Here is a 59143-nt window from a genome sequence, read left to right as displayed (position 1 = left end):
TCTCACACACACACACACACCGTGGCCCAATCTCTCTCTCACACACACACACCGTGGCCCACTCTCTCTCTCTCACACACACACACCGTGGCCCAATCTCTCTCTCTCTCACACACACCGTGCCCCAATCTCTCTCTCACACACACACACACACCGTAGCCCAATCTCTCTCTCACACACACCGTGCCCCAATCTCTCTCTCTCACACACACACCGTGCCCCAATCTCTCTCTCTCACACACACACACACACACACACACACACACACACACACACGCCCCAATCTCTCTCTCTCACACACACACACACACACACACACGCCCAATCACTCTCTCTCTCTCACACACACACCGTGGCCCAATCTCTCTCTCTCTCTCACACACACACCGTGGCCCAATCTCTCTCTCTCTCTCACACACACACCGTGGCCCAATCTCTCTCTCTCTCTCTCACACACACCGTGGCCCAATCTCTCTCTCACACACACACACACACACACACCGTGGCCCAATCTCTCTCTCACACACACACCGTGGCCCAATCTCTCTCTCACACACACACACACACACCGTGGCCCAATCTCTCTCTCACACACACACACACACACACACACCGTGGCCCAATCTCTCTCTCACACACACCGTGGCCCAATCTCTCTCTCACACACACCGTGGCCCAATCTCTCTCTCACACACACACACACACACACCGTGGCCCAATCTCTCTCTCACACACACACACACACCGTGGCCCAATCTCTCTCTCACACACACACACACACACACCGTGGCCCAATCTCTCTCTCACACACACACACACACACACCGTGGCCCAATCTCTCTCTCACACACACACACACACACCGTGGCCCAATCTCTCTCTCACACACACACACACACACACCGTGGCCCAATCTCTCTCTCACACACACACACACACCGTGGCCCAATCTCTCTCTCACACACACACACACACCGTGGCCCAATCTCTCTCTCACACACACACACACACCGTGGCCCACTCTCTCTCTCTCACACACACACACCGTGGCCCAATCTCTCTCTCTCTCACACACACCGTGCCCCAATCTCTCTCTCACACACACACACACACCGTAGCCCAATCTCTCTCTCACACACACCGTGCCCCAATCTCTCTCTCTCACACACACACCGTGCCCCAATCTCTCTCTCTCTCACACACACCGTGCCCCAATCTCTCTCTCTCACACACACACCGTGGCCCAATCTCTCTCTCACACACACACACACACACCGTGGCCCAATCTCTCTCTCACACACACACACACACACACCGTGGCCCAATCTCTCTCTCTCACACACACACACACCGTGGCCCAATCTCTCTCTCACACACACACACACTGTGGCCCAATCTCTCTCTCACACACACACACACACACACACACACACACACACACACACACACACACCGTGGCCCAATCTCTCTCTCTCTCTCACACACACACACACACACACCGTGGCACAATCTCTCTCTCTCTCTCACACACACACACACACACACACACACACACACACACACACACACACACACACACACACACACACAGGCCCAATCTCTCTCTCTCACACACACACACCGTGGCCCAATCTCTCTCTCTCACACACACACACCGTGGCCCAATCTCTCTCTCTCTCTCTCTCTCTCTCTCTCTCTCACACACACACACACACACACACCGTGGCCCAATCTCTCTCTCTCACACACACACACACACACACACCGTGGCCCAATCTCTCTCTCTCACACACACCGTGGCCCAATCTCTCTCTCTCACACACACACACACACACACACCGTGGCCCAATCTCTCTCTCTCACACACACCGTGGCCCAATCTCTCTCTCTCACACACACCGTGGCCCAATCTCTCTCTCTCACACACACACACCGTGGCCCAATCTCTCTCTCTCACACACACACACACCGTGGCCCAATCGCTCTCTCTCACGCACACACACACACACCGTGGCCCAATCGCTCTCTCTCACATACACACACACACACACACACACACACACACACACACACACACACACACACACACACACACACACACACACACACACACACACACACACACACACGCCCCAATCTCTCTCTCACACACACACACACACACACACACGCCCCGTGGCCCAATCTCTCTCTCTCACACACACACACACGCCGTGGCCCAATCTCTCTCTCTCACACACACACACACGCCGTGGCCCAATCTCTCTCTCACACACACACACACACACACCGTGGCCCAATCTCTCTCTCTCACACACACACACACACACACACGCCCCGTGGCCCAATCTCTCACACACACACACACGCCGTGGCCCAATCTCTCTCACACACACACACACACACACACACACACACACACGCCCCAATCTCTCTCTCTCACACACACACACGCCCCGTGGCCCAATCTCTCTCTCTCACACACACACACACACACACACGCCCCGTGGCCCAATCTCTCTCTCTCACACACACACACACGCCGTGGCCCAATCTCTCTCTCTCACACACACACACTCACACACACACACGCCGTGGCCCAATCTCTCTCTCTCACACACACACACACACGCCGTGGCCCAATCTCTCTCTCTCACACACACACACACACACACACGCCGTGGCCCAATCTCTCTCTCTCACACACACACACACACACACACGCCGTGGCCCAATCTCTCTCTCTCACACACACACACACACACACACGCAGTGGCCCAATCTCTCTCACACACACACGCCGTGGCCCAATCTCTCTCTCACACACACACACACACGCAGTGGCCCAATCTCTCTCACACACACACACGCCGTGGCCCAATCTCTCTCTCACACACACACACACGCCGTGGCCCAATCTCTCTCTCTCTCACACACACACACACACACACACACACACACACACACACACACACACACACACCGTGGCCCAATCTCTCTCTCACACACACACACACACACACACCGTGGCCCAATCTCTCTCTCACACACACACACACACCGTGGCCCAATCTCTCTCTCACACACACACACACACACACACACACACACATATGCCGTGGCCCAATCTCTCTCTCACACACACACACACACACACACACACACACACACACCGTGGCCCAATCTCTCTCACACACACACACACCGTGGCCCAATCTCTCTCACACACACACACACACACACACACACACACACACACACACACCGTGGCCCAATCTCTCGCTCACACACACACCACACCCCCCCCCCACACCGCCCCCCCCACACCACACACACCCACCACCCCCCCCCACACCACACACATCGCCCGCCCCCACTCACACACATCGCCCCCCCCCCCCACACACACATCGCCCCCCCCACACACACACACCACATCGCCCCCCCCACACACACACACCACATCGCCCCCCCCACACACACACACCACATCGCCCCCCCCACACACACACCACATCGCCCCCCCCACACACACACCACATCGCCCCCCCCACACACACACCACATCGCCCCCCCCACACACACAAACGAACATCTCTCCCTTACCATCTCCCTCTCACAACATCTCCTCCCTTCTCACCTACTGCTAAAGAAACCCAAACCCACAGCGAGTGGCAAAAAGAGAAATGGCGATCTTCCACATAATAATTGTCAGCAGAATATTCCTTAGGGTGTTTGTTTTTAGCTCAATCATTGTCCATGGGGTGATATTCAGGTTGACAGGAAATCGACTGGAGCAGTGCCAGTTACGTCTCTAAGACTGACCCAGTGCTCTCCTCATCAGTCACAGCCCAGTACCCCAACCCCTCAGCCCCTCTAGCCAGCCCATCGCTCCAGCCACGGCCCACTGCCTCAGAACCCCTCCCTTCTGCCCAGCGAGGATCATTAACCTCCCTGCAGGGAACAGCCAACAGAGCAAGCAGCGAGGAGCAACAGTAGAGTAATGATTAGACTGGCTGACTCAGAGCATGCTGCTGTGAAAGTCCCCCAGTAAGATGCCAAAGAGAATTACTGTCAAATCATTTCTCAGAATACACTGTACTGTATTCTATTTTCACACCTATCTTGGTCAATGTAAATGAACAATAAAGCATTGTATGGTACCTTTCACCCTCATCTACCTACCATCAACAGAATATTAGAGCTATTTCCAGACAAAAGAGTTGAAGCATACAGCTCAATATGATGAACAGCACAGTAATTATAACACAAAAGTAATCACTGGCATCAGTTAACCCAAGCAGACATATTTCCATAGCTGTTTTAGGAGAGATGCGCCTACCTGAGGTGAGAGAGAACAGGGTGTGGTACAGTACAGATAGATTAACACAAGAACACATACAGTATTATGATGTCTGTCCAGCACAGTGAGAGATGTGCCTACCTGGGGTGAGACAGAGAGCAGGGTGTGGTATAGTGTGACTGGTCCTGGAGGTCAGGGTGCTGCTGGAGGAGCAGGCTGGGTCAGAACACAGTGCCAGGGGATCACAGGAGGCACAGGTGAGACAGAGGGAGGGTGGGTCCTACAGGAGAGAGAAAGGTTCTAGAATAACTTACTCTCTACACCCCAGGACCAGGTGTGGATACCACTGATTTAATGCATTTTTATGAACTCAAATCTTGAAGCTCTTGAAGATAGTAGCCCATTGCTATCAGAGAGTTACCAAAGACCACCACAAACTCATTAGCAAAGAAAGGACCCAGGGGAATGTGTGTATATGTTTAAACATAGAGATGGGACTGGTTTCTCTGCTCTGCTAACATGTAGCCTTACTATGTGGTTGCTGTGAGTCACCGTGACCTGGACGAGCAGCCAGCCGCTCAGCTAAATCACGCTAATGAAACTAGTTAAAGTCGTGAACAGCTTTCTTCTCTTTCCTCCATTAAAATCTCAGTAGGCTTGGCACATTGCCTTCCTCTGTAATAACATCAGAGTGAGGTGCCCCTGGCTGGCTCCCTTTGTGGCTTGGTGGGTAGAGACTGGAGGATTAGCAGCAGGACTGGAGAGATGGATAGACTGACTGGATGTGTTCCAAATGACAACCTATTCCCTATATAGTGCACTACTTTTGAACAGAGCCTTATGGGCTGTGTGTTGCAGGTTGAAGCTCTACTCAGGAGCAGGTTGATATTTAGAGGTCAGAACAGACAAAATCAAGGGTTGAGAATAGCAGTCATGGAGGGTGTCACATTAAAATGAACTGGTCCACTCTGTTTTGTTAAACTGCTGGAGAGAGCTCTTCACCGCATCATGATGAGACTCAGCACAGGGTCCCTTTCCAAAGACTACAGCTACAATTAATACTCCACTTTAAATAAGCCAGCACGTCACAGGTTAGTAAACCTTTGTTCTCAAAGAGGTAATATCATCCCTGTTTTTATTTATACATACATGACAAAAACACTAATATGCAAGAGTTTCTATAACTCATTCTCAAATGTCAAGATGAGTCCCTCTGCATAAACAAATAAGGCCAGCTTGATTTACTCTCTTATCCTTTAAATGTAGTATACTTCATCTGACATTTCATTATTGGCAGCAGGTGTGTGTGTGTGTGTGTGTTGAGGGTTGCTACCTGCTGTCTGTGGCTGGTGTGGGTAGTGTTGAGGGTTGCTACCTGCTGTCTGTGGCTGGTGTGTGTGGTGTTGAGGGTTGCTACCTGCTGTCTGTGGCTGGTGTGGGTAGTGTTGAGGGTTGCTACCTGCTGTCTGTGGCTGGTGTGTGTGGTGTTGAGGGTTGCTACCTGCTGTCTGTGGCTGGTGTGGGTGGTGTTGAGGGTTGCTACCTGCTGTCTGTGGCTGGTGTGGGTGGTGTTGAGGGTTGCTACCTGCTGTCTGTGGCTGGTGTGGGTGGTGTTGAGGGTTGCTACCTGCTGTCTGTGGCTGGTGTGGGTGGTGTTGAGGGTTTCTACCTGCTGTCTGTGGCTGGTGTTGATGAAGAGTGGTGGTTTGTGATAGATCACCAGGGGTCGGGTGCGGGCTGAGACACAGGTGGCGTCCACTTGGAGGAGGTGTTGTCTTCTGCGGTTCACTCTCCTCCTCTTGGGTGCCTTCTGGGAGAAGGCTTCACATCCTCCCAGGACCAGGCCACTGCAGGGGACAACAGAGGGGATACTTAGTATATGGGCCAAATGGCATGGCACCCATAGCGCTCTGGTCAAAAGTAGTGCACTATAAGGAATAGAGTGCCATTTGAAACTCAACCTAAGTCACAAAACACACAGCACTTTATTCACTCAATACACAAATGCAACAGTTCTATTGGTAGAGAGCTGCCCAGACTTTACATTGAACAGTCAGTGTACAGACGCACTTAAACAACTCAAACACAAACAATCCAACCCAGTGGTCCCAGTCATATATCATCCGTATTCTACGACATCCATGGCAGCGTGGGAGTCAAATCAGAACAGGGCAGGTGAAGACTTTTTATTGAGGGTAAAAAGGGGGCAAGAGGAAGTAGGAACCTGAGCTTAATGACTTTGATCCAAATCAGAGCCGGACATTGTGAAACCTTTCCAAGAGTTATTTTAAGGATAGCTAGAGCATGTTTAATATTACTAGTGATGGATAGGAGATCTGAGGTCCTCTCTGGGCTGTAGAGTAGGGCTTCGGCACAAATGGCACCCTATATATTTCCTACCCTATGGGACCTGGTCAAAAGTAGGGAATAGGGTTCCATTTTTGGTACCTAGACTAGCAGACACTGGCTTTAGAACATTGCTAGTCCAACACTCACTAGGGGCCTGTCATTTCCAGCTCTGGTGGGATAGGCTTCCCTTGGTTACAGGAAGTGAAATGATTTTGTTCATTATCCTGCCAGGCCCTCCTAGACCCCACCTCCCTGTCCTCTGGATCAGGCTTTACATTTCTTAGATAAAAACTAGACAAACATACTCTGCTGTGCTGCCTGTAACAGAAATAAAAACAGCAGCTCTGTGAAGTCCTACAGTACAGCACCCTTGAGGGTAGTTGGTACCACCCAAAGAACAACAACCCTAGCCTGTTAGAGGGAGTGGTTGTGCCTAAAAACAGGGCTGTCCAGGAACCATAATGTCACTTCCATTTAAATTAAAATAAACAGCCCTGCCTACAGGATCTAGTTTCTGGCATCTCAGTAATCCACAGAACAGTGACTGAAATTCCACAAAGTCCTTCTATTCTTTATAGAATACCATTTGATCTGGCTTTTGATTGACAGCTTATGCATGATTTCTATTTTCTTTGATCCTCTGACGTGGTAAGCAACAGTGGAACTGGGAGCAGTTGTTATAATTATTACAGGAAAAAAATACTTATTTTTATTTAATTTCACCTTTATTTAACCAGGTAGGCTAGTTGAGAACAAGTTCTCATTTACAACTGCGACCTGGCCAAGATAAAGCAAAGCAGTGCGACACAAACAACAACACAGAGTTACACATGGAATAAACAAACAGACTTGTTCTATTGTATTATTGACTATATACAATGTGTGCAAATGAGGTAGGACAAGGGAGGTAAGGCAATAAATAGGCCATAGTGGCGAAATAATTACAATATAGCAATTAAACACTGGAGTGATGGATGTGCAGAAGATGAGTGAGCAAGTAGAGATACTGGTGTGCAAAGGAGCAAAAATAACAGTATGGGGATGAGGTAGTTGGATGGGCTATTTACAGATGAGCTATGTACAGGTGCAGTGATCTGTGAGCTGCTCTGACAGCTGGTGCTTAAAGCTAGTGAAGGAGATATGAGTCTCCAGCTTCAGTGATTTTTGCAGTTTGTTCCAGTCATTGGCAGCAGAGAACTGGAAGGAAAGGCGGCCAAAGGAGGAATTGGCTTTGGGGGTGACCAGTGAAATATACCTGCTGGAGCACGTGCTACGGGTGGGTGCTGCTACGGTGACCAGTGAGCTGAGATAAGGCGGGGCTTTACCTAGCAAAGACTTATAGATAACCTGGAGCCAGCGGGTTTGGCGACGAATATGAAGCGAGGGCCAGCCAACGATAGCATACAGGTCGCAGTGGTGGGTAGTATATGGGGCTTTGGTGACAAAACGGATGGCACTGTGATAGACTGCATCCAATTTGTTGAGTAGTGTTGGAGGCTATTTTGTAAATGACGTCGCCGAAGTCAAGGATCGGTTGGATAGTCAGTTTTACGAGGGTATGTTTGGCAGCATGAGTGAAGGATGCTTTGTTGCGAAATAGGATGCCGATTCTAGATTTAATTTTGGATTGGAGATGCTTAATGTGAGTCTGGAAGGAGAGTTTACAGTCTAACCAGACACCTAGGTATTTGCAGTTGTCCACATATTCTAAGGCAGAACCGTCCAGAGTAGTGATGCTGGATGGGCAGGCAGGTGTGGGCACCGATCAGTTGAAAGCATTCATTTAGTTTTACTTGCATTTGAGAGCAGTTGGAGGCCACGGAAGGAGAGTTGTATGGCATTGAAGCTCGTCTGGAGGTTAGTTAACACAGTGTCCAAAGAAGGGCCAGAAGTATACAGAATGGTGTCGTCTGTGTAGAGGTGGATCAGAGCATCACCAGCAGCAAGAGCGACATCATTGATGTATACAGAGAAAAGAGGCGGCCCGAGGATTGAACCCTGTGGCACCCCCATAGAGACTGCCAGAGGTCCGGACAACAGGCCCTCCGATTTGACACTTTGAACTCTATCGGAGAAGTAGTTGGTGAACCAGGCGAGGCAGTCATTTGAGAAACCAAGGCTGTTGAGTCTGCCGATAAGAATGTGGTGATTGACAGAGTCGAAAGCCTTGGCCAGGTCGATGAATACAGCTGCACAGTATTGCACCGTCATTAGCAAAGTGTAGCCGATTAATTACAGAAAACTGTTGGAATATCTGTTTCTGACATGATCCTGGGTCAAGGTCACCATTACCTTTTTCACACTACCGGGCCAAACCGAGCTGTACTGTACTGGCTGGGCTGGTCACGCAACTACCATAGGTACTGGAACCCAGGAAGAGTAGCTGCTGCATGAGCAACAACTAATGGGGATCCTAATAAACTAAACTGCGCAGGAAATGACATTGTGGGCTGGTGGGGCTTATTGGGTCTACCTGCTGAAGACTCTCTTGTTCTGTCCTTTCCACCTGCAGGAGATGGGAGAGGAGGAAGGAGAGAGGTTCAGAGGAGGCATCAGGCTGTTGACGATCTGGCTCAGCTGGGCACTCTGTGGGGACAAGGACAACAGATCATCCAGTATATACAGTATCTACTGAAGTGAACCATATAGGCCTATAGGTCTACATAGCTACCATACTGCTTAGCAAGTGGGGGGCTAAGTCCCGACTCCCCAGACCTGTAATCTAATGTGAAGTGAGGCTTTCTGGTTGGAGAATGTCCTGTCACAACCCCTTAGAGTCAAGAAGACAAAGGCCAGCAGCACTACAACCAGACTTCCCCCTACATAAAAACCAGAGATGTACTGGGAGTGGAGCTGTCCTATCAACAGCAGCAGGGCTAGACTCTCACAGATTGCTGTGTGTGATTAACCACTAAACCAGGAAATAGCAGTAACGGCTGCTTTGGTCCTTTTGACCTATCAACATTTTTGTTTTGATGATTTGCTGGGTTAAAAAGCCCTCTGATCTCTGTGACATAACTAATGCTAAATCATTACATATATCATTGGACCCTTACAGGGCTCATTTGAAAAAGAGACCGAAACTCAACAAAAAAAGAAACGGCCCTTTTTCAGGACCTTGTCTTTCAAGATAATTCGGAAAAATCCAAATAACTTCACAGATCTTCATTGTAAAGGGTTTAAACAATTTTTCCCATGCTTGTTCATTGAACCATAAACAATTCATGAACATGCAGCACCTGTGGAACGGTCGTTAAGACACTAACAGCTTACAGACGGTAGGAAATTAAGGTCACAGTTATGAAAAGTTATGACACTAAAGAGGCCTTTCTACTGACTCTGAAAAACACCAAAAGAAAGATGCCCAGGATCCCTGCTCATCTGCGTGAACGTGCCTTAGGCATGCTACAAGGAGGCATGAGGACTGCAGATGTGGCCAGGGCAATAAATTGCAATGTCCGTACTGTGAGACGCCGAAGACAGCGCTACAGGGAGACAGGATGGACAGCTGATCGTCCTCATAGTGGCAGACCACGTGTAACAACACCTGCACAGGATCAGTACATCTGAACATCACACCTGCGGGACAGGTACAGGATGGCAACAACAACTGCCCGAGTGACACCAGGAACACACAATCCCTCCATCAGTGCTCAGACTGTCCGCAATAGGCTGAGAGAGGCTGGACTGAGGGCTTGTAGGCCTGTTGTAAGGCAGGTCCCCACCAGACATCTCCGGCAACAACGTCGCCTATGGGAACCAACCCACTGTCGCTGGACCAGACAGGACTGGCAAAAAGTGCTCTTCACTGAAGAGTCGCGGTTTTGTCTCACCAGGGGTGATGGTCGGATTCGTGTTTATCGTCGAATGAATGAGCGTTACACCGAGGCCTGTACTCTGGAGCGGGATCGATTTGGAGGTGGAGGGTCTGTCATGGTCTGGGGCGGTGTGTCACAGCATCATCGGACTGAGCTTGTTGTCATTGCAGGCAATCTCAACACTGTGCGTTACAGGGAAGACATCCTTCTCCCTCATGTGGTACCCTTCCTGCAGGCTCATCCTGACATGACCCTCCAGCATGACAATGCCACCAGCCATACTGCTCGTTCTGTGTGTGATTTCCTGCAAGACAGGAATGGCCAGCAAAGAGCCCGGATCTCAATCCCGTTAAGCACATCTGGGACCTGTTGGATCAGAGGGTGAGGGTTAGGGCCACTCCCCCCAGAAATGTCCGGGAACTTGCAGGTGCTTTGGTGGAAGAGTGGGGTAACATCTCACAGCAAGAACTGGCAAATCTGGTACAGTCCATGAGGAGGAGATGCACTGCAGTACTTAATGCAGCTGGTGGCCACACCAGATACTGTCTGTTACTTTTGATTTTGACCCCCCTTTGTTCAGGGACACATTATTCCATTTCTGTTAGTCACACGTCTGTGGAATTTGTTCAGTTTATGTCTCAGTTGTTGAATCTTGTTATGTTCATACAAATATTTACACATGTTAAGTTTGCTGAAAATAAAAGCAATTGACAGTGAGAGGACCTTTCTTTTTTTTGCTAAGTTTAGGTCTCAATGTTACTGTCGAAGCAAAGGTTAAATAAAAAGTTAAAATGTACCTGTCTCTGTATGTTCCTGAGGAGGCGTGTGGGGCTGCTGGGTTCGTTCTCCGTGTCGGAGGGAGGGTCTCTAGCACTGCCCCTCGATGTGAACGGCAGCCCTGCCGTCTCCGTTAGTAACGTCTGCTGAATCTGCCCGTCTGTCATCGGCTGGGAATCCGCCAAGACCACACCCCCCTGGGACCACAAACACACTACTATCAACGCCACAAGAGGACGGCTCATATGGCTTATGCAAACCATGTGCTTGAAACCATTCCAGCCATTACTATAAGCCGATGAAGTGCCACCGGCCACCACTGATTCACACATGATCATAGGAAAGGTCGTGAGGGAGGTCATGGTGTTTAGAGCTGTCTGGAGACAGCAGGAGGAGGGGGCCTATTCACTAGGGGCCGATGGAACTGGGCCTTACCTTGGTGGAGGTGATCTGTTTGTGCAGGTCCCCCAGTTGATGGATGCGTCCCTCAAGCTCTGCCACATGCAGCTGTAGCCAGGTCCACCCGCTGCCCACCTCAGCCCTCCCCCTCTGCCACCTCCACTCACACCTACTGGAGAGGGACACACAGACAGACACAAAGAGAGAGGTAGAAAGAGCCTATGACCAGACAAACAATTCCATATTTTTCTAGATTCATAATTTCTGTAGGTTTTGTATCCTCCCCCCCCCCCCCCCCATCTATTAAAAAGACAACCTTTTCCTTGAAACAGGTTGAACGGTTGGAGTGTGTGTAGGTTTACTGACCTTTATAACATAGATAGCCCAGCACAACAAGAGTACAGAGGCTGAGGACATATGCTTCATATTAACGCAGTACCGTCAACAAATAGCCTACACTATGACCTACATTTTAAAGCACCAGATGAAAATGATACTTTTGCAAATCAGCTTTTTCTTATTATACGGCAGATGAGGGGGCTTTATTCTTATTCTGTTGAGATGAGTATAAAGTATATCTAGGCCACAAATAAATCATTACAAAACTGTGTAGGTTTCCATGGAGCTTCTGACTGCGTTCCACTATTACTGTAGTGCCTGGTTAGACGTTGGTTTCTGGCAGGCAGTTCCACAGTCCAGTTAGGTTAGTTACCATGGCTCTATGTAGCGACCCTGGGAATGCCAGGAGCAAGCCACTTAAACAGAGTGGACAACTAAAGGGAACGTTTTTCCATCAGACCGGCTGGGTCGGCTGGTGACTGGTGAGGCATAGACATAAATAGACCCCCACACGAACAAACACAGGCCCAATGCTGTAACACAGTAGCCTCTCACACTAAGACCGCTTCACGTTTGGTTTCATTTTACAATAAGGAAAGTGACAAAATGACTTTTGACATCCTGAGTTATAGGCTAGGTGGTGAAACGTATCCACACCGTAAAAGTGTAAAAAGCTGCTACCCCCATCCCCAGTCAAGCAGTCTCAGAGGAGAGGAGAGGCACTTCCTCCCTCCCTCTCGGGTTGCAACATAAACAAACAGCCCACAGGACCTGGGCATTATCTCCATTCTCCAGAGACACTGCTGCCGCCCAATGGAACACCCCCCATCCACTCTCTGCCAGGCCAGCTCAACAAAGATAAATACACAGTGGCACTGGAGCTGTTCTATACTGCTGGTGCATTTCTTTACTCTTGCAGTTATACACAGGTTGTTTTCAGCCCTGATCCCAACTGAGGAAAAAGCCAGCCTGTCTGTATTAACTAAGCTCTGCTGTCTTAAACACTTATTTCTCTAGTTGTAGGTCTGGGCATAAAGTAAAGCTTACAGCTGGGATGGCCTGTAGATCAATCCCCCCAAAATTATTATTTTAAATAATATACACTTCCATTCAAAAGTTTGGGGTCACTTAGAAATGTCCATTAAAATAACATCAACTTGATCAGAAATACAGTGTAGACATTATTAATGTTGTAAATTACTATTGTAGCTGGAAACGGCTGATTTTTAATGGAATATCCACATAGGCGTACAGAGGCCCATTATCAGCAACCATCACTCCTGTGTTCCAATGGCACATTGTGTTAGCTAATCCAAGTTTATAATTTTAATTGGCTAATTGATCATTAGAAAACACTTTTGCAATTATGTTGGCACAGCGGAAAACTGTTGATCTGATTAAAGAAGCAATAAAACTGGCCTTCTTCAGACTAGTTGAGTATCTGGAGCATCAGGATTTGTGGTTTCGATTACAGGCTCAAAATGGCCAGGAACAAAGCCCTTTTTTCTGAAACTCGTCAGTCTATTCTTGTTCTGAGAAATTAAGGCTATTCCATGCGAGAAATTGCCAAGAAACTGAAGATCTGGTACAATGCTGTGTACTACTCCCTTCACAGAACAGCGCAAACTGGCTCTAACCAGAATAGAAAGAGGAGTGGGAGGCCCCAGCACACACACTGAGGACAACAAGTACATTAGAGTGTCTAGTTTGAGAAACAGACAAGTCCTCAACTGGCAGCTTCATTAAATAGTACCCGCAAATTGTCATTAATAACATTATTATTTTTTTTTTTATCTGCTCTAGTGGCCAGCTACCTAAACTTACAGTAATCATGTTCCAATTATTGACCGAGTTGGCCACCATTGATTTTGTTTGTCACTCTCTCAGAGTGACTGCAAACATTTCTCTCCACCCTATAGAACATTTTTTAGAATTGCAGGAAATGTTGCTTCGGGCCCCCAAAAGGCTAGAGGAAGCTCTGACTGTATGTTTGGGTGTGGATGTGGGTACACAGACCCGCAAGCCACTGCAGCCATGAGTTCAGATTTTTGTGGCCCCCACTCCCATCAAAGTTGCCCATACCTGGTTTACAAGGTGTACCGCTCATTTCACTTTCAAATAATTATCCTAGTCCGCCACAGTAACTCCCACATCAAATTATGAACATATGTGAGTGAAACTGAAAGAGGACAGAAATCAAGTGTTTGACTTCCCAATTTTAACCTTATAACCATTGTTATCACATTTTGCAGGAAGAGGGGCCAAAAATGGCCCATCCAGTCTCGGAGGAGATATTCCCTGGGGAGGTGCATGCCATAACCTCTCCCCATGAAGGAGCTAATGAAAGGCCACAGAGACAGACCATTCTACCCCATAGAAATTGAATGAATAGAATAGACTTGGAACCGTTCTGTGTTCTACCCAGCAGGAGACAGGGGCTGCAACAAAGACAAGACTGCTGCTGCCAGGATGATGCCAGACCCAAACCACCCCTCCACCCTGCCAAACAAATCATCAACCCCCCTTCCATCTCTTCCCCACTTCTCCCCTGTTCCTGTTCCCAGAGCTCATAAACCTGTAACTCTTTCTCATCCACCCCCCGTTTATTAGACAGGGAATCACAAAGGCATCCCCTCCACATTCCCCTTTGGTCCCTTCCAACCCATGCAAACCCTGTCTCCTTCTTCAGTCACTACATTCCAGACAGGGAGAGCAGGTTACCTGGCGATGTGCTGCCTGCCTGGAACTAAAAGACAAACCGGCTCCTCTTTGCTACTTAAAAGTTCAAACCTCCCACCAAACTATAATGAGAAACATGAAACCTTCCGAAATGCTGGATGATTCAAATGTTAAGAAACCTGGCGTGATCACAGTGTGAGAGTCTCAGAGAGCTGTTACTCCTACCTAGGCAGAGAGACACACCATAGCAGAACCATTATTACATCCGCTTAATTTAGCCCTAAACACTTTCCTCATCTCATGATCTGGGTCACACAGACTTCAGAGGAGGACTCAAAGGGCTCTTCCACCGAGGCAGTGTGTGGGGGTGGATATATGGCCTTACAAAGTCTGTGTTTATGTATGTACCTGGCCTGGATGTGGGTTAGGAGAGGAAAGGGTCTGTTCTGTTCGTACTGCAGTAGAGGGCCAGGTGAATAGTGGAGGAATCTGCTGCCTCTGCCGCAAACTAAAGAGGTTATATGACGTTAACAGACGGTTTTGTGCATTGAATGCTGTCAAGTGAAATGTAATTTCAAGTGTAAGGTCTGTGTTTTTCCATGTATAATTCACTCACTGCCACACAAATGGCATGTGTTTCCCATAGCCTACCTCTGCCCTTAACCCTGTTTATTTAGCTGTGATAACCCACTGTGGTAACCAGGAAAACACCACAGCTCTTTAAAATATGCCCGAAATATGAGAAACAGACCCAAGCTCAAACAAAGCTACAGGTTCAGCTAACAGCTTTTAACAAAACTCCTCCAGAAACATAGTTAACTCTGAAAATGCTGTGTTCCTGTTGCATACAGTTAGGACTACAATGTTTTTGCATCCCAGTCAAGCATGAAATAAAATTCTCCACTATTTTTATTCAACTTAACAGACTTTCTGTTTCTCATAAGTAATTAACAGGTCTACAACATAATTACAGCACATTACCAGAATGTCTGTACTCACATTGGTTGAGATGTGGTCCCCCATTTCTGCTCAGGCTCCAACTCTTCATCTGAGCTGCTCTCTGTGGCATCAGAGTCTACAGCCTCCTGAACCCCGCGCAGCACGGCCTGGGCATAGCGCGTAAACTCCTGGATGTCTGTGGAGGGGGATGGCGGTAAGGAGGTCTGCAGTAGGGCACGGCCCTGGGTCCTGCGGCTCAGTGTACCTGTCTGTCTCTGCCCCATGGCTGGATCAAAGGGCTTGGTGTTTGCAGGGGGTGAGGGGGGACCTGGGGTCTCCCTGCCCTGACTCCCCTTCAGACCCTCCAGCTGGAGGCTGCAGTGGCGAGAGGCGTGGTCCCCTAGTAGAGCTTGAAGTCTCTTCTGGAGCCGCCCAGCCCGTCCTAACTGAGACATTTGTTGGGAGAGATGCCAGTGGGTCTGCTCTCTCAATGCCTCCTCTACCAGTGCAGTCACAGGCTGCTCCAGGCCATGGCTCCTAGCTCCCCTGGCCCACAGCTGTGCTGGAGCTGTGTCTGTGCTGCTGGAGCCCCCCTCCTCCTGCCTCTCAATGAGGGGTGTGGGGACAGCAGGGTTATACTGGGACATGAGATCTCCCTGGCAGAATTTTGAAGGGGACTGGGGGATATCATAGCCATCTGGTCCATGGCCACTGTGTTGACACTGCTGTTGCTGCTGAGCCACAACTTGGCTATTGTGTTCAGGGCCAGGAACCAAATACATGTCTTGTGCACCTGGACAGGCAGCCAGGGAATGCTTCAGGTTTTTGTTGAGAGACAGGAAGCCGAGCAGGGAACCAGGGTTGGAGAGAAGCATCGTTTTGTACTGGCCAGCCGAGGCCTGTAGCAGAGGGGACAGGAGCGAATCGGGAAAGTCAAGGGGACTCTTGCTTGAGCAACAAGTGTCCAGAAAGGGCAGAGAGGAGAGGTTGAGCCACACCCTCTGAGCATAGCTGTCCTCCATCAGTTTCAACTGAGGATCACACTCCATATTGAGCATTGCCCCATCTGCATCCATGTTGCTGGACGCCAGGTGCATTCCGTGGACGTCTTTGGAGAGCTTGGTCAGGGCTGGGGCCATTCCCTCCAACCAATGATGTCACTGTTGTTCACTGTCACACCAGAGGATGCCAGATCTGCCTCCTAGACCAACAAATAAAACCCTGTCAGCACTTCATCCACCAAGCTGAAAATAAACTGGAAATACTAAAAACTGCAAATTATGGGTAGGAAAACATCCAGACAGTAGCTAGGCACATTAGCTTAGCTATAGTGATAAAGATGGAAGTCTTAACCATTAACGTTAGCTAGCTATCATCCTGGATGGCTCAAACAAGTCAATGAACTGACGAGGTGGGACCTGTGCTGATATTTATAATTGTCTAACTGCAGTCAGAGACATCAAACCTACTCGACTTACTAACAAGACCGTTTGCTAGCATAAATCAAACACCTTAATCAGCTTGAAAGCTTCCTGGAACACACAAACGGACACGGAACGTCAAGTTGAAAATAACGTATCGACCATCTTTTTGCTATTCACCTTGAATGAAAATTGACAGGGTCCACGAAAATCTTATTCTTGAAGCCTTGAATTATGTCGTGAAAAGGAAAGCCTTTCCCTCATTTGACATGTTAACCGCAACAGTCAGGCTAGACAGTTTATCAGAAGATCTTTCGTTTGACAGTCCCTTCTCCGTGGTCCTATTTATTTCCAACTGCCATAGAACAACGGCGACGGCTGCTGCTGCTCTGCGTTTGACGCAATGACTGTACGCGTCGAGGAGCTTTGAGTGAGTGTTGGGGGGCGTGGATTCCTACGTGGGGGCAAGTCTATGCAAATGCAGTTCCATTCAGGACCAATAATATTCAGTCATATGAAAACTAGAAGCAATAAATAACTATTTCTCTTCAAATCCTCGATTCTTTCATAGCCTAGCCCAGTGGTTTCCAAACTGTGGGTCGGGACACACTTGTGGGTCGTTGCAGGGGTCCAGGTGGGTCACGAGGTGACTTATTTTGAGTGTAGAAAATATCATGGTCCTATATATTGTTTAAATAATAGCTTATAATAATAAGAGAAATTAAAATCACCAAAATAAAAGCTAGACAATCATTCCCCCAATGATTTTGTTATGCTTGAGCATTAGAACACAGCATTAGCCATGTCAAAATCTGTAGAATTGGGGGAAATGAACGTGAAAACTGCCAAAATTCTCTCTCAGCTCTATTGCAAATGTACAGAATTACTGGAAATTGGCATTAAAACTGCAACATTTTCTAGAGGGCCTCAAATGTTCTTGCCCAGGGCCAAGACAGAATTGTGCATGCACCTAGGCCCCCTTTCGATCCAGAAAAAAAACCCTGCTCTAATCATCCACAGTTTTAAAATCATTCCATGTAACAAAAAAAAATCATGACGAAAAAGGAAATGCAGACAGATAATTTGTTTGTTCGACATGGTGGGATCTTTTATGCGAGAAATGGCGGTGGAAACGCCTTTATGCGCTGTTTAACACAAAAGCAAATAGACCTACTGTATAGTTCTCCATGTCACTAAGATCTATTGTTTGCCTGAAGTCTCCATCAGCCCAAAATGAAAATACAGGGGTGTATTCATTACACTGATTCTGTTGCGAAACGTTTCTTAAACGGAAGCAAACGGAATGAAACAGAGAGGGACCTAGTGACCTACCTGAATTTGTCCAATAGAAACTCTCGTTTTAGTTGCAAAATGTTCAGTTTTGCAACTGGTTGGACTAATGATTACACCCCTGGCAACATAGCTCTCTTCTATATTATTTATTTATTGGGCACACAAAGTCATACTTCTTTTCACAAAGGTTTTTAAGATACATTTGTTACAAATCAACCATAAGCACAATTTCCACAATAAAAGTCACACATTTCATACAAGTATTTTTTAACAAGTTAACATTTATAATCAAACACACAATCATGTATAATATATGAATATATAGGTCAATTTACAGCAAGAAAATGCATGGTTATCTTCATAATTGCTAAACAGATTATATTTGTTTAAGTAAAATCTATGCTCATATCATAGTCCACATGTCACACACCCTGATCTGTTTCACCTGTCTTTGTGCTTGTCTCCACCCCCCTCCAGGTATCGCCCATCTTCCCCATCATCCCCTGTGCACTTATACCTGTGTTTTCTGTTTGTCTGTTGCCAGTTTGTCTTGTTTGTCAAGCTTACCAGCATTTGTCCTGTCAGCTCATGTCTTTTCCCAGCCTCTCTTTTTCTCGCCCTCCCAGTTTTTGACCCTTGCCCATCCTGACCTGACCCTGAACCCGCCCGACCACTCTGCCTAACCCTGAGCCTGCCTGCCGTCCTGTACCTTTGCCTCTGCTGTAATAAGCATTGTTACTTCGACACGGTCTGCATCTGGGTCTTACCTTAAACTGACACCACAGAAGAATGATAAAGATGAGAAAACTAAAAGGAATATCACAGGTCTGAGGTATGAAAACATGTTCAAGGTACATACAGTGCACTCAAAGTATTCAGACCCCTTGACTTTTTCCATATTACAGCCTTATTCCATAATTGATTAAATCGTTTTCCCCCCCCATCAATCTACACACAACACCCCATAATGACAAAGCAAACACCGGTATTTCGATTTTTTTTCTCACATTTACATAAGTGTTCAGACCCTTTACTCAGTACTTTGTTGAAGCACCTTTGGCAGCAATTACAGCCTCGAGTTTTCTTGGGTATGACGCTACAAGCTTGGCACACATGTATTTGGGGAGTTTCTACCATTATTCTCTGCAGATCCTCTCAAGCTCTGTCAGGTTGGATGGAGAGTGTAGCTGCACAGCTATTTTCAGGTTTCTCCAGAGATGTTCAATTGGGTTCAAGTCTGGGCTCTGGCTGGGCCACTCAAGGGCATTCGGAGACTTGTCCCAAATCCACTCCTGCTTTGTCTTGGCTGTGTGCTTAGGGTCGTTGTCCTGTTGGAAAGTGAACCTTCGCCCCAGTCTGAGGTCCTGAGTGCTCTGGAGCAGGTTTTCATCAAGGATCTCTCTGTACTTTGCTCCGTTTATATTTCCCTCGATCCTGACTAGTCTCCCAGTCCCTGAAAAACATCCCCAAGCATGATGCTGCCCCCCCCATGCTTCACATTTACTTCACCGTAGGGATGGTGCCAGGTTTCCGACAGACGTGACGATTGACATTCAGACCAAAAAGTTCAATCTTGGTTCCATAAGACCAAATACAGTGAGGGAAAAAAATATTTCATCCCCTGTTGATTTTGTAAGTTTGCCTACTGACAAAGAAATGATCAGTCTATCATTTTAATAGTAGGTTTATTTCAACAGTGAGAGACAGAATAACAACAAAAAAATCCAGAATAACACGTCAAAAATGTTATAAACTGATTTGCATTTTAATGAAGGAAATAAGTATTTGACCCCTCTGCAAAACATGATTTAGTACTTGGTGGCAAAACCCTTGTTGGCAATCACAGAGGTCAGACGTTTCTTGTAGTTGGCCACCAGGTTTGCACACATCTCAGGAGGGATTTTGTCCCACTCCTCTTTGCAGATCTTCTCCAAGTCATTAAGGTTTCGAGGCTGACGTTTGGCAACTCGAACCTTCAGCTCCCTCCACAGATTTTCTGTGGGATTATGGTCTGGAGAATGGCTAGGCCACTCCAGGACCTTAATGTGCTTCTTCTTGAGCCACTCCTTTGTTGCCTTGGCCGTGTGTTTTGGGTCATTGTCATGCTGGAATACCCATCCACGACCCATTTTCAATGCCCTGGCTAAGGGAAGGAGGTTCTCACCCAAGATTTGACGGTACATGGCCCCGTCCCTCGTCCCTTTGATGCGGTGAAGTTGTCCTGTCCCCTTAGTAGAAAAACACCCCCAAAACATAATGTTTCCACCTCCATGGTTGACGGTGGGGATGGTGTTCTTGGGGTCATAGGCAGCATTCCTCCTCCAAACACGGCGAGTTGAGTTGATGCCAAAGAGCTCCATTTTTGTCTCATCTGACCACAACATTTTCACCCAGTTGTCCTCTGAACCATTCACATGTTCATTGGCAAACTTCAGACGGGCATGAATATGTGCTTTCTTGAGCAGGGGGACCTTGCGGGCGCTGCAGGATTTCAGTCCTTCACGGCGTAGTGTGTTACCAATTGTTTTCTTGGTGACTAGTTACATTTATTTACATGCCTTGAGATCATTGACAAGATCCTCCTGTGTAGTTCTGGGCTGATTCCTCACCGTTCTCATGATCATTGCAACTCCACGAGGTGAGATCTTGCATGGGGCCCCAGTCCGAGGGAGATTGACAGTTCTTTTGTGTTTCTTCCATTTGCGAATAATCACACCAACTGTTGTCACCTTCTCACCAAGCTGCTTGGCTTTCCAAATCATGTCCAATCAATTGAATTTACCAGAGGTGGATTCCAATCAAGTTGTAGAAGGATGATGAATGGGAACAGGATGCACCTGAGCTCAATTTCGAGTCTCATAGCAAAGGGTCTGAATACTTATGTAAATAAGGTATATCTGTTTGAATATTTTTTTTACATTTGCAAAAAAATCTAAAAAACAGTTTTCACTTTTTCATGCGGTATTGTGTGTAGATTGATGAGGAATTATAAAAAAAAAAAAAACATCTTCAGAATAAGGCTGTAACGTAACAAAATGTGGAAAAACTGAGTGCCGTCTGAATACTTTCCGAATGCACTGTAACCTGTTTGCATCTCAGATAGGCTATACATGTAGATGAAAATCAGAATGCAGAAACATGAACCAAAAACAGTCTAAATATATAATTGCTAAAATAAATATTTATATAGTTCTATGATGACTCGCTTGTAAAAGAGAAAGCATAATTTTCACACTAAAGCCTACGTAATAGACCAGTTTCACCGACCCAGACTGTCATTTAATATTCTCAGATGATTATTCACCATAGTCCAGGAAAGTATAGGACAAAGTTCTATGAGGTCAAATTATCATCATAGTATTCATTCAATCCAATGAATAATATGATGATAACTTGACTTCATAGAAATTTGCATACCACCCCAACAGAACCACAGATGATGCCATCTCTATTGCACTCCACGCTGCCCATTCCCAAGTGGACAAAAGGAACACCTATGTGCGAATGCTATTCATTGACTACAGCTCAGTGTTCAACACCATAGTGCCCTCAAAGCTCATCACTAAGCTAAGGACCCTGGGACTAAACACCTCCCTCTGCAACTGGATCCTGGACTTCCTGACGGGCCACCCCCAGGTGGTAAGGGTAGGTAACAACACATCCGCCACGCTGATCCTCAACACAAGGGCCCCTCAGGGGTGGGTGCTCAGTCACGGCCAGGCACGACTCCAACACCATCATTAAGTTTGCCTATGACACAACAGTGGTAGGCCTGATCAACGACGAGACAGCCTATAGGGAGAAGGTCAGAGACCTGGCCGTGTGGTGCCAAGACAACAACCTCTCTCTCATCGTGATCAAGACAAAGGAGATGATGGTGGACTACAGGAAAAAGAGGACCAAGCACGCCCCCATTCTCATCGACGGGGCTGCAGTGGAGCAGGTTGAGAGCTTCAAGTTCCTTGGTGTCCACATCGCCCAACAAACTAACATGGTCCAAGCACACCAAGACAGTCGTGAAGAGGACGCGACAAAACCTATTTCATAGACTGTTCTCACTGCTACCGCACAGCAAGCGGTACCGGAGCGCCAAGTCTAGGTCCAAGAGGCTTCTAAACAGCTTCTAACCCCAAGCCATAAGACTCCTGAACACCTAATCAAATGGCTACCCAGACTATTTGCATTGCCCCCCCACTTCACCCTCTTTTACACCGCTGCTACTCTCTGTTGTTATCATCTATGCATATTCACTTTAATAACTCTACCTACATGTACATATTACTTCAACTAACCGGTGCCCCCGCACATTGACTCTGTACTGGTACCCCCCTGTATATAGTCTCGCTATTGTTATTTTACTGCTGCTCTTTAATTACTTGTTACTTTTATTTCTTATTCTTATCCATATTTTTTTAACTGCATTGTTGGTTAGGGGCTCGTAAGTAAGCATTTCACTGTAAGGTCTACACCTGTTGTATTCGGTGCATGTGACTAATAACATTTGATTTGATTTAAGTGCTGGGATTTATAGACTTACAGTATGTGTCCATGAAGCTGGCCCTTTAACTCCCTATTTATCTTAACACAGCATGATATGACATCTTCATGTAACAGTGTATAAGGGTCAATGTACAACTGTGATTGATTGTTTTATCCACACAACATCCACACAACTTCAATGATGGGGACTGTGAAGCAGCACAGACACATGCATACAAACACATGGATTTTGTGTTGTAGATATGTGGTAGTAGAGTAGGGGCCTGAGGGCACACACTTAATGTGTTGTTAAATTTGTTGTGAGTTTATTGTAGTGTTTTTTAAATTGTATAACTGCCTTCATTTTGCTGGACCCCAGGAAGAGTAGCTGCTGCCTTGGCAGCGGCTAATGGGGATCCATAATAAATACAAATACAAACTTTCTATTATGTGTTTTGCATCATATGATGCATAATAGAACCATTTGGTTCTACTGACAGTGCTTTGTAGTGAAAACTTGACTGCTGACATGAACACATTTTTGGGATGTATTAACAGTGGACTAATGGATAAAATACTAAAATATAGTTTTTGCGGTGTAGAGGGGCAATCTGCAGTTGCTACATCCATTATTGAACTTGTAAATTCATTAAATGTACACATTGAGTCTTGAAGAATAGAACTTATAAATGCCTCATGAGCTTAGTTCAACTGTCGTACCCCATCCGAACCCCAAATATAAGCTTGGTTTACTCCAATATTTGTAAACAAAGCAAATGTAAACAAACAGTATATAGCCTCAAAACATGGCTAACACTATCATTTTGATATTGTGGATGGTCAGTCCTTGCATCCATTGCTCTGTCTATGAATTTAAGATTGGTTACATTTCTCCCATCTCCTATTGCTTTTCCCGAAACAGGAGCGGGGGGGTGGGGAGTACACTTTGCTATTATTTCAACTAATGATTGCCACTTTAACACAGCATGGCCTTACATCTAATTGTAACAATGTACAAGGGTTAATGTCATATACAACTGGGATTGTTTCATCCACACATCCTCAATGTCCTTACAGCCCGCTGGGGGCTTTGAGCCAAATATCAGCTGCCCTCTGTCTGAAAACAAACAGACCAATACCAAGGTTTACAGTAGAGAGAGATGAGTGTGAGTGAACATTTCTGGCTGAAGAAGACAGTGAAGAGCCACATCGCACAAAGGAAGCTGAAAAGTGATGGTGACGATCATCTGACCGTGCAGACAGAGAGAGGAGAAGGGGCTGCCACTCTCTTTCATGCTCTTCATGGGTCTCTGCAGTGGCCCAGCTCGACGCCACCATGTCGCAGAAACCAGTGTAATACAGTCAGAGCCAGAAGCAGTGCCATTAGTTGAGGTGTAAGCATGGGAAGATGTTTTGGGTTGGGGGTGCTGTCGACTGGGGGGCTCATACAGTACAAGTGTAATAAAGGCCTAGTTCAATAATTTTGTGGAAATTGTATTTTTTTCATTACAAATAAACAATGATTCATATTTTTTTATTGTGATTTATCTGGGGGTGTTGTAGCACCCTCAACACCCCTATATCCCGTGGCTATGGCTGTAAGTGCTGTTAGTGCTGTTATTTCTGGTTATTTCAGTTATTGTTATTTCTAGAGCCATTGTTGAGAAAAACAACTTTCCGTAGGTACTGTATGAAAGAGCTCTATTTTCATGTCACCTGCCATATCAGGCATTGGCACTTGGATTGAAACCGGTGCTATGGTCAGATTACATGAAAATAGAGCTCTTTGGCCATGAACACCAGTGATCGGTTTGGTGTCGAAAAACGGAAGCATATGCAGAAAAGTACTTCATGCCTATGGGAAAATATGGTCGTGGATCTTTGATGTTATGGGGCTATTTTACTTGCACTGGTCCTGAGTGCCTTGTTAAGGACAACAGCATCATGAACTTTACGAGGTGCCAGGACATGTTAGCCAAAGACCTGGTTTCCTCTGTCAGGAGGCTGACACTTGGTCCAAAGTGTGTCTTCTAGCAGGACAATAATACCTAGCACTAATCAAAATCCACAAAGAAATGGTTAATTGACCACAAAATCAACATTTTGCAATGGTCATCTCAGTCTCCTGACTTCAACCCCATTGTGGTGTGAATTGAAGAGGGCAGTCCATAATAGCAGATGAAGGATATCAAGGATCTGGAAAGATTCTGCATGGAGGAATGGTCTAAGATCCCTCCCAATCTCATAAAACATTTGAGAAAAGGCTGTGTCCTTATCCTTGCAAGGGGAGGGTGCTAGAGTTTTGACCACTTATCTTTTTTTAGATTTGTTTTATTACTTCATAAACAAAATCTCTTTCTCTGAACAATTGTATTAGCATAAAATACAATAATTTCCCAATTTTGTTGAGCATACAATATGGCTCAGTATTTGCATTATATATTTTATACAGTCTTTTTTGCTAATTTTTATCAAGAGTGCCAATAATTATGGACAGGCTATAATAATAGTCAAGGCTATAGAAGATAATTGGTAGCAGAAGAAATCAATGAAGTTCCACAGAGCACAAAGGAAGTAGAGAATTTCCTGCAGGATCCCTGTGATGACCCTCATCTGACTGTGCAGTGGATTGGTAGAGGCATGAGCTAGCGGGAATTTGTACACCATATTTCTTATACCAAATTAAATCAAATTGGGACATAGCCCATATCACTATGAGATGAACAACACATGAAGTCTGTATTCATAAACCGACTCAGAATAGGATTGCTTATCTAGGGTCAGGTCCCCCCTGACCATATAATTGTATTCATTATAATCTAAAAGGCAGAACTGATCCTAGATCAGCACTCCTACTCTCAGATGCTTTATAAATATGGGCCCTGAGCTTGAGTGTGATCATGCAAGCATAACTTCCCCCAATGATCACATTTAAAGAGTCAACAGACAGGCAATTGTACAGAATGTTCTTTTATTTATTAAATATGCATATCTGACTAAAACGCCAGAGGTAATAGACCATTCATATTAGAAGGAAGACAACAAAGATATAAAAGGGTACTCTATCTACAAATATAGTACATCTCTATGCAAACCATAAATGAGAGTTGACACTTAGCATGTTTATTGAACTGAATTAATCCAAGATTCACACACATACACACAGTCTTGTACAACAAACCATGTGGGGACACACAATTCAGTCCCATTCAAAATCCTATTCTCCCTAACCCTAACCCGTACCCTAATCTTAACCCTAACCTGAAAATCATTAAACCTAACACTTAGCTCCTAATCCTAACCCTAAACCTAATTCTAACCTTAACCCTAAACCCCCTTGAAATAGCATTTGACCTTGTGGGGACCAACAAAATGTCCCCAGTTAGTCAAATGTGGGTCCCCACAAGTATAGTTAAACACATCCACACATCCATACACGCGTCCACTCACACACACGCGTCCACTCACACACATGCACACACAGCCTTATGTGTTCCAAACTTCAGATGTTTGTCCCTACAGAACAGGGTGGGGTATGAGTCCCTCTGACAATGCAACATGTTGAAAATGTCTTCATACATTTTTAACTGTTGAAATACATTCAATAAATTACAAAAACTGTTGTACTGTTCCGATCGACAGACGGCAGCTTGACCATCATTCAATGTGTCATAGGAAACCACTTTGGTGCATCTATTCTTCATCTGATAAATACAGTACATTGATTTTCCATCTGACATGCCGTTAAATATCTTTACACAATGTAACAATACTTGACACACACAAAACAAGTTTTTGCAGCATTCTCTTTTCAACCTGCTTTTTCAGTACACACACACTTATACACACACACACTTATACACACACACTTATACACACTTATACACACTTATACACACACACACACACACACACACACACACACACACACACACACACACACACACACACACACACACACACACACACTTTGCAGAACAAACAGACATGCATCCACACATTATGAATACATGGTATACACCGTAACTTTTATAATTTATGGATTGCTTTTATTATTGCTTTTGACATACGATCAAATCATATGATCAAATTTGCACTGATCAAATCAGTGTGAAGTGTTTTTGGTGCACTTAATCATGGATGTGGTTGGCTGGAGACCAGGCAGCGGTAGCCTGCGCGCCCGTGTGTTTATGCTACCATGACAACTCCTTATCACTCATTGCCATGTTCGGCTTGACAAGGACAGCAATGGAGTACGCAAGAGCAGAATCAGATCTGGGACCAGGCTAAAGCCTAATTTACACCTTCCACTTCTGAGCTGTCCGCTTGGTCCACTCAAACGAAATTATGCAAAATCGAATGTCCACTCCTGTCCGTTCGGACAAATCTCTGCATCCGCAGGACACTTTGCCAAGGAGGTGCGCAGATGCGGACCTTGTGTGGACGTTGAAGTGAAGTAGAAGGTGTGTAAATTAGGCTTATGGCAGTGGTGGAGTTGGCTGGCTAGGCAGGGCCAGAGGTGGAGTTGGCTGGCTAGGCAGGGCCAGAGGCGGAGTTGGCTGGCTAGGCAGGGCCAGAGGTGGAGTTGGCTGGCTAGGCAGGGCCAGAGGCGGAGTTGGCTGGCTAGGCAGGGCCAGAGGTGGAGTTTGCTGGCTAGGCAGGGCCAGAGGCGGAGTTGGCTGGCTAGGCAGGGCCAGAGGTGGAGTTGGCAGGCTAGGCAGGGCCAGAGGCAGAGTTGGCTTGCTAGGCAGGGCCAGAGGTGGAGTTGGCTGGCTAGGCAGGACCAGAGGCGGGGTAGCTGGGTGTCAGAAGTAGTCCCGACGTCGTGAGTCATCGTTAATGAACGAAGGGTTCCATTGGGCGGGATAGATACAGGAGTGACGGGAGCTTGGCAGGCCAGAGAACGGGTAGAGGCCGTTACGCTCTAGGTCAGAGTTACGTAACGCAGGCTGCAACACAGGGATGGGGTGGTCAGTATCAACGGGGGGAGATGAGAAAGAGAGCGGTGTATGCTAATCCTTACCTGCTATGGTTGACCAAAAATAACAAACGTAGTAGCCCTTCTGTCTAATTGGTTTGTCTATTGTCTTCTAGAGAAATGCTATGTTTATGTCTTGCTAACATTGTGTTGTGTTTCTTTATGTACCGCTAGATGTCTGTGCTTATAGAGAATAGATGTTTATACATAGAGTACATAGACGTATACTGTATGTACAGAGTAGTAGTTTGTATATGTACAGAGTAGTAGTTTGTATATGTACAGAGTAGTAGTTTGTATATGTACAGAGTAGTAACTTCTATATGTACAGAGTAATAGTTTGTATATGTACAGAGTAGTAGTTTCTATACGTACAGTGTAGTAGTTTGTATATGTACAGAGTAGTAGTTTCTATACGTACAGTGTAGTAGTTTCTATATGTACAGAGTAGTAGTTTCTATACGTACAGAGTAGTAGATTCTATACGTACAGAGTAGTAGATTCTATATGTACAGAGTAGTAGTTTCTATATGTACAGAGTAGTAGAATCTATATGTACAGAGTAGTAGTTTCTATACGTACAGAGTAGTAGTTTCTATACGTACAGAGTAGTAGATTCTATATGTACAGAGTAGTAGAATCTATATGTACAGAGTAGTAGTTTCTATACGTACAGAGTAGTAGTTTCTATACGTACAGAGTAGTAGATTCTATATGTACAGAGTAGTAGTTTCTATATGTACAGAGTAGTAGAATCTATATGTACAGAGTAGTAGAATCTATATGTACAGAGTAGTAGTGTCTATACATACAGAATAGTAGATGTCTGTCATTTGTAGCAGGTTCTTGGTGCTACCGTTCTCCTGCATCTCGATGGCCTCTCTCCCCCACTCCATAGAAACACGGTTACTCTTCGGGAACTCTGCGTACGGCGACATCTGAAAATCGCCACTTTTGAAAATGATCTTGTTGATGTCATTCTTGTCTTTCCTGTAAAGAGACACACAAAATATTATACGTTCACTGAATTATTTTATAAACACTTATAACAGTTATTACAAATTGTGTGGTCAATTAAGTTTTTCTAATATGGCACAACATGGACTGAGAATAAGGAATTAGGGGTAGTCTTCTTACTACTGTGTTATTACATGGTTGTAACTACAGCAATAGTATCATGGAATCTTACTTGCAGCAGGTGACAATGAGAGCGATGATGAGAACAAGGAGTAGGGCACCTCCTACTGGAGATACCACCACAGCTATCAGCTTGTAGACTAGAAGAAAGACAAAATGTTATGATTAAACTGGAGGTCTACGTTGTGATTGTGAGTGCAGAAAGAATAACCATGACAACAACTAAGGAGTTAAGTGATTAAAATGTTGTCTTGATTCTCCATTATATCTTTTTCTCATACTTTTTAAATTATCATTTAAGTCATTATAGTCTCCTACTTACAATTTCCACAGTTGAATCCTCCAAATCCAAATGTGCACCTGAAAGATATAAACAACCAAATATAAGACTAAAAAACATGAATAACATGTATTAATGGAATGGTCCAGTGGATTAAGTAGATGATTAGAGTTGTCGTTGCTTACTTGACACAGGTTCCATTGACCCGTTTCAGACCATCACCACATTCTGAAAGATGTAATTTTACAATCATTTCAAAGCAACAACATTTTTGTTTTATAATACATTTTCTTTTCAAAAAGCTGCCTGCTAAAATGAAATAAAAATAAATAAAGTGAATTTGACATAAGATATGTTTGACCAAGGCTGGGTCATATTCACGAGGCACCAAAAGGAAGAAAACGCACTGAAACCCCGCAGGGACAACGTGTTTTTTGTTTTGCATTGCAAAACGTTTTGCTATGGTATACTTTAACGTCTGCTTGCTCCACCCTTCCAGGTCACACCTAGGCAAGATGAGGGACTACCCTCCACCTTATCCTCGTTTCAGGCTCACCTAGGCAAGATGGAGGACTACCCTCCACCTTATCCCTGTTTCAGGTCACACCTAGGCAAGATGGAGGACTACCCTCCACCTTATCCTCGTTTCAGGCCTCATCTAGGCAAGATGGAGGACTACCCTCCAACTTATCCCCTTTCCAGGCCTCACCTAGGCAAGATGGAGGACTACCCTCCAATTTATCCACCTTCCAGGTCACACCTAGGCAAAATGGAGGACTACCCTCCACCTTATCCTCATTTCAGGCCTCACCTAGGCGAGATGGAGGACTACCCTCCAACTTATCCCCATTTTAGGCCTCAGCTATGCAAGATGGAGGACTACCCTCCACCTTGTTCTCGTTTCAGGCCTCACCTAGGCAGGACTGGTCCTCAGGGTTGAGTTTGAAGTACCCTGGTTGACACTGGCAGTAGGCTGTCCCATTGGAGTCGGCACAGAAGGAACGCTCTAGGTGACACTGGGTGTTCTGGGCCAGACACAGACTCTCAACTGAGGGGCAGAGATAGGAGAGGGGTAGATTAGGATGGTTGTAGCAGGGTCAGGTATGAAATGTAAAACATGCTAATGTCATACATTGATTTACATCGTTTTTTGGGCTAGAAAATGCTAAAGTTAGCAGATGGTGGCAGTGACGGCATACACAAACCCAATGCATGGATTGAATTCTGCCTTTGTCCCCACAGGTTGCTTACAAGGTAACAAAACAAATATGTAATTTTGAAATTAGGATGAACTAATCCTTTAAGACTGGGGTTAGGGGAAAGAGGTGAGGATGGGTCATGAAGCTGAGGGTGAAAGAGGGGAAGACGAAGGATGGAGGAAGTTGAGAGAGGAAGATGGAGGTAGAGAGTGCTGTTACCGTGATAGGAGAGCTGGTGATTGACCACCACTCTGCTGTGACCAGCGGTGCTGTTATAGTCATTCAGGGTAAGAGTTAGGGTTAGAGTAAAGAGGAGAGGATTGGTCATGAAGACGAGGGAAGAGGACTGAGGATGATGAATGGAGGAAGATGAGAGGGGCAGCAGGTAGCCTAGTGGTTAAGAGTGCTGGGTAATTAACCGAAAGGTCGCTGGTTCAAATCCCCGAGTCGACTAGATAAAAAAATATACTGATGTGCCCTTGAGCAAGGCACTTAACTCCAATTGCTTCTGTAAGTTGCTCTGGATAAAAGCGTCTACTAAATGACAAAAAAAAAAAATTAGAGCACAAGACAGAGGGATGTAGAGAGTGCTGTACTTTGATAGGAGAGCTGGTGAGTGACCACCACTCTGCAGTGTCCAGCAGTGCTGTTACAGTTGTTCAGAGACATCTGTATGCTGTCGTAGACCTCAGAGCTGGTCACGTCAGCAGAGAGGGAGAACATGTTGACAGCAGAGATATGAACTCCGTCTTCCCCTCTGGAACACACATCACAGCAAACATGATTTAAAACCCGAAAAGCGTCAAGAGTTGTAAAGTTGTTGTTCTATTGGACATCCATTACAATAAAGTCCTTTTAAATGTATTAAGAGTGTCTTGGCATTGCTTGGTTTTTTATTACACTTTACATGCAATGTTGTCATGCATGTTGTGCAAAGACACATTTATGGGGGAAGAAGAAACTCACTTTTTACTCAATGTAGAGCGCCGGTAACCACGCAGAATTGATAGTGAGGCATTGAGCTGTGAAAAAAAAGAGTGAAAAAAGAGGGCTAAATATTATTAGTTGGGCATGATCACGTTTAATTATTTATAACACATTCACTATATCTTCCTTACATTCCTAATACATCTATCACATTGATTGAACAGGTTTGCTGCATCACTACAACAAATATACAATGAACAATGTCAGTGATAGTCATTCCTCTCGCCACACTAGGGTTGCAAAACTCCCGGTAATCTACCAAACATACCAACATTCTTGAGAGATTCCAAAATTACTGGTTACAGGGAATATTCAGGGTTGTATACAGGGAATATTCTGGGATGTATACAGGGAATATTCTGGGATGTATACAGGGAATATTCTGGGACGTATTCATGGAATATTCTGGGATATATACTGGGAATGTTCCAGGATGCAAACAGGGAAAATTCAGGGATGTATACAGGGAATATTCAGGGATGTATACAGGGAATATTCTGGGATGTATACAGGGAATATTCTGGGATGTAATCATGGAATATTCAGGGATGTATTCATGGAATATTCAGGAATGTATGCAGGGAATATTCAGGGATGTATACAGGGAATATTCCCTCCTTCTGCAACTCTACTTCCCAGCCTGTCCCTGTCCTTACCAGCTGGTTGATCTCTCTCTGGATCTCATGCAGTGTGGCGCTCCTGGAGAGCAGTGGGTCATAGTAAGAGTTGTTGACACTGAACGTCCCTAAGAAAGTTTTTGCTGTAGAGGTAAACAGACACTGTGGTTAACTAAGGTTCAAGACTGTCTCTAAAGTTTACAGTCATTTCTTTCAACTAATGAAATATAGCTAACCCTTTATTGACAATGAATACATCAATCAGATTAGTAGTGTCTTATCTTATCATTACCTAATAACATAACCCAGGGTCCCCCAACTGGCAACCCCTGCATCGAATTTGGCCTGCGGGTGGTTTAATTAGCCCCCTCCAAGATTCCAGAGCAAAAAAAATATTATTTATCATTTTCATTGTTGGACAGGAAATCAACTCCAAGTGATTTTAATGTAAGAAATCTGTTCCAAAGTATTCCCACGCATAATTGAGAGAAACATGATCGTATACAAATGTAAGCAAGGTTGGAAATTATGTTTTAGTCAAACATTATATCTGTTTGGGCTTCTTGCAGTCAATTTGCAGTCTACAAATTATTTGTAATTATGTTCCGCACCCCCAATCATCTTGTTACGAAAAAAAATCTAGAATCTAGTTGATGATCGCTGACATAACCGATAACATAACCTGATCAACCACACGAGCCACGGCCTGTTCACCTCGCTATCATCCAGAAGGCCAGGTCTGTACAGGCGCATCAAAGCTGGGACCGACAGACTGAAAAACAGCTTCTATCTCAAGGCCATCAGACTGTTAAATAGCCATCACTAGCCGGTTTCCACCCGGTTACGCAACTCTGCACCTTCGAGGCTGCTGCCCTATATACATAGACTTGGAATCACTGGCCACTTTAATAATGGAACACTAGTCACTTTAATAATGTTGAAATAATGTTTACATAGTGCTTTATTCATCTCATATGTATATACTGTATTCTATTCAACTGTATTTTAGTCAATGCCACTCCGACATTGCTCGATCTAATATTTATATATTTCTTAATTCCATTCTTTTACATGTGTGTGTATTGTTATGAATTGTTAAATACTACTGCACTGTTGGAGCTAGGAGCACATGCATTTCGCTACACCCACAATAACATCTGCTAAATATGTGTATGTGGCCAATAAAATTTGATTTGATTTGATCTAAGATAACCTAAACAAGGCCCTACGTATTGTTTATATTGTCATGTGATATGAGACTTGTAAATAAAGCATGTATGTTTAGTTGTATGATTAGTAGTGCAACTGTCTTACTTTAACATCACCCAAAAAATAAAGAGCTAAATATTGTTTATATTTTTATCGTCATATGAGACTGTAAACAAAGGCTGTATGTACTGTTTGTTAAGCCGTACCTCGCGTGCAGTCTCGTCCGTTCTCAATGTCAAGGCCCAGAGGACACTCGCAGCTGAAGGAGCCCCTGGTGTTAACACACATAGAGTCACTGGGACACGGGCCCGAGGGGCTGGGGCCACTCTCACACTCATCCACATCTGGACACAGCAGAGACAGAGGACAGAGAGGGCAGTGTGAACATAGAGGACAAGATGACTATAGTGAATACAATCAGCAATATAAAGACATTTTCACATCTGGACAAACAAAGCAACGCAGATACATAGACAGAGGACAGGGACAGAGGACAGCTGACAGAGGACAGATATCAGGTACACAAAACTGCACAAAACTTGAATCATTAAACCCTCACTAAAACTCTCTCTGGTCCTGGGCCAAGAGCCTTGGGCTCTATAGCTGCTGCAATAGGCATCCATCTCCCTATGGGTTGTAAAAGAGGTTGTTCTGTTACTCGGCCAGGTTGCTAGGGTCGCCTAGACTCAATCATGGACACTCTTAATGACAGTTGTGGCTGCTTTGCGTGATGTATTGTTGTCTCTACCTTCTTGCCCTTTGTGCTGTTGTCTGTGCCCAATAATGTTTGTACCATATTTTGTGCTGCTACCATGTTCTGCTGCTGCCATGTTGTGTTGCTACCATGCTGTTGTCATGTTGTGTTGCTACCATGCTGTGTTTTCATGTGTTGCTGCCATGCTATGTTGTTGTCTTAGGTCTCTCTTTGTGTAGTGTTGTGGTGTCTCTCTTGTCGTGATGTGTGTTTTGGCCTATATTTAAATTGTATTTTATATTTTTAACCCCAGCCCCCGTCCCCGCAGGAGGCCTTTTGCCTTTTGGTAGGCCGTCATTGTAAATAATAATCTGGTCTTAACTGACTTGCCCAGTTAAATAAATAAATAAATAAATAAATAAATAAATATATTACAGTAGTAATATATATATATATATATACACTACTGTTCAAAAGTTTGGGGTCAATTAGAAATGTCCTTGTTTTTGAAAGAAAAGCACATTGTTGTCGATGAAAATAACATAAATTTAATCAGAAATACAATGTAGACATTGTTAATGTTGTAAATTACTATTGTAGCTGGAAACGGCAGATTTTTAATGGAATATCTACATAGGTATACAGAGGCCCATTATCAGCAACCATCACTCCTGTGTTCCAATGGCACATTGTGTTAGCTAATCCAAGTTTATCATTTTAAAAGGCTAATTGATCATTAGAAAACCCTTTTGCAATTATGTTAGCACAGCTGAAAACTGTTGTTCTGATTAAAGAAGCAATAAAACTGTCCTTCTTTAGACTAGTTTAGTATCTGGAGCATCAGCATTTGTTGGTTCGATTACATGCTCAAAATAGCCAGAAACAAAGACCTTTCTTCTGAAACTCATCAGTCTATTCTTATTCTGAGAAATGAAGGCTATTCCATGCGAGAAATTGCCAAGAAACTGAAGATGACGTACCACGCTGTGTACTACTCCCTTCACAGAACAGCGCAAACTGGCTCTAACCGGAATAGAAAGAGGGGTGGGAGGCTCCGGTGCACAACTGAGCAAGAGGACAAGTACATTAGAGTGTCTAATTTGAGAAACAGACGCCTCACAAGTCCTCAACTGGCAGCTTCATGAAATAGCACCCGCAAAACACCAGTCTCAACGTCAACAGTGAAGAGGGGACTCCGGGATGCTGGCCTTCTAGGCAGAGTTGCAAAGAAAAAGCCATATCTCAGACTGGCCAATAAAAGGAGAAGATTAAGATGGGCGAAAGAACACAAACACTGGACAGGTGAACTCTGCCTAGAAGGCTGGGAATGGTAGGTTGAACTCACCCTCATTGCAGGTAGGTCCTGTCCATGCTGACAGACAGTAACAGGTGAATTCCCTCCCTCCATAGGTCCCTCCACACCCACCTCCATTCAGACAGGGGTTGGGCTCACAGGCACTACCTAATGAAGAGAGATGGATTCAGACTGATGTACTGCATCTCATATCAATGCAGTTCATAGATCTTCTTCATTGTTCCAAACAACAGTCATTAGGATTTGGGAATACACACATCTTAATTCCACGTTCCCAGCTAAATTCAGGGAAAAACTAACTTTATCAGAATAAAAGCTTTTAAAGATAGACTGTTGACAAACCTGGTGTCTGGGGTGTAGAACTGATGTCCATTGGAGCTGTAGTCACTTCTACCTCAGTGGTCCCCCAGTCAGCGTGTTTCCCTGTAGTGTGCAGTTCCACTGTGCTCCTGGTGGTGGTGCTGTGGCTGTAGGAAGAGGAGGCTGTAGTAGTGGTGGTGGGGATGGCCTGGCCGCTGTGGGGCGTGGTGTTCCCCGGTGTGGCCGTGCTGGTCTCCAGGTGCAAGGTGGTTACATCGGTGGAGCTGGTGACGTCGGTGAGGCTCACCCCTGTTGAGGGCTCCTGGGTCTGGGTCTGAAGGGTAGCTGGGCGCTGGGGGGTTGAAGCCGAGGTCTGGAGACCCAGAGTGGTCTCAGTGGTAATGGTGGTAGGGATGGTGGTGGGTTGAGTCTGGGCTTCGACGGAGGTGGTGATGCTAAGCTGAACCATCCTTGTCGTAGCCAGAGGGGGTGTCAGTGTGGTGCTGGTTGCCGTAGTAAATCTATAGGTCTCCTCCTCAGTGACCTGTGACGTCATCGTAACAGTAGCGGATGTGGTGGACATCAGGACCTCTGTGGTCACCGCCGGCGATGGCTGCTCTGTCTTGGGGACAAAGGGAGGCTGGCTTGAGATGAACCGGGACAGGGAGTCGTCCAGGGCGGTGGCACTTTCTCGTAGCGTCGGGTGAGCAGTAGTTAGAGCCAGACCTACGATGGTAGGGGTGTCCTCTGTGTGGAGCGATGTGACTCCTTCTGTCTCACCCTGGCCCCCCTGGGTGCTGAGGGGACCTGTGGAGGACTCCGTGGAAGTCCCAGACCCGGTGACCATGATGGAGGGAGTATCTCTATCTCCTCCCTGAGAGGTGTTGGTGCTGGGATGGCTGGGTCCTTCTGAAAACATGATGGGGGGCTGTGAAGAATCAGGGACCCCATCTTCTGTCTGGGACGTCCTGCCTCTGGAGGGCTGACTGGAGTCTGTTGTGTCTGTGTCCCGTCTGCTGTGGTTATCAGCCACACTGAGAGGGGGGGTGGAGTAGGGGGTTCCCTCCGAAACCAGAGAGGTGAGGTCCTGCTGTTGGGTCACATTGGGGGGTCCAGTCAGCGGGTTGGTCCCTCTGGAGGAAAAACCACCAGGCCACTCTGTTTAGAATAAGTAGAAGAAGAGGAAGAGGGAGAAGAAGATTACGTTTTGTCCATTTACAACATGAGAACTGGAAATGTGTATTTTGCATATCCCATTCTCCCCGGTAGACATATACATACTGTACATACATATACACAAAGAGGGAATTTCAGAAGGTTGTTTACCTTGTGAAGAGTTGGTGTTGGAGTGGGGGTGGGGGTGAGAGTCAAACCCAGACGTAGCGTCATGCCCATGGTCAGGTCCGGTGGAGGGTATCCTGTCGGTGACATCCCCAGCCCCGGCACCGGTGCGGCCGGTCGGGAGGCCCCAGGTGGAGTCCTCAGGGTACATGGAGGTGCTGTTGGAGCTCACAGACAGTAAGGTCCTCTCTCCCGCTCGACTCATAGTGGAGGAGATGTAGGTGCGGTCGGTGTGGACAGGGATGGGGAGAGCCATGGTCCCTAGGTCGGTCCACTGGTCCTTCCTGAGAGTATCTGTTGACTGTCCTTGGCCGAGACCCATGGTGCCTTGGTTTGTGGACTGGTCCTCTCTGAGACCCATGGTGCCTCGAATTGTGGACTGGTCCTCGCTGAGACCCACGGTGCCTTGGTTTGTGGACTGGTCCTCTCTGAGATCCACAGTACCTCGGTTTGTGGACTGGTCCTCTCTGAGACCCATGGTGCCTCGGATTGTGGACTGGTCCTCACTGAGACCCATGGTGCCTCGGTTTGTGGACTGGCCCTCTCTGAGGCCCACAGTGCCTTGGTTTGTGGACTGGTCCTCACTGAGACCCACGGTGCCTTGGGTTGTGGATTGGTCCTCTCTGAGATCCACAGTACCTCGGTTTGTGGACTGGTCCTCTCTGAGACCCATGGTGCCTCGGATTGTGGACTGGTCCTCACTGAGACCCATGGTGCCTCGGTTTGTGGACTGGCCCTCTCTGAGGCCCACAGTGCCTTGGTTTGTGGACTGGTCCTCACTGAGACCCACGGTGCCTTGGGTTGTGGATTGGTCCTCTCTGAGATCCACAGTACCTCGGTTTTTGGACTGGTCCTCTCTGAGACCCATGGTGCCTCGGGTTGTGGGCTGGTCCTCGCTGAGACCCACGGTGCCTCGGTTTGTGGACTGGTCCTCTCTGAGACCCACAGTACCTTGGTTTGTGGACTGGTCCTCTCTGAGGCCCTCAGTGCCTTGGTTTGTGGACTGGTCCTCACTGAGACCCATGGTGCCTCGGATATTGGACTGGTCCTCGCTGAGACCCAAGGTTCCCCGGTTTGTGGACTGGTCCCCTCTGAGACCCACAGTACTTCGGTTTGTGGACTGGTCCTCTCTGAGGCCCTCAGTGCCTTGGTTTGTGGACTGGTCCTCGCTGAGACCCATGGTGCCTCGGATATTGGACTGGTCCTCGCTGAGACCCAAGGTGCCCCGGTTTGTGACCTGGTCCTCTCTGAGACCCACAGTACCTCGGTTTGTGGACTGGTCCTCTCTGAGGCCCTCAATGCCTTGGTTTGTGGACTGGTCCTCGCTGAGACCCACGGTGCCTTGGGTTGTGGATTGGTCCTCTCTGAGATCCACAGTACCTCGGTTTGTGGACTGGTCCCCTCTGAGACTGCTGTCAGTATCAGGGCTCTCCTGAGGCGGCCTGGCTTCAGTAACAGACACAGACTTAAGTTCTACTGAGCGTTTTGTTTCAGTCAAAGCCCTGAGTTGTGCTGGGAGCCCAGAGTAGGCCTCTGGTAGGTGGTCTGTTGTTAGTCTGGTCTTGTCCTCCCACTGTGTGGTAGCCTCTGTAGACACTACAATGGTAGAGCTCCTCTGCTCCATCGACAAACCAAGGGTTCCTTCTGATGTCCAACTGGTTGAGCCCGAGGAGAGACGTGTGTTTTGTTCAGTGGCTTTGAAGAATAAATATATAAATACAATTAAAAAAGGATGACAGGTATGTGTTTTCTGTATTCAAGGAAAGCTATGTGAAACATAGGCCTACATATAAAGTTGGGAAGAAAGACACCCAAAACAAAACCTTAAATGTCTGGACCACCAGATGGCCCCAGAGAGGTTGTATCTTGCTTCAAACGCTAAAAGGGAAGATGTCAGGAGTTGCTGCCTGCGGCTGTTCTGATTTTGGGTGGAGAACAATTGGCAGCCAGGCCTGTCTACCCTAACAAAAGCCTGGGCCCTAAATATGGAGGTGACTCTGGCCTTTGGGACTTTGCCATTTCCTTCCTTAAGCTGACATAGCAGAAGCCATAGATGTTATAATACTGTCACACTGCAGACGTTGGTTGGGTTCATATTGAAGCAGAGTTTGCTCTCTGGCTCACAGTTTTTTGGGGCATTTTGAAAACAGTCAGTTAAAGACATGCTCCGCTAGTATTTTTTAAACCTCCCGCTTTGGGATGGATGTGTCAATGTGTAGTTCATACATGCATAATCTATGAGCAGAATTACTGTCTTACCTCAATTAGCCACGAAATCCCTAGTTTGAAAGTGACCGTTTTTTGGAAGCTTTGCGTCGCCATCTTGCCTACATTTACCCCTATGTGGACAGCCCTCTAGCAATTTGAGACTCCAGATTGAATTAATTAATACACTTGTAGTATAAACCAGCCTTTAGTCTTGAAATCTTTGGTTGTTTAGTACATGGCCTCACATCGTGAATCCTTAAAGAGATGGGCAGGGCTAAGGCTTAAGAGGCTTAAAACGATGCTGAATGGGTGTAGACGAAGAAGAGCTCTCCAGTAGGTTTCCAAAAACATTCAAGGGCCATTTTCTAGCTCTGAGTCTCTACTTTTATCCAATGTAAAAAACACAATTTCAAATTTTGCTACATAAGACCGAATCAAGCCGGTCAGTCACATATATACACATTTGTGACGTAGTACGCAGTTTTTGGGGACCATTTGCCTTGTGGGCGCTACTTTCAGAACTACTGGCTAAAAAGTATACAAATCTCATTTAAATCTAAAAATGAATTGGTATGTTCATTGCTTTAAGTTTCCGTTTGTAAAGATACATGACTAGGCCTCCTACTACTAAGATATGGCAGTTCTAGGCCTCCTATTGCTAAAATATGGCAGTTCTAGGCCTCCTACGACTAAGATATGGCAGTTCTAGGCCTCCTATTACTAAAATATGGCAGTTATAGGCCTCATACTACTAAAATATGGCAGTTCTAGGCCTCATACTACTAAGATATGGCAGTTCTAGGCCTCCTACTACTAAGATAGGGCAGTTCTTGGCCAACATGTGCAGATGACACATGTAGGCTATTTCATGGTATGAGAACAAAACAGACACCCCGGGTGTGGTGTGTTCCTGTCCGTATCACCACTACTACTAGGGCCTACAAACTCCACCTAGGCCTAAAGCTGGGTTTATAGATGGTCTGGGGCCTGAAATCTCCACCCCTCTACTCTGTGGCAGCCTGCCTGTTTGTCTGCCTGTCTGTCAGCCTGGCACTTCTCCACTAACTCAACACTGCTGCTGGGGAGCTTTGGAACAATAACCTACTGCCACTGCCAAGGAAGAGCGCTGTCTGTGCTAGATAACATCCTGAATGTAACACATAGCAATGACACACTCAAACAGTCAGACTGTCAGACAGTATGCAGATAGCGGGAAGAAGAGTACAGCAACGGTACAGTCATTCCACAGAGCGAGAGACCTAAGATGCATCCCAAATGGCACCGTATTCCCTATATAGTGCACTATTTTTGACCAGAGACGTACAGTGCCATCAGAAAGTATTCATAGCCCTGGACTTATTACACATTTTGTTGTTTTACATAAAGCCTGAATTCAAAACTCATTAAATATATTTTATCACACATCTACACACAATACCCCATAATGACAAAATTAAAACATGTTTTTAGAAATAAACAATTCACACCCCTGAGTCAATACATGTTAGAATCACCTTCGGCAGCAATAACAGCTGTGAGTCTTTCTGGGTAAGTCTCTAAGACCTTTGCACACCTGGATTGTATAATATTTGCCCATAAAATAAAGGTTAAATAAATATTATTTAAAAAATTCTTCAAGCTCTGGCAAATTGGTTGTTGATCATTGCTAGACAAACATTTTCAGGTCTTGCCATAGATTTTCAAGCAGATTTAAGTAAAAACTATAACTTGGCCACTCAGGAACATTCACTGTCTTCTTGGTAAGCAACTCCAGTGTAGATTTGGCCTTGTGTTTTAGGTTATTGTCCTGCTGAAAGGTGCATTAATCTCCTAGTGTCTGGTGGAAATCTACGATTTTGCCTTTCAGTTTATTTTTTATCCTGAAAAACTCCCCAGTCCCTAATGATTACAAGCATACCCATAACATCATGAAGCCACCACTATGCTTGAAAATATGGAAAGTAGTACTCATTAATGTGTTGTATTGGACTTGCCCCAAACATAACACTTTGTATTCAGGACAAAAAGTGAATTGCTTTGAAACATTTATGTTGCGGTATTACTTTAGTGCCTTGTTGCAAAAAGGATGCATGTTTTGGAATATTTTTATTCTGTAGAGGCTTCATTCTTTTCACTCTGTCAATGACTTTAATTTTGTGGAGTAACTACAATGTTGTTGATCCATCCTCAGATTTCTCCTATCACATCCATTAAACTCTGTAACTGTTTTAAAGTCATCATTGGCCTCATGGTGAAATCCCTGAGCGGTTTCCTTCCTCTCTGGCAACTGAGTTAGGAAGGACGCCTGTATTTTTGTAGTGACTGGGTGTACTGATACACCACCCAAAGTGTAATGAATAACTTCACCATGCTCAAAGGGATATTAGATGTCTGCTTTTTAAATGTTTACCCATCTACCAATAGGTGCCCTGCTTTCCGAGGATCTGGAAAACCTACCTGGTCTTTGTGGTTGAATTTGCATTTGAAATTCACTGCTCGGCTGAGGGACCTTACAGATAATTGTAGGTGTGGGGTACAGAGATGAGGTATTAATTCAAAAATCATGTTAAATACTATTATTTTACACCGAGTGTGTTCATGCAACTTATCATGTGACTTGTTAAGCAAGTTTCTACTCCTGAAATTATTTAGGCTTACCATAACAAAGGGTTAGGGTTAGGGTTAGTACTTATTGACTCAAGACATTTCAGCTTTTAATTTTAATTAATTTGTAGACATTTCTAAAAACATAATTTCACTTTGACATTATGGGGTATTGTGTCTAGGCCAGTGACACAAATGTCTAAATTTAATCAATTTCAAATTCAGGCTGTAACACAACACAATGTGGAAAAGGTCAAGAGGTGTGAATACTTTCTGAAGGCACTGTATGGGCCCTGGTCAAAAGTAGTGCAATATATAGGGAATATGGTTACATTTGTGACGCACTCTTAGAGAATTAGGCCATTTGCCTCTAAACTAAAGCTCTCTGGATGGAGTCCACTGGCCTAACTGGCTGTCTTAGCCCTGCATTCAGTACACTGTAATCAAAAGCAGACTGGAATGGAGCACTATTGGTGCTGGCAGGACCAAGATGTTAGCTTTTGTGTGTTTAGTTATTTTTTGGGGACTTCTGTGGCTCCTAGTTCATGATGATGATAAAATGGCTTCTGTCCCAAATGGCACCCTATTCTCTTTATAGTGCATTTATACCGAATTTCCATGGAGACTTACCGCTACACCAGTGTGTTGCCAGTGTTTTATGTTAATACAAACTCTAGTGTAATTGTGTTTCCATAGCTTGGGCTGACAGTAAAGGCGTCCACATGCTTCCCAGCCGAAACAGTTCGGAAAAATTTGTGCATATATTATGATGACATTTTGTGACATTTTTGTTCGTTTTGGACTTTGGTGAGGGTTTTTTCGGCTGTTCGTGCAGACACATTTTTTTCTGGAGGCAAGCCGAAGTTCGGAGCCGAAGTATATGTCCCTTCGTGGGTAATTGGTCAACAGTAGGGATTCTTCAATAAAGTCTTTGTTGTCATTCAATGAGATATGACTCGTTTTCAGGCACATTTTTTCATTGCGTAATACTGCACCAAACATTGTGCAGTTAAAATCTCGGCAAAAATTCATGACAGATTTCTTGAGTTATCTTAGATTAATTCTGACTATTTTGAGGAAGTGTATACTGACTACGACGTCTCAAAAGGGACAAACAGTATTATTGCCGCTTTTTTCAAATTTTTCAAGTGAAGGTATTTTAAGGGAGTATGCGAACACACTCGTTCGTTTCGGCTAGCCGAGTTTTGTCGAGGAGCCAGCTGAACTGATGCATGCAGAATCAACAACCTCCGCATAATCAAAACAAATGCTTTGTGAGAAGGTGTTAAAATTAACAGTTAGTCATTGTTATGTAAATGCTGGCTGAAAAGTATCAGTGGCCTGCTTTGGCCCCAGGTGAAAGCAGGTCCGCTGGAGCCATGGCCCAGTGAGACAGAGGTGCCGGCCCCCGTAGATGGAAACAGAAAAGTCTGAGCCTTTTGGGTAAAACACTGGGGTAAATCCTGTATGGAAATGCATCATAACTTTTGACCGGGCTCTGGTCCTATTCCCTGGTCCCATTCCCTATATGGTGCATTACTTTTGACCAGGGCCTGGTCAAAAGTAGTCGCTATATAGTGCACTACTTTTGACCAGGGTTTCAGGGCAAGCAGGGCAAGCCATAAAGGTCCAGACTCAGACCTCTTGACAGTGGATGTGATAGTTGCCCATAGCATGTTGGCTGGAGTACATCTGTGACATCACACCTTCCCTGATCTAAAGCCAACTGTCACTCACGGAGTGGCTCTTGCTCTGCTGGCTAAGACGGTTGGGTTTCAGTTCTGTAGGCCTAGTGCATGTTGTTGTGCAGATGATTGCTGGTTTGCGCCCTGTTCGCCACAGAAGATAATGCACTCTGTTACACTTCTATACAGAGAGATGACACTCTTCACCTTCTGGAAAAGCAGAAAATGTACCTCTCTCACAAACCCCAATGCAGACTGAGGCATTCTTCCAGTAAAGGCCTGAGAGACATTGTGGTTATCCCAGCTGTTGCCACCGATGTAGTGATTGAGAAGGGACAACGAGAACTGGACTTGAACCAGCAACCCTGCAGTTAATAGGCAAGCACACTGCCCCCTGTGCCATAAAGGTTCAGACGTCTTGGCAGTGGCCGTAGTACGCTTACAAGGAAGCTTTAATAACTAATGAACTCTGGGCAATTATTCCCAGAAAGAGTTAACACTTTCTCCACATGTAGTCACTGGCAATACCTAGAATTTATAGAGGTAGACAACATTTCTAGCAGAGTCCTGAAACATGAGTCAACAAATACATTGATTGGTTTGAAAGGTGAACCTTGGAAGTTGTTCAATACAAGGTGTATAATTCTAATCTACTTTAGGCTATCAGCTGCCTATGATATTTTAGTTTAATGGCTCAAATGATCACTGTGATGAATTATACTATCATCAGAAGACCTTATTATGGCTTAGATAAGGTTTCATCTAATGTCCATAGGTATACAGGTGAATGACAGGGTCCAAGACCAGTTGATTTTCTTTGAGGGGATGCCTGCACGAGATTACAAGAAAATAACCCACCAAAACCATCAAACAGGAGGGGGAAAACATGGTTAGAAGCTTGTGTCAGTGTGGAAAAACCACCAGGTTCAGGTGGGGAATTCCAAGTACAATTCTGATAGCCCACAGATAGGGCCTTATATAACCTACTCATTTAGTAAGTTAAATGTTGGTTTCTGACTGTCAGCAAATTACGCAATCATTGTATCCATATTTGAAATGTATCCATGTTTTTTTCTTATTTTGTTCTGGGGTTATCAGCCTAAATGCCGTTATTTTAAATTAGTCCAAGTGGACCCAAGAACCATATAAACTTGTAATAAACCATCCGTTATAGCATCTACATACAATGATCAAATCATGACTGAGGTTTAAATATTGTCACTGCGCGCGACCCTTGCCACATAACGGGATAGGACAGTGTGTAGAACTCTTGTCCCATTTTCGAAGCCCAAGGGTGCACTCTTCCATATGTCTGTACCATACTGCACCTTACCTAATTTGTCTTCACTCAACGCCCGTGTCTCACTCTCATCGGAATGCCTGACTCTGTGGTGCAGTTCTGTTCCAGATGATGGTGACGATACCTCCCTAAAGTCCGTAGAAGTTGCCGGAGTAGTAAACAAGTATTTTGGTAAGGCAGTTATGGCAGTTATTTCTTCAGAGTTAGTAACCCGGGGAGAAAAGTATACCCCCGTTACCAGTGCCCTATCCATATCGTTGCTGCTGGAGGTGTAAGTCCACGCATTGAGAGGTCTCAGAACGACCAAGAGGACCACCAGAGAAAGACGGGCTAGGACTACGTGACTCAAATAACACGTTTCCATAATCAAAACGACCCGAAAACGGCGGCGGGTAGGCGTATATTCCAAACAAGTAGCAGCGAAGTGCCCACAGCCACCATCAGAAACTATATTCTTCAAAAATGTATAATTTTAAATACCTTCGGAGACCCTAAACATCAGTTCATCCGATGACTTTTAATACGTTTGCAGACCGTAAAGCGGTGCAGTGGTGCTGGAAACAGAAGTCTGTTATCACATCATAGGCGCCAAGCTCCTCCCACACACATCAGCGATAGTGGTTTCCACCCAATTCCGCCCTAGTAGACTGAGGTTCCGCGGGATGTGGGCTATTGTTACGCTCAACTAGACTTCAGAATATCAAGAATCTCTGAATCTGGTATTTTGCAGTGATTTCTTCAGTGTAAGATACTATAGTAAACTTTACATGCATGTCCACAAGTGTGGAGTGCAGACCTCTCAGATGAAAAGTCGACTTGATATCCCGACAAATGTTACATTGTTGCAAGTGAACAAAGTTGCAAATTGTTACAGTTGCTTGCAATGGGGACATCCCCAACCACCCAGCTACATACAAGCAGATGAAGAAAAACATTCTAATGAGGTCAAACAGATTGGAAGAAAACATTCCATGGATTGCCTCACTCAGTCACAGAGACCTGTAAAAATCCAGATCAATCATATTTATTTATAAAACCCTTTTTACAAAGAGCTATACAGAAACCCAGCCTAAAACCCCAAACAGCAAGCAATGCAGATGTAGAAGCACAGTGGCTAGGAAAAACTCCCTTGATGTCAGTAGAGTAGGATTTCAGCTTTCGGTCTGACTGTTTATAATCTGTCTATAAGGCCTAGAATGAGACACTACTTTAGCCTCGTCCCAGATCTGTCAAGTGCTGTTTTGCCAACTCCTATGGTCATTGTCACGAGTTGTTAAGACAGCACAAACAGATCTTGGACCAGGCTACTATGGTCTGTGATGGGACCAGCCATCCAGAGGTTTGATGATCAGTTGAGTTGTAGGTGTGCCATCCTGTCTGGTTCAATAAAAAAAGACTGGTGGTAGCGGTCCTGAGAGGCAAAGTCCAGGTTTATTCCGTCAGCTGCCTAGTTTCCATGCCGACTCCTGACAGAGAGTGTCACGACAATCTGGTCCGGAGGAAGCTCACCCTTGAAGGAAAGGACATTAGAATAGAATAGAATTAGAAACCCATCTGATTAATCCGGTTGAATACATTAGTAACACGTTAATGTAAGCCTTCTAGTAGGCTATGATGCTTTATTATTTGTTATAAGCATAAATTATGAATGTTTGTAATGTAGGCAATTGAGCTAGGTACTCATGACACAAACAGTTTACTTAAATGCTTTATTACTTGTTATAAGCATGTACTACAAGCCTTTATAATGTCTTGGTTCTTTCTACTCATGACCAGCTCAACATAAATGGCAGGCCGATGACGCTTCTACAAACATACTGCACCACAATATGGACGTATCCTAAATTGCACCCTATTCCCTAGATAGTGCACTACTTTTGACCAGGGTCCTGTCCAAAATGGCACCCTAATTCCCTATACAGTGCAGTACTTTTGACCATAGCCCTACGGGTCCTGGTCAAAAGTAGTGCTCTATATAGGGAATAGGGTGTCATTTGAGATGCAACCAATGTCAGTAACTCCCTACTCTGAACCCAGAACCAGTGGTAAACAGCTCCAGAGGGTACTGCAGTGAGTACTGTATCACAAGCAAGCAGCTGACCTGACCTTGTGCAGGGAAAGATACTGTTGTTTCAGGGCTCTCGGTTGTTTTTGCTGCTCAGAGCTGATATTGTACGAGCATTTCCTGAGTTCCTGAACATTTCCTCAACTTGGTTACAAAGACGTTGATTTCACTGCTTCAGTCTGCTCAATTTCATACATGATTGCATATAGCAATGATCTACATACTTGGTCTTCAAGACATCATGAATAAATATCATACAGTTAGAGAGCTGAATACATGAGATTACAAGATTTGGAGTGAAGCTTTATACCTTCCCAAGCTATTCAGGGTGGTCCTAATCCATCTGAATAAGCTAAAACGAGCTGCAGCTCCTGTAGGTAGATTCACAAAACATACTGTAATTTAATATATTACTATATTATAAACCATACATTTCAACACAAAACTTGAGGTAAGATGTGTCACTTTTTGCCACTCCAGAATAAAAATCTACTCCTGTGATATACAGTAGAAGATCTTTGTGTGACCTGTAAAATATGAAAACCATCTCACTACCCATGATACCTGTGGTACAAGCGGTCCCCATGTGTGATCTACAGTATGCCTCTGCCACAGTCTTGAGATAGGGAAGTAAGCAGGGCATTGTTTGCCTGGCTACCCAGATTCCTTGCTCGGCCAAACGCTAGGCCACGCCGATGGAACATAATGCCTGGACAGGGGGAAAACATGAGTAAATCAAGAAAATACATTTAGATACAATAGGGCAGAGGTGTGATACTACATGTTCAACTGGCTTGGTTGCAGAATTTGGCATAGAAGGAATCAGACATCGGTTGGAGATAGAGAGCGAGAGAAACACGGGGGGTCTGAATACCTTCGCAAGGTATTCAGATCCCTTGACGTTTTCCACATTTTGTTAGGTTACATCCTTATTCTAAAATTGAGTAAATAGTTTTTTCCCCTCATCAATCTACCCCATGAAGACAAAGCAAAAACAGTTTTTTAGACATTTTTGCTAATTTATAAAAAATATAAAACTGATATATCACATTTACTTAAGTATTAGACCCTTTAGTCAGTACTTTGTTGAAGCACCTTTGGCAGCGATTACAGTCTCAAGTCTTCTTGGGTATGATGCTACAAGCTTGTCACACCTGTATTTGGGGATTTTCTCCCATTCTTCTGTGCAGATCATCTCAAGCTCTGTCAGGTTGGATGGGGAGCATTGCTGCACAGCTATTTTCAGATCTCTCCAGAGATGTTCGATCGGGTTCAAGTCCAGGCTCTGGCTGGGCCACTCAAGGACATTCATAGACTGGTCCCAAAGCCACTCCTGCATTGTCTTGGCTGTGTGTGCTTGGGGTCATTGTCATGTTGGAAGGTGAACCTTTGCCCCAGTCTGAGGCCCTGTGCGCTCTGGAGCAGGTTTTCATCAAGGATCTTTCTGTAATTTGCTCCATTCATCTTTGCCTCGATCCTGATTAGTCTTCCAGTCCCTGCCGCTGAAAACATCCCCACAGCATGATGCTACCACCACCATGCTTCACCGTTGGGATGTTGCCAGGTTTCCTCCAGACGTGACACTTGGCATTCAGGCCAAAGAGTTCAATCTTGGTTTCATCAGACCAGAAAATCTTGTTTCTCATGATCTGAGAGTCTTTAGGTACCTTTTGGCCAACTTCAAGCGGGCGGTCATGTGCCTTTTACCGAGGAGTGGCTTCCGTCTGGCCACTCTACCATAAAGGCCTAATTGATGGAGTGCTGCAGAGATGGTTGTCCTTCTGGAAGGTTCTCCCATCTCCATGGAGGGACTCCTCTTGGTCACCTCCCTGACCAAGGCCCTTCTCTCCCGATTCTTGGTGGTTCCAAACTTCTTTGATTTAAGAATTATGTAGGCCATTGTGTTCTTGGGGACCTTCAATGCTGCAGAATATTTTGGTACCATTCCCCAGGTCTGTGCATCGACACAATCCTGTCTCTGAGCTCTACGGACAAGTCCTTTGACCTCATGGCTTGGTTTCTGCTCTGACATGCACTGTCATGTGGGACCTCATATAGACAGGTGTGTGCCTTTCCAAATAATGCCCAATCAATTGAATTTACCGCAGGTGGACTCCAATCAAGTTGTTGAAACATCTCAAGGATGATCAATTGAAACAGGAAACACCTGAGCTCAATTTTGAGTCTTATAGCAAAGGGTCTGAATACTTATGTAAATAAGGTATTTCTGTTTTACTTTTTTGTAAATTTGCAAACATTTCTAAAAACCTGCTTTCGCTTTGTCATTATGAGGTATTGTGTGTAGATTGCTGAGGAAATTGTTTTATTTAATCAATTTTAGAATAAGGCTGTAACGTAACAAAACGTGGAAAAAGTTAAGGGGTATAAATACTTTCCGAATGCTCTGTACACTTCAACCATCCTGCCTTAACCACCACTGGTACTCTCTGGCAGTGTTCCAGGGCAATCTGGGCCAGCCCCATCCGTCTCCCTTCATCTCCCTTCCTGCATTTGTTCTAAGGCTTTGATTCAGGGCGAGATGTCTAGGGCCTGGTTCCAGCACGAAAACACACACACACACACACACACACACACACACACACACACACACACACACACACACACACACACACACACACACACACACACACACACACACACACACACACACAACAGGTCAGACAGTACTGAGGGGCGTGGGGGCCGAGGAGAGGAAGTGGGGAGTCAGGGGGGTCAGTGTGCTGCGTTTCATAAGACACGACCAACCTTTAGACCATTACGCTACACTCAACTTGCATTCCAAATGGCACCCTATTCCTTACGTAGTGCACTACTTTTGACCAGAGCCTATAGCATCTCCATAGGGCTCTGGTCAAAAGTAGCGCACTATATAGGAAATAGGGTGCCATTTGAATTTCCCCCTCAGTTCCCTCACTTCACTCTCTCTCTGTGAGGTTAGTTTACTCTACTGACCACTCTAAAATTAGGCCATTCTCTCACCGTTTCCCGTGGAACCCACCCATCGTACTGGTACCACACCCCCCACTCGAGACAGACTATATTGTGTTTGATGGTTCTGATTTATAGCCAAAAGAGAAAAAATTCAGTTTAAGTTAGGTGACGGAAAATTGTTTGCAGCAAAATGTGTTTTTGCACTTATGTTAGTTATTTATTTAAGTGCTGGAGAGTACTGTAAGTAGGCTGCTGACATGGGGTTTAAGTGGGCTGTTATTTCTGTTCATGTAAGAATTACTATCAGGAGCTTTATGTATCAACTGTCTCAGAGTAGGAGTGCTGATATAGGATCAGGTCCCTCTATCTATTTCACTTTATTCATTACGATCTAAAAGGCTAAACTGATCCTAGATCAGCACTCCTACTCTGACACGCTTGAAACGTAAAGCACCTGATCCATTTATCTTAATATTTTGTGATTCCTGGATCATCTATCCATTCTGCCAGGCAGATCCAACCCTTGTCCAAGGAAGGTCAGGGCTGGGATGACCCTCTCCTTGGCGATGACCTGGAGGATCCTGGGTGCCCTGTACAGACCACCCATGTAGGAGGCCAGCGAAGAGATATAGAGGCCCAGCAAAAACAGGAAATCCACCAAGGAGACCTGGGAAGTTGGAACAAAACCGGGAAAGAGATTAGTAAACTTTTCCCAGCTCAGTTCAGCTCAACCAACCCCTTATGAAAGCAGGACAATGTAGGCATTTTGAAAATTAGAACAAATTCATATATTAATTTGGTAACACTTTACCTGCAGGCATTAACACCAAAAAAATATATGCTTGCAAAGACGTTGATATACAGAATGTGTGATGTATATTTGTGCTGAGCTCCGTAGTATTTCTGCTGTAGATAACATGTAGCTACACATCAGCAACAGATCGCCCATTCCGCTCAACCCCCCACTACACTACCACCCACTAATCCAACCCCCCAATCCTACCACAGACAGCTGAGCTGTGTCACTCCCTGTTTAGTGGATCAACCCCAGAGTTCCCACACCCCCTACTACCCCCTGCTGTATCGTATCTGGTGAAGAGACAGCTGTGACTGGGGATAGTGTGAGGCTGTGGGTGCGAGGGTATTGACCCTTAGCTGTACAGCAGGGCTGTGCACAGACCTTTGCAGGGGCAGGTGCTCAGTGAATAAAATAAAAAATCAACATATTTGTTTAGCATTTATTTCCTGCAAAAACACTCATCCCACTGTAACCAAGCTACCTAGTGGGACTCAGGAGTCCCAATGTCAGCCCAATGTCCCAACAGACTCCCAGAATGTGTTGCGTCAAAGCTACCTAGCTAGCCTATTGCTCACAGGGACGGCAAATAGATGAGGGCTATCAGCTGATCATAGTGAATGTAGACTATGTAAATAAGCTAACTGTAAATAAGCTAAATAACTGTAAGCTATGCTGTTGTAACAATTTAAACTCTTTAACTGTGATTGGAGTTTGTTCTGCTGAATGTTCTGCGTTGTATGCCCATTTAAAAACAGTTGAAATGAACCCTTCCCTGTCTCTGACTGTGAGAGACGACATACAACTAAAAGGTATCCAGTGTGCCACTACTCATACTACCGCTAAGTGCCGGTAGCGTCTGCTTTTGCTTCAGCAGTAGTTTGAGCAGCAGGAGGACGAGTGCAGTTCACGTGGGGGCAGAAGAGAGGGGGAGAGAGAATTTTCCAAGATAATATATTTTTTTTAATTAGCTAGTTTGATGGCCGATTTTTTTGAGAACAGGAGAGAAAAGAGACCAAACTCAAATAAAAATGTATTAATAAAAAAAATATCATATTTCCCAACCATAAATACTTTCAAACAAGCTAGCAAGCACACCAGATTTTCTTCAGAAAATGTACTTTTCTTGTTAGAGATTGATTCCCATTATGCCCATCACACAGTTAGGATATAAGGAAGCATACACAGACAATTCTTGTGTAGCTTATGTCTGTGTATATTTTCTATATTTGAAGAATGTGTAGGAAGTATGACCTACATTGGACATGAATACTTCTGACATTTTTCAACCATAGGAAATAGAGTAACCTCTTCTAAAGGAAATAGTCACTATGTTTAACATGAGGAAAGCCCCTTATAAAAAGGGGGCAGCCCTTTTGTATGGAGGACGGGAGGATAGACGGAGAGAGTTTACCTTTTCCGCTATTAAGAAGTCATAGCGCAGTGCCTCGCTGGTGCAAATGGCTCCCAGAAGGAACACAAAGATCAGATACAGGAACCACCTGTAGTGGCCAACAATACCAACAGCGGTTTATCATCAGTTAGATGGAAGATCACACACATCACACATCTCACTATAAATAGAGGATTATGTAACATATTTATATAATGGATATGAATTCAGATGGCTGAAATTCTTAAATATTAAAGCACTGAACCTGTCACTAAAGACTTCAGTCAAAGTTGTACTTAAATCTGAACTGGTTTCCATCAGATTAGTAAAACTGTCTCACCTTCTTTAAAAATAAACAGCCTTTTCCCATTTATTCAGATTACAACCTCTCACTTTTGGTTATTTAATTTTTTATTTTTTATTAAACAAGCCATAGAAAGTTGGTTGCAATTTCAGTTTAATCCAACAGAAAAGACAGAACAAATATTATAACAAATCTTAAGGTTAAACTCAAATACACTAATTGATGAACAATATATGTATATTTTTGGAAGAAATGCTAAAGAACAGTATAATCTTTGTTAATGATATCATAAATAGGACTGGCGCAATTATGTCACACAATGCAGCTAAAAAATATATATGGAAACGTCTGCTCTATACAAAATTACAACCAACTGATTGCAGCATTACCGCAAAAATGTAATTATTAAACAGAATTATACAAAAATTACCGCAAAAAGTGGAAGGAGGAGAAGGTAAAGAACTTGACTGTCGGCCCTACATTAAAGACCAAAAAGAAAATTGTGATAAATAAAAAACAGTTTAATTTAAGGACAAAAAAAATGGACAGCTGCGCCATACAGGTTGTAAAATAGGTGGGAAGAGATTTTCGATGTGCCTATTTCATGGCATATGGTTTATGAACAAATATAATGTTATGTATTTGGGGGACACAACCATCCCAGCTCTGCAGATTTTGCTGTAAAGACACAGAATCATTAGATCACTTGTTTTAGTACTGTCCATATGTAGCTTGTTTTTGGTCGCAGATTCAGGAATGGCTGAAGAATTGCAACATTTACCTGGAGCCAACTCTGCAAGTAGCACTGCTGGGTGACTTGAAAAGCCATAGTCAATCGATAAATAATATAATAATACTCTTAGTAAAAATGTTCATCTTTATTTTGCAATCTGTAGAAACTGAGAATAGAAAGATTCAGAATTTAGAATTTTAAAAAAATATCAAAACTGGATGGTTTTCAGAGATAGATGGGAGGGGTTTAGGGTAGCTGAAGGGTGGGACTAAAAACAAATAAAAAAAGATAACTCATGTAAAATATACTGTGTCCTTAAAATGTATATAGTATGTATAAGCTGGAAGTAGAAGACTAAGTATTGTTGTCCATTAGTTTACTCCAATTAGGGGAGGAGTGGAAGGGTTAGGGGAAAATATATATCTAAAAAAACAGAAGGAAGTAACAACAATAGACACGAATGAGGTACAGACGGCAGCCAGAGATGTGTTCAGGTCTCTGCAAATCAGAGCTCATGTTGAAACCAGCCATCACACCTACACACCAGGGACAGGAGTACTGTTATAATTATATAAATCACAGGTATTCAAACACTGTGGAAGCTCACACCTACCATGAAGGCAATGTGTTAATTTAAATGACCAATTTAAATGAACAGCAGGACACCTTACAGATTGTGCCTTTACAGTATGGCTTATGGCTTATAGTCGGTCCTTTCAACAACTATAATGTTACAAGTGTCAATGAATTCACTGACGGACAGGCTAAGAGTGTCTGCTAAATTACAAAATGTAAAAAAAAGTTAATCAGTTTACTCCATTTAACTTTTTATTTTAGTGCATACTTTTTTTATCGTGATTAATCGCATTGTCTGAAAGTGTACAAAATACACTGAAAACAAAAAAATACATTATCTATATATCTAAAAACAACAATGCAATGTAAAAACATGTTGAAATTAAGGTTAAAGAAAGTGTGCTCTTAATTTACCTAATTTTGCCAACTGTTACTTTAGACAAAATCAAAAGGTCTATAGTCTTGTAATGTTTTTGTATGAAAAATCGTAAATTACAGCTTAAGTTGAGTGATTTCTGAACTTTCTATTAATCGCGATTAATCACACAACATTCTACGATTAACACAATTCCATTTTTTTATCGTTTGACAGCCTTAGTAAAAATGTAAGCAGCTGTAAATACGGCTATACTAATGTAAGATCTTAAGTTGATCACCATATTGCAGGATAATTTTATTTGAGGTTTAAAAAGGCTTCTGAAGTTTGTCATTTCCACTTAGAAATTTCTGACTTGATTTTCCCTTATGAAAAATTGATCAACCAAAATATGTCCATTAATTATAATCTACATAATAACAGCTGGGAAGAACACTCCAAAAACAGTGAAGAATCCTTCTCCTGTCTTATAGTGTGGTAGAGTGTTCTTACGTAGCAGCTCCTCTAAATACCCTATGAAACCATGTTCTGAAACAACAAAACATCCACCAAGACTTAGGTTTAACAGAAATATTCAGCATCAAATGAAGTCTTATTTGTGTGGATATAGGGATTGAATCTTTACATTCATTATGTTTTCATAATGCGCTCAGGCATTTTAACTCCTGCCTAACTCTGTGATTGGTTCCATAACTCCTGGTAAAATTTTTGTGAAAGCCATTAGATTATTATTAAGGCTCATAAATGCTCAGAAGAAGTTATAAAGCATCCTTACTGCAAGTTAGGTGTTACCCTAGTATTTCTTCCATTGTCCGGAAGACCAAGGCTGGATTTCGGACTGGACTAATCCTAACCCTGACCCGCAGGGATCAAGCCAGAGTTGTCTGCTCTTATCCTGGCAGCCAACGCCCCTTAGATGCATTATTATGGCTCATACATGCTTATAACAACTTTTAAAGCATCATTTCTGCAGATGTTAAGTAAGACTGGATTCCCGGAACTGCCAGAACATCTGGACCAGAACACCGGGACCAAGCCAGAGGTGTCTGCTCTGATCCTGACAGACAACCCCAGACCTTTACAATTCTAAACATAACCCAGCCCCATAAGTAACTATCCAGAAGGAGAAGAACCAAATGGGGCCCCGCCTAGATGCTAGCAATCAGGGGGCCAGATCCTAGTTCACAGTAACACTTGCCAAGTTCAATAGTACTAGCAGGCTAGCTGTAACAGCACTGTGGTTCTGACAGAGAGAGAAAGAGAGAGAGAGAGAGAGAGAGAGAGAGAGAGAGAGAGAGAGAGAGAGAGAGAGAGAGGGAAAGGGGGGAGAGAGAGGGGTTATAGAGGGGGCGAGAGAGAGAGGGCGAGACAGACATACACACACAGACAGAGAGCGAGAGAGAGTGAGAGAGCTGAACTGGATTTGCTCACTCACAAACACAAGCAGCCTCACACTGGCGCCGGACGAACATTTGCACGAACAGCAAATGGGAGATAAAAGGTTTTGCTGCTATACAGTCGTTTGGACAAGACTGATTTGTTCACACCACCTTATGAAATTTAACATGGGGCATCATGTTGAGTATGAATGGCTTAGATTTCAGAGCACATAACTGGTCATGATATGCAGGCAAGCCTGCACGAAGAACAGCTATATCAACAACTGTGGAGTAAATTGTCAGCCTACACAAACAATACCCTACAAGCAATTCAAAAAACACAGGAAAATATAAAGTCCTGACCATGAATAAAAGCTTGTCTGAATCGAGCTCCTCAGCTGCAAGAAACTATTCCTGTAGTCTTTGTACATGGTTCATGTGGTTCTTCCTGAGGTTGAGGTACTGTAAAGTCTGTGCCCCAAATAGCATCCCATTCCCTATATAGTGCACTACCTTTGACCAGGGCGCATAGGGTCCAATGTAGTGCACTATATAGGGAATAGGGTGCCATTTAGGACGTGGTCCATGTTCTAGTGCGGTTAAAAGGTTTAATCCAGAGGGTCAAATCTGAAGGACCCGCCTATGTTACGATCATGAACCATTTCCCTCTTGGTTATCTTGCGATGGGAAAGAATGTGTTCTCTCAGATTAATGACATGTTTATCCAAAAGGAAGTCACCACCCTTTTCAGAAGCCCTGCTGGTTCCAAGTCCAAGAGAAAGAAACAGACAGAGAGAGAGAGAGAGAGAGAGAGAGAGAGAGAGAGAGAGAGAGAGAGAAACAGAGAGAGAAACAGAGAGAGAGAAAAAGAGAGAGCTAAAGAGTGAGAGGAAGAGAGAAACAGAGAGGGCAAGAGAAACAGGGAAAGAAACAGAGAGAGAACGGCACCTCATGTACTCTCATTTTAGCTCTGCAGCAACACCACAGAATGAACCAAACACCAACCTCACTTTTGGCAACTATAATAACAGGGACAAAGGTAAAAACTAAGCTCTCTTGGGTCGTCACTAGTTACCACAGCCACAAAGTCATTAACCCTGCCTTTGGGTGTGAACAAAACCTTTAAACAGGTCAATATTCACAAAGCCACTGGGCCAGACGGATTACCAGGACGTGTACTCAAAGCATGCACAGACCAACTCTCAAGTGTCTTCACTGACATTTTCAACCTCTCCCTGACCGAGTCTGTAATACCTACATGTTTCAAGCAGACCACCATAGTCCCTGTGCCCAAGGAAGCGAAGGTAACCTGCCTAAATGATTACCGCCCGGTGGCACTCACGTCGGTAGCCATGAAGTGCTTTGAAAGGCTGGTCATGGCTCCCATCAACAGCATCCTCCCGGACACCCTAGACCCACTCCAATTCGCATACTGCCCCAACAGATCCACAAATGACGCAATGACGCAATCTCAATCACACTCCACGCTGCCCTTTCTCACCTGGACAAAAGGAACACCTATGTGAGAATGCTGTTCATCGACTACAGCTCAGGGTTCAACACCATAGTGCCCACGAAGCTCATCACTAAGCTAAGGACTATGGGACTAAACACCTCCCTCTGCAACTGGATCCAGGACTTCCTGACGGGCCGCCCCCAGGTGGTAAGAGTAAGCAACAACACATCTGACACGCTGATCCTTAACACTGGGGATCCTTAACACTGGGGCCCCTCAGGGGTGTGTACTTAGTCCCCTCCTGTATTCCCTGTTCACCCACGACTGCATGGCCAAACACGACTCCAACACCATCATTAAGTTTGCTGACGACACAACAGTGGTAGGCCTGATCACCGACAATGATGAGACAGCCTATAGGGAGGAGGTCAGAGAACTGGCAGTGTGGTGCCAGGACAACAACCTCTCCCTCATTGTGAGCAAGACAAAGGAGCTGATCATGGACTACAGGAAAAGGCGGGCCAAACAGGCCCCCATTAACATCGACAGGGCTGTAGTGGAGCGGGTCGAGAGTTTCAAGTTCCTTAATGTCCACATCACCAACAAACTATCATGGTCCAAACATACCAAGACAGTCGTGAAGAGGTCACGACAAAACCTTTTTTGGCATGGGTCCCCAGATCCTCAAAAGGTTCTATAGCTGCACCATCGAGAGCATCCTGACTGGTTGCATCACCGCCTGGTATGGCAACTGCTCGGCATCTGACCGTAAGACGGGTAGTGCGAACGGTCCAGTACATCAGGACCTATATAATAGGCGGTGTCAGAGGAAAGCCCATAAAATTGTCAGAGACTCCAGTCACCCAAGTAGTGTGTTTTCTCTGCTACCGCACGGCAAGCGGTACCGGAGCACCAAGTCTAGGACCAAAAGGCTCCTCAACAGCTTCTACCCCCAAGCCAATAGACTGCTGAACAGTTCATAAGAATCGCCACCGGACAATTTACATTGACCCCCCCCCCCCCTCTCTCTCCCTTTTGTACACTGCTGCTACTCGCAGTTTGTTTGTTACCTATGCATAGTCACTTCGCCCCCACCTACATGTACAGATTACCTCAACTAGCCTGTACCCCCCGCACACTGACTCAGTACCGGTGCCCCCTGTATATAGCCTCGTTATTCTTATTCTTATTGTGTTACTTTTTATTATTATTTTTTATTTTAGTCTACTTGGTAAATATGTTCTTCTTCTTGAACTGCACTGTTGGTTAAGGGCTTGTAAGTAAGCACAGTAAAGTCTTGTTGTATTCGGTGCATGTGGCAAATCAAGTTTGATTTTATTTTATTTCTACCTAACCTTAACCACACTGCTAACCTTATGCTTAACCTTAAATTAAGACCAAAAAGCACATTTTGGTTTTCATGCATTTTTACTATATAGTTAATTTTGACTTTGTGGCTGTGGTAACAAGAGGAAATCGCTCTCTTGCGCTCCAGCAACAATGGCCACAAAATCCTTGTACATTCCATGACCCACTGAGACCTCCCTCTATCCAAACAAAGATAAGGTCACTGAAGTACAAGTGAACAGAGACAGGCCCAGGCAGGTTGTGTCCCAAAGGCCACCCTATTCCCTATAGCCCCAAAGGCCTCTGGTCAAAAGTTGTGCACTATATAGGGAATAGGGTGCCATTTGGGACACAACCCCAGTGTCCATGAGCTCCACTCTAATGGTGTTCAGACTGACCAAGTTCACCTGACACAGCTCTTCCCACTCCTCTCATTCACCCACACTGACCAAAAGTAAATAAACCTTGTGCGTGAGTGCATGCATGCTGACTGGAGACCATAGAGATCCAATAATTCCCTTTTGTATTTATTTCTGTGTTTATGACCCTTGATGACATCCCTCTCCGAGCACTGAGCAGTCACCACAGCCAGGACAGTGTTCATTGGGAGGAGACCCTGATTTTCTGATTGGAGGACCCTTAGTACAACAGGAAGGGATGATGTGGTGCTTGGTCTCAAGATCCACTCTCTCTTTTTGTCATTGTTCAAAAATGTGGGTGAGCCCGGTTAACACCCTACAACCTAAACCATGAAACACATTATGGAACTTCATGTCTGTTCGATCTGGAAAAGGGTTTAAATGAATATCGAGAGAGACGAGAGAGAGAGAGAGAAAAGAGGAAGAGAGAGAGCGAGAGAGAGAAATGGAGAGAGAGAGACAAGGAGAGAGATTGTGTTTTGTGATGAAGTGACAACACTGTCTCCAGCATAATAAATATGAACCAATAGACTAGCTTCGGTTACAGGAATTAGACCATAAAATTCCACTGGTTAAATAAATGAACACATGCATGTATGATGCAAATGCTCTACCATGTGAGGACAGAGGATTTTCCTCGTATTAGTTATGAAGAAGATTACTTTATTGTCCAGTTCACATAAACGTCCATTGTAAA

General features: G+C 44.7%; 2 protein-coding genes across 4 annotated transcripts in view; both read right to left on the bottom strand.

Annotated features, from left to right (window-relative positions):
• The window catches only part of LOC106582285 (KAT8 regulatory NSL complex subunit 1-like), a 32621-nt gene extending 15184 nt beyond the window's left edge, over window positions 1-17437 (bottom strand). Inside the window, exons 1-8 of one of the 3 annotated variants that reach the window (XM_082967151.1) lie at window positions 17205-17437; window positions 15664-16804; window positions 11683-11818; window positions 11268-11444; window positions 9126-9238; window positions 5996-6150; window positions 5805-5836; window positions 4445-4583 (exon numbers count right to left, since the gene is read on the bottom strand). In XM_082967151.1, the coding sequence (XP_082823277.1) occupies window positions 4445-4583; window positions 5805-5836; window positions 5996-6150; window positions 9126-9238; window positions 11268-11444; window positions 11683-11818; window positions 15664-16742 (1831 nt within the window). In that variant the 5' untranslated portion in view covers window positions 16743-16804; window positions 17205-17437. Of the gene's footprint in view, window positions 1-4444; window positions 4584-5804; window positions 5837-5972; window positions 6151-9125; window positions 9239-11267; window positions 11445-11682; window positions 11819-15663; window positions 16805-17204 lie in introns of all 3 variants that reach the window. The other 2 variants (XM_082967152.1, XM_082967153.1) reach the window with 2 other exon arrangements.
• Window positions 17438-25750: 8313 nt separating this feature from the next.
• LOC106582283 (uncharacterized) lies at window positions 25751-45232 on the bottom strand. The gene is made up of 14 exons (XM_014165194.3): window positions 44684-45232; window positions 36839-38548; window positions 35555-36670; window positions 35243-35359; window positions 33410-33547; window positions 32034-32137; window positions 31357-31412; window positions 30987-31147; window positions 30105-30239; window positions 29377-29419; window positions 29234-29271; window positions 28964-29051; window positions 28587-28764; window positions 25751-27745 (listed from the first exon to the last, which is right to left on the bottom strand). The coding sequence occupies exons 1-14, from the start codon at window positions 45012-45014 to the stop codon at window positions 27602-27604; spliced, it is 4359 nt and encodes a 1452-aa protein (XP_014020669.2). The 5' UTR covers window positions 45015-45232; the 3' UTR covers window positions 25751-27601.
• Window positions 45233-59143: the final 13911 nt, after the last annotated feature.

Source organism: Salmo salar, chromosome 21 (assembly GCF_965601325.2).
Source record: "Salmo salar chromosome 21, fSalSal1, whole genome shotgun sequence".
NCBI classification, from domain to species: domain Eukaryota; kingdom Metazoa; phylum Chordata; class Actinopteri; order Salmoniformes; family Salmonidae; genus Salmo; species Salmo salar.
Note: the sequence above shows the minus strand (reverse complement) of the source record. Positions and strands in the feature narration are given on the sequence as shown.

Bases quoted from the DNA above. Each gene is read 5' to 3' on its own strand.
- LOC106582283 (XM_014165194.3), bottom strand. From the start codon at position 45,014: ATGGAAACGTGTTATTTGAGTCACGTAGTCCTAGCCCGTCTTTCTCTG. The intron at 30,240-30,986 runs GTACAGCACTCT...TCTGCCCCTCAG, and splicing joins TCACCAGCTCTCCTATCAAA to TTGAGAGTCTGTGTCTGGCC. The intron at 27,746-28,586 runs GTATGTATAGAC...CCTGTGTTGCAG, and splicing joins TGACAGACATCTACTATTCT to CCTGCGTTACGTAACTCTGA.